The sequence below is a fragment of the Cryptomeria japonica genome, chromosome 2, assembly GCF_030272615.1.
Source record: "Cryptomeria japonica chromosome 2, Sugi_1.0, whole genome shotgun sequence".
In the NCBI taxonomy this organism is placed as follows: domain Eukaryota; kingdom Viridiplantae; phylum Streptophyta; class Pinopsida; order Cupressales; family Cupressaceae; genus Cryptomeria; species Cryptomeria japonica.
In genome coordinates, this window is record NC_081406.1 from 674376487 (window position 1) to 674437434 (window position 60948).

The 60948-nt window shown below is 36.3% G+C and overlaps 1 protein-coding gene across 1 annotated transcript; it reads right to left on the reverse strand.

The window, feature by feature from the left end:
* Positions 1-20757: 20757 nt before the first annotated feature.
* LOC131060603 (uncharacterized) lies at positions 20758-58713 on the reverse strand. The gene is made up of 3 exons (XM_057993904.2): positions 58460-58713; positions 47331-47407; positions 20758-21185 (listed from the first exon to the last, which is right to left on the reverse strand). The coding sequence occupies exons 1-3, from the start codon at positions 58569-58571 to the stop codon at positions 21138-21140; spliced, it is 237 nt and encodes a 78-aa protein (XP_057849887.1). The 5' UTR covers positions 58572-58713; the 3' UTR covers positions 20758-21137.
* Between the last annotated feature and the right edge of the window lie 2235 nt (positions 58714-60948).

The following is a 60948-nucleotide window of genomic DNA, read 5'->3' on the forward strand; positions in this document are numbered from 1 at the left end:
CAATAATCATACGTGTCATAATCATTATCGCTCATCATCAGATCATAAACCAATATAACCAATTCACCAAACTTAATCGGTTAGGGTTTATCAAAAACAACAAGTAGGGTTTACCGGTTACATCAATAGATAAGGTTTACACCGGTTACCGATTCACTCCACAAATTCTTCCTACCAGTTACAGTAACAATATTACAACAATATCAACAATATCATTACCGATTAACTGACATCAATGACAACATAACATATCATAATTGCAATCTTCATGCAAATGCCAACAACATTATCCTCAGTGATCTTGGTCTCCTAAATCAAAACTAATGTCTCAAATCTCCTCCTTCTTATTGAACTAACCATACAAGAAAACTCACAAGTTGGAAATCCCTTTTTATTAATTTGAATAAATATTTCAAATTGACACAGAGTATTAAACTACAATAAAAAAATGCTAATTATTTTTTATTAATTCTAAAAAAATGTTATAAAAATGTTTCATTTTTGTTTTAAGTTTCCCTTTTATGATTTTACAAATTAGCTACTTCCTAACGTTCCTTAATTTAATTTCCTCATCTAATTAGTTTTTTTTGTACAATTTACTTTTAAAAAATACATTTAGTTTTTAATTATCGAATTAAATAGCATTTTACCTCTAGTTTAATTCAATGCAATTTAATTAGTGTATAGTATTGGAAAAAATAACTTAATAATAGGAAAATAGTTTTCTATTAAATTAGTTGATAGCATTAAGATGATACGATTTAATTTTATGAATTTTAAAATTATTTCAATGATAGCATCTAAATTAGCATTCATTTTAACATTTGAACTACAATTTCAATGAGCATCTATTTCCATTAAATGTTGGTTCTACTAGTATATTTTATTTTATTTATTTTTAGTTTGAACACACTTAAGAAAGATATGCAAACAAAACTTTGCAACATTTGGTATAATGGTGTAGTTGGTTCACATTTACGAATAATATTGTTGCACTTGAACTACTACACCCATAGCCTAATATAATTGCAACAACAACGTCAATGAAAGCATTCCTATAAATTGCCAAACAATAATAAGGGACATCCTATTGATTAAATATGAGGAATGTATAATCTTCCTCAAATAGAGAAAAAAACAAACAAACAAATTAACTTTAAATCAAATTGAGAAAATCAACACCATTATATAGCTTCATAAGAAGTGGATATGTATTTGTATAGTTTACAAATGAAATATGTTTATCTCGAAGTTTCAAAAAGAAGCAAAATTATCTCTTATAATTTCACGCAAATTATAACTAGAGCGATGGAGATTGGGGTTACATACTAGACAACTCAATCACTTAGTCACAACAATCACCAATTACAAATAATATTCAAATAAAATAAACAATTTGAAATATTTTTTACTATCAGCAACATTTAGGAGCAAAAACAAAAAAAATCATTCTAGTTTAAAGGCTTTGGCCTTCTTTTTGTTATGATATTCTTCTTAAAATTCACCAAACCCTCAAAACCATTATTTTTCCCCCTCTTTATACTTTTGTGTGTGGAATTTCAACCATTGCAAGAGTAAGTTAAACTATCAACATAAGCAATTCAATTGCATTTCACCACATGTCAATATGTAACTAATGTTTCCAACTATCCACCTAATCTTTTATGTTTTCTTTCATGTTGGGCTTTTAATTCTAGTAGGAACTAGGAACCAGCCACTTATCAGAGGCTCCTATCTCTTTAACAACATTTATTTGATTGAGTTCAACTTTCTCCACCTTTGATTGCCTTTATCAAAGGTTCTATCTCCTTATGGATTTTCAAGAAGTTATTCATCTTATACTTTAGTCGAGAGTTTTGTCCCCATTGGGAACCCAACAAACCTTGTCAAAGGTACCTACTTCCTTAGGAATTATTGAGGTGTTTCTCTATTGAACCTCTTTATCAATGGTTCTAACCTCATTGGGAACCAAACACTTATCAAAAATTCCTAACCTCTTTAGGAACTCTATAATTCTCGAGGAACGCCAATTCTTGAGATGTTAGTAGTGTTACAGGGAACTAGAATGTTCAAGAGTTTCAATGGTTCCTAAGAATTCTATGAGCTCCAACATGTGAAGATTCACAAAAAATAACTGTATATATTGGTGATTTCACCAAGATCAGGAATTGTTCCAACTCTTCAGATGTTCTCACTTCTTCAGAAACTATTCAAATCTTTGAAATGTTAAAGTATTTTTTTCTTCACCCTGAGTCATTAGGGATGAAGATGATAGCAAGAACTTGTTGAGCCTTCAAGTGAGAACTAGAACTAATCAACACTTCATGGAGCTCCTAGAACACCTCTTAGGTCCAATTTGTTCCTAGGCAAAGCCAAAGCTCCAACTGCCCATCAATATGCCAATTCTTATCTTATTTCCACCAATTTAGAACTAGATATACCCTTTTTCCTCCTCTACAAGGTGGTCTTACTTGCCCAAAATTCAACTTGAAAATGTCTCCCAAAAAAATCATCAAAAATCAACTACTACAAAACCAAAATTAAGCAAAGACTAAAAACAAAGGAATTGTTTTTTGGTGATATAGGATTGCTCGTGAACTTGAAGGCTCCTACATCAAACAATCTAGGTAAGTGAAATGTTCCATGAGTTGATAACTCGTGAACATTATGGCAAGTCTAGAATTAGAATTCCATAATTGGCCAATTTTGTAGGTTTCATCCAAGAAGATTCATCTACAGCTCTATTTTTCCAATGTGCTAGGTACTTAATGTATTATTTCTCCCGTGTTCTTTTACCACTTGAAAATCAACCACTCTATCAATTTATTCAAATTTGTTTTTCAGGCAAATGTTATATCCATCTTGGTGTATCTTGCAAATCCGAGTGTGTATCCCCTTGATGATTGGCTCCCCTTAATAATACTTTTATAGATCAACAACATTAAAATGGGAGATATATTTATGTCTGCTAGATGTTCAATTTCATATGCATTGTATGAAAACTTTCTCAACACCCTACGTGAGCCTATCTTTTCCACTTCAATTTATTATATGTTCCCTATTGGAAACTCTCATTTCTTAAATGTGCTAAAATCAAATCACCAAGTTGAAACTCTTGTTCTCTTTTATGTATATTAGCATGCTCTTTAGACTTCATGGCACTTTTTTTCAAACTCCCCTTCACCTCTCTATTTAACTCATGAATATAATCAATAAAGCTCTCTTCTACAATAATCTTCCCGATCGAAGTAAGCATGATGGGAGAGTGAGTGAGAGGAGCGTGCACAAAGGCAAGAGGAGGCGGAGCAAGCGAGAAGGAGACAAGCACAAAGGAAACCCTAGATGATGATGATTCAGAAGATGGAGACCCAAATTCTAAAGACCCTAGCGCAGGATTTGGGGTTTCACCTTTTGGGGCTAACAAGAATGTTTTCCGTGTTCTATTTTCCTGTGGATCTATTTTCAACGGCTACTCAGTTGGTGTTGTTTTGGATGGTATTGAAGCTTGTGAGGATTATAATCTTGTGGAGGCTCCACTAGTGGATTATTCTCTGAGGACCCTATCACATTTCATGGTTGGGGCTTGTTCTAGTTTTGATGGATTTGATGTTGAGGATGGGGTCTTGTGGGAAGAGGAAAATAGGTTTCTTTCTTCCCTATCCTCCTTCAATTCCTCTCCTTTTTATGGAGAAAACCCTGAAGATGAGGATGTGCTCCTCATGAATATGTTTTTGCAGCCTCATTCAAAAGATAATAAGATGGTTGAGGTGTTGGGGTTGGAGGACAAGGATGGTAACTAGATTTTGGGTCTAAGAAGAGGGTTTCTTTCCCTTTCTTATAGTCATTTGTCTTCCTTGTTGAATCAAAAAGTTATTGATCTACCAAAAACCCTTAATCTTTCTTAGGTTGTTAAGGTATTTTCTCCTATTGAAATGGAGGAAAAAGGTGATGAAAATAATATTGAGGAGTTTGCTCAAGATGATAAGGGTTCTGGGAATGTTTTGTCTCCTATTGAGTGGGTGGGAAATGGTACTGATAAGCCTTTTGAACAGGATATTCCTTTGGAGAGTTTGAAGTTAGTTTTTGTTGGCAAATGCATACTCCAATGAGAAATTGTAGGTGATTGAAGGTGTAGTCACACAAATCTGTCCAGCTTAATTAAATAAATATTCGCTATTTATTTGATTAAAAATCCACTAGCCATCAGTTAATTAAATTAATATTTAATTAATTTATTCCCAAACATTCTTCTATTAATTAAATAAATTATTCAATTTATTTTAATTCATTCATTAAATCAAATTCACAATCAATTAAATAAATAAAATCTATTTATTTAATTAAAATCCCCTTTTCCTCTTTTAAATAAATTAAATAAAAACATTTATTTAAATCATTATCCCCCCCCACTTGCATTTTCCTACAAATACAACTTGCACACATTTATTGAAATAAATGAATTTTTATTTTAATAAAATCTTATTTTCCCTCACCCACCAAATCCACTTGCAAAATCTAATCCCCTTCTAGATTCTTCTAAACCCCTTCCTAATTAGCCTAATCCATCCCCTAATTATTGTCACATTCCTAAGCAAAATGAAGTCACTTCTCAAAGACTTCAAAAGTCTTTGAAAAGCATTTAATGCTTTGTGTGTTCAACAAATTAACCCCCACAGTCTTCCAAGACCACTAATGGCTCTTACATGACCATTTATGGCTCTTACATAACCATTTATGGTTATTTCAAACTTGTCCCCCAAACATTTATTGTTTTGACTATATTTATCCTTTTTACACTTGCACAAGAGTTTATCCATTGGATAAAAGCTTTATTCTTTGAATAAAGAGTTTATTCATTCAACTAACCTTGACTCTAACTCCCAAAGTCATATCAGGCATTTAATGCTTATTCCCTCTCCTCTCAACCTATCTCACATTGACACTTGTCATCCTGGGATTGGGTTGAAAGCCCTCACATGGATTTGAAATCATTCAATCCTGACCCTTGTTGAGATTGCTCAATCTAAACCATCCATTGCTCCATTTTTCCTATAAATAGAGCCCATTTCTTCATAATCCAGATCCTGAAAACTTGTATGCATTTAACCTATAGGCATTTTAGAGAAAATTTAGCATAGCAAACTAAAATCTTGTTGTTTTGGGTTAAAATCAATCATTTTAATATCATCTAGTATTTTAGCTTTTCATTTTACATTTAGAGCAAAAATACTCAAATCTCAATCCTCCATAAGCATCCATAGTGCAAAAAGCTGCTGAGAGCTACACTATTTTGGAACCTGGAGAGGAGAGGAACAAAGGAGAAGAATCTAAGAGCATGTTAGGAGGTATTTGGAGATGCCTCATCATATTTGCTTCTTTAGTTAAATATGCTTCCATGTTTTTAGTATCTCTTTTGATATGCCTGTTTAGATTAGTTTTTGATTGACTAACACTAACGGTTTCTTGTGTGTGTGTGTTATTTATCTCAGACTAACCTTGTCCATTTTGTAGGACATCAGAAGGTATTGTCATTGATGGCAACCTTACAATCATATGATACCAGCAGGCACCAGCACCAGCAAAGATTGATTACCGGCACCCTAGCCAACAGGATTTTATTTATTGCAAAATGTAATTAATTGTAATATCTTTTTGAAAGACGACGAGGCATATTGTAATAAGGCTCATATATAAGTATGAGATCTTAGAGAAACATTTATAGGTAGGATATATGATGGATATTATGTGCGAACATTAAGGCAGAGTTTGGAATAAGGTTTTGGAAGTTGTAGAGCTTAAACCGATACTGGATCTGGCATAGCAAATGCCCTTTTGTAGCAGTACATGACATTGGATTTTTATAATCCACATTTGTAAGTCATTGAGACTTCTCTTTTGTATTTAAGCAGTGAGCTTTAGGAACTTGGCCTTCCTGCATGTGCAGGCCCCTATTGTAACAGTAATATTCTCTTATTGGCCAGTAAACGAATATTGTGGGTCACAAATCCCACCGAGGTTTCTCCCACATCAGGTTTCCTCGTTAAAAATATTGTGTTATGGTGTGTCTTTCATGTTGTGGTTGTTCTTATTTATTGCATTAATTTTGGTTTACCGGTACACAGTTTTGGAATGCTTTTCATTTAATAAGTCAAGAAAATCCATTTATCGGCAAGATACTGATTCACCCCCCCCCCCCCCCTCTGAGTATCTTTGGGAATCCTAACAATTGGTATCAGAGCCTGGCCCTCTATTTTCAAAAGCCTAACAGCTTGAGGAAGATTCTAACACCGGTACAGATGGATAATCTAAGAAAGCAACTAGAAACATCTCTTGCAGATTATGATGCAGAAAAAGTGAAGAATGTCAAACTTGAAGATGATCTGAAGGCTGCACAGGAAATAATTCAAGGACTTCAGAAATATCTCACTATTGCTAGGAACAAAATAAGAGAACTTTTTGAGAAGATGCAGAGTGATGATGGTGAGAAAGAAACTCTTAATGACCTTGTGAACAAACTGAGACAAGAAAGCAATACAATGAAGAATGAGATGCAAGATATGACCATGAGATTTTGTAAAGACATTGAAGATAGAAAGAAGAATGAAGATGATTTGGCTAGAAGAATCAATGATGCTGCAAATGAAAATCTAAGACTCAATCTTGAGAATGATATGTCAAAAACAGATATGATAAAACTGAACTCATGAGACAAAGATTTCTTGGAAAATGTATTGGCTACTGCAAATCAACACAAGGAGAAATTCAAGAAAAGTTCAGAAGAACTTGATGACATGCTGAAGAATCAGAAACCTAATGGAGATACAAATGGCCTTGGCTTTGAAGTTGGTGAGAGCTCCGGTACTGCAAACAAACATGATCACAACAAACCGGTAAGACAACCTAATGCTTATAAATTCAATGGAAAATGTTTTAATTGTAACAAGTATGGTCATAGAGAAAATCAGTGTAGATCTAGAAACTATCAAAATAATAATGCACCCACCGGTCAATGTTCTAAATGCAATAAAGTTGGACATAATTCAGAAAATTACAGAATGAATGTAAGATGTTATATTTGTGGAAGATTTGGACACTTATCTAATCAATGTAGAACACATACCGGCATAGGATATGGGAAAGCTATTCAGAAAAATAATGTGACTTGTTATGCTTGTAACAAGATTGGACATATTGCAAAATTTTGTAGAAGCAAGACATCACCGGCAAATAACAAAGGACCCAGCTTGAAAGGTAAAGAAAAGGTTGAAGAGGTAAAGCAAGAATTTTTGAAACAATGGATTAGAAAGTCTGACATGAATGTTAGTGAAGTTATTCCTTCACCAGTAGAACAGAGTATCACTCCACTGGTAGGAGATTCTTCATCTAACTGAGAAATAATCCTTTGGGGGTATAGCAACAAATTGAAAAACATGCTAGTTTACCCTCGGTTGATGGTGAGAAGTTGAATTACTTCTTTACTGGCAGATGAGTTAAGTTTTGACTTAATTGGCAGGCATTAAATGTGGTAGTTGAAGGAAATAACATTATAAAGCAAATGTTTTGGCTCTTTTTTCATTCACCGAGCATTCAAATCTCCAGAGAGCTCGAAAATCCCAAGCAAAGGCATCCATAGCGAAAAGTGAAGCAATTCATCCAAGCAAATCATCCTAAAGGCATATTAAGGTATTTATAACTATGGATTCTTCCTCTGCACCTAAATTCATTGCAAACCCTACCGTGATTGAAGTTATTAAGCGCCCTAGACCCGTGTTCAAACTTATTCCTGAAATTGCGAAGAAAGATGATACCCTAGGAGCATTTTCAAAAATACCTAAGGGAGTAGTTTATGCAAAAGATTCTAGAATGTATATACATTGTCATATTGAGGAACTAGGAGCTGAAGAAATAATGAACATATACAGAACGGTTATTTGTGATGAACAAGGAAATGTTAAACTAGAACACAAGATAGAGGAAACCCTAGGCTTTGTGGACATTCTTTGTATCCCTAATTTTCCTAAGGATGTGATAAGGATAGTCTTGAGCGGAGTTCATGGAGAGTTCTTTTGGTTGGATTCCATCCATAAGATTACCAAAGAAGCAATTAGGGCAGTGACAGGCTTACCTTCCACCAGTAGCAGGCCTGATAAAACTAAAAAGGTTCCAAATGACACTGTGATGACCCTAACTGGCGCAACTTTTGATAAAAGATCCCTGAGAGTCAATTATGTGAAGGACATCAATGTTAGATTTGTCAGTATGATTCTTGGTTATAAGGCTACACATGTAAATAGACTAAACTTTGTTTCCAGCTTATGTATCAAACGTGCATATGACATGTTGAATAACAATGCTATGATTGATGTATGTGAATGGCTAAAAGATGAACTGATAGACAATTTGAAGAAAATCAAAGGTGATAAGAAAGGAACTTTCAGATTTGGCAACCTGCTTGTATGTTTAATGTTGTACATTACCAAGCAAGTTCCCGATGTTGGTAGGAAAGACTTTGGATTTGATATCCCGGTAGGAAAACAATTACTAGACATATTGAATAACATGGGAGATGATAGGGAGAAAAACATAAATGAACATTTTCAAACCTTGAAAGCAAAGATGAATACAAGAATAAGGCTATCTCAAGTAATTGTTGATAAGTATCAATAGGAGATATGCTTTGTGATCAAGAAAGATGAAATTTGGATGGAGGCAGTTATCCCTAGAACTGTTTGGGTTACAGAGATGGGATATGAGGCAAATGACAACATAGTTGAAACTTATGCAAAAGCCCTCTTAGAAGCCCCTAAGCAACCGATAGAAAAAGTATTTGGCAATGCTGAAACAATTGAAAGTGGCATTCAATCTCAGAAAAGAGTTAAGAAAACTGAACAAATAGTGAGGAAGGGAACAAGACAGGCAAAAGCAACAAAAGAAGATGTATTAAACAAAACTGGTATTATGGAGAGTGAATTGAAAGGACTACAACCGGAAGCACATCTTTCACTGATTGCTACTTCCTTTGACAGTGAAATACTAGAAGAATTTAAAAGGGTAGTCAGGAAAAGAAAACCCTCACCGGTACCCTCACTTACACCCAGAAGGACAAGACAAAAGCAACAGGCAGTTAGGCCTCTGGCTAAGAAATTGACACCCAAAAAAAAAAATAAGAAAGACAGGTTATTCCACCTTTGGACAAACTTCTGGATGAGATAACTAAAGATGGGAAATTGGCTAACATCAGCAAGTTGTATAATACACTATCAGATGATGAAAAACAAAGTATAGAAAATAGTGTTATTTTACATCTTGATATTTACAAGAAATTTTTTATGGAAATTGTGGATGAGATACCCAATGATTTGTACAGAAGATTAGAAGCTAGACGGGTAGCTATTGTGGAATTGGACAAAAAGATAAAAATAGAGAAACTACTTGCAGTTCACCCAATGAACTCCATTCAAGAGATAGATGAATTAATCAGTGAGGCTAACCGGACAGTATGCTCAACCGGTCACCGGCATGTAGCACTGATGGCAAGCAAAATAAATGAAATATCAGAAGAAACTGCAAACAAGTGGGATATATTTTTTGTTGAAAAGGAGAAACAAGAAGAGCTTAAGAGACCAAAGACCTTTAAAGTCTATCAAAAGGAAAAGGACAAGGATAAGGGGAAAGGTAAGGTAGGTGGACCTCCAAGCATAAAGATAACTAATAACTTACCCCCACCTCCTTATGATACTCCACCAGTACAAACTATTGACACGCAATCGACAACGAAGAGTATGGAAACACCACATGAGGATACAAATCCTAATTCTGAGGTGTTATACACAATGAACATTGACACACAGGAAGTCAATATTGTGGTGGATAAGGAAACAACTGACAAAAGAGATGTGACAACTGAGCCACCAGCAGGAAATATTGGAATTGAAAACATTGGAATTGGGGAACAACAACAAACTGAAGGAACAAATGAACCCCTGGACACTGGAAAGGCAAAGACCACAAATGTGCATACTGATGCATCTACTGAGCCACCGGCAACTACTGAAACTGAAAAACCTACTGAGTCACTGGCAGTAGACAGCATAGAGGTAAACAAAGAAAAACCGGCAGTGGACACAATCGTAAAATCTTCAAAGGCACAAACAGAGACACCATCAGGAGAGGACACTGAGAAACCGGTAGAGAAACAGGTTCATACAAAGAAAAACATTGAGAAACCGACAGAGCAACAGGCTCCTTCACAGACAGTACCACCCGCTTCATCTGACAAGCCCAAGCCTTTGGTAGTGGAAATGCAAACACAAACAGATCCTCCAGAAAAAGAGGAAAGCAAAACTATCACAACCACCAGCGGATTACAAATTGTAAAAAAATTTGGACAGTCATCCAAAACATCTATGACTGAATTTAAGCCTACAAATGTAACAAAGGTCCTATTATATTCAATAAAGAAAATAACAGAGTGTAATGCACTAGCTTATAAGGCTATAGATGACACTTTACCAATTTTGAAGATGATAGCTCCAAACTGTAACATAGAAAATAAAGATTCCTTGAGCCAAATAGACACGTTGTCTAAGTATATAACCGGCAACCTAATAACACTGGATCAGATAAATGAAGACACCTTCAGAGAAAAAATGAATAAAGAGAAAGAAAAATTCTTTGAGGAAACAATTAAGAATAATAAGGAACATATGGAAACCTTATTACCAATATTAGGAAAAGCAATTTTGGACTTCAAGAAATTATATAGAGACGCATGTAAAACAGACATTTTGACAAAAGACATAGATAAAGAGATCGGCATAGCCCAGAAGGAAATAAATGATATTGTTGACAACATGATAGGTTCATCAGAATCAATATCAGTAATTGAACAGGAAATTGCAGGATTTGAAGAGAAAATAGAAAAGCTTGAGAAAGACAAAGAAAGGATAAAGGTTAAGGCAAAAGAACTTAAGTGCAAACTAAGTCCTAAATTGGATATCCTCATCTCTTTGAGAAAAGAGATTTCTGAGGCTCTTGTTCCAGGACTTAAGACACCGGAAGAGCAAATCCACTATCTCACCAGTACAATTCAGAGAACAGAAGCAGCAATAAAGGACAGTGAGAGGTTCAGCAACAGTCTGAATATTGCCTTAGCAGAAATTTATCAGATTGTAATAAACAGATTACAGGGAACTAGGCAGGAACCACACTCAATTGACATTGAATGACAGCCTTTGTCATTGATGCCAAACGGGGAGTAATGGAGATGAGAAAAATGATTAGCAGAAGACATCATCAGCTCAGGGGGAGTACGCAGAGCACACAGTTTTGGTAATACTTTTTTTGGACAACACTTTTTGGATTTTTCTCATGAGTGTTGCCATCAATGCCAAAGGGGGAGATTGTTGGCAAATGCACACTCCAATGAGAAATTGTAGGTGATTGAAGGTATTTTCATTGATGGAAACCTTACAATCATATGATACCGGCAGGCACCGGCACCAGCACCAGCAAAGATTGATTACCAGTACCCTGGCCGACAGGATTTTATTTATTGCAAAATATAATTAATTGTAATATCTTTTTGAAAGCCGACAAGGCATATTGTAATAAGGCTCATATATAAGTATGTGATCTTAGAGAAACATTTATAGGTAGGATATATGATGGATATCATGTGCGAACATTAAGGCAAAGTTTGGAATAAGGTTTTGGAAGTTGCAGAGCTTAAATCGGTACTAGATCTAGCATAGCAGATGCCCTTTTGTAGTAGTACATGACATTGGATTTTTATAATCCATTTTTGTAAGTCAGTGAGACTTCTCTTTTGTATTTAAGCAGTGAGCTTTAGGCAGTTGGCCTTCCTGCATGTGCAGGTCCCTATTGTAACAGTAATATTGTGGGTCACAAATCCCACCGAGGTTTTTCCCACACCGAGTTTCCTCATTAAAAATATTGTGTTATGGTGTGTCTTTCATGTTGTGGTTGTTGTTCTTATTTACTGCATTAATTTTAAATTACTGGTACACAGTTTTGGAATGCTTTTCATTTAATAAGTCAAGAAAATTCATTTACCGGCAAGATACTGATTCACCCCCCCCCCTCTCAGTATCTTTGGGAATCCTAACAGTTTCAAGCTTTATTGTTTCCAAAGTTGTTGCTTTAGTTGTTGAACCTATAGTAGCTACTCCTAACCCAGCACCTACAACCTTTCTTGATGAGGCTCCTTAGTTTAGTAATAAGAGTGTGGATGATGGCTATTATGTTGATTGTTTTGCTTGGGGCAACAATCCTATGCATATGGTGGATGATCATGCCTACTTTGATGTTCTTGACTCCCTTCTTGTTGATTCAATTGATTGGCTCAAGATTTCTCTCTTTGGGAGATTCTATGGGAATTGGCCCAATATTGAAACTATTAGAAGATAGACCTGTCATGTTTGGAAATTCAGTAGCGAGGTAAAGGTTTTTGTTATGCTAAATAGTTTTTTCCTTTTCTTGCCAAGAGGATTGTTCTAGGATTCTTAATGAAGGCCCTTAGTTTTTGGATTTAAATGGTCTTAGTGTTCGAAATTGGTCTCTTGGTTTCATATGTGGAAGGAAAAATTGTTATTTCATGTTTGGGTTCAGTTGCTTGGGCTACCATTGGAATTTTGGAATGAAAATATTTTCAAGATAATTACCATTTTTGGGGGGAAGTATAGTGCTACGGATAAGATTACTAAATTTAATCACTTATTATTTACTAGATTTTGTGTAATTATGGAGAAAAATCAAGCTCTCCCTACCCAAATCACCCTATCCTCTAAATTTGGGGATTGGGTGCAGCAATTTGAGCATGAAGATCCTTCAATTATTTGTCATGCATGCAATATGGTGGGTCATGGCCACAATTCTTACTTTAAAAATAAGAAACAACACTTTGTTTGGAAAAAGAAGGATCAAATGTCGACACATAAGGACAAGCCTATCCATGTTTTCCATGGGGTTCAAAATATTGATTCTATCAAAGGGAGTTCCCTTTTGGATTGCTCAAGGATAGATAATGTTTCGGGGCCTAATTAAGGATGTGCCAATGATGTTATGTCTCTTCCTTGTCTCAAGAGAATGCGATTTGGGGAGATGGATCTTTCCACAATGCTCAATCAAAGAGCTTTGGACCAAATTTTTAAAGCACCTTGATTTCAGGCTAGTTCTTGTTTGCTTGAGTGTTGCTATGCCTCTTGTTGTTCTATAGTTGTTTTGTTTTAGCTATTTGTTGGTTTGTTAGGCTTATTGCTTCATCTTTCTCTCTATACAATGGATCAGGGCCCTTTCAAAATCCCTGCTTATCTAATCAAAAACAATCTTCCTTTTCAAATATGTACTCTCTTCGTTCATCCACACCCATAGGGTTATATCCATATACAATATGAAAATGACTCTTCCTTATACTCATGTTGATCAAATTATTATAGGAAAACTCATCTTGGACCAATATTAGTCTCAAATTCCACTAATTAGTTACGACTTCCATATATCCATCAATCTATGGATGATAGGTTGAACTAAGACATAATTTCCCTCCCATTTTCTTCCACAGAGTACATGAAAAATGACCAAGAAACATGGCATCCCAATATAAAACAATAATTTTGGGAAAACCATGGAACCTACTACCTCTTCGAAAAACCATGTAACTATGTGGGAAGCAACATTGCTCTTCTAACCTAGAATAAAATGAACCATTTTGGAAAATATATCAACAACAAAAATTGAATCATTACTTATTTGTATTTGAGGCAGCCCCAAAATAAAGTTCATAATTATGTGTTCTCATAGTCTTTCTAGTATAGGTAATAGCTAATGCAGCCCTATATTCTATTTTGTCTCTTTGGCATGTTGGTGAATTATGGGCCCTTGCACTATCCTCTTCATATTTAATTCGATATAGGCCAATAGTTTTTGTCATTCACTCTAGTGCTACTATTTATCCACACCAAAACGTCCACTCAAACCTCACTATTCCTCTCTCTAATCAAATTTTCCCTTGTTGACTCTTGAGGTATGCACAATTCCTTTTCCTTAAACAATAAACCATCCTAAATAAAATACTCCAACCATGAAGTTCTATCCTTTTCCACAGGATTCCTACACATTACCCATACTTCTTTAAAATTTGCATCTTTTCATATAATTCTTTCATTTCATTAAACCCATTGACAATAACCCTCAATTCATTCAACATACATCTTCTACTAAGTGTGTCTACTGCCCTATTGGATTGACCGCTTCTATGATTTATGAGTTAATTCTACCCCTTTCATATGTTTCTGACTTAGCTTATCTTGATTGTTAAAAACTGGAGCGCGTGATGATGTGTGCATAATGCAAACTCCTTGGGTAACATGTAATGTCTCCATTTATGTAATGCTTGAACTATGACATAAAATTCTTGATCATATACTAAATATTTTCTTTTGGCTTCATTCAACTTCTCACTGAATATTCAATGTGTCTTCTCTCTTACTCAAAAATACACCAATTGCACATCCACTCGTATCACAATCTACTTAAAATACTTTACTAAAATCTAGCAAGGTCAATACTGGTTATTATGTCACCTTTTTCTTTAAAATCTGAAAAAATTTCTCTACTATAGTTGTCCATTAAAATTATTTTCTACTACCTTTTACTGTCTCAATAGTTAGAACACAGATCCAGCTAGAATGTCTAATGTACTTCATGTAGAAGCTCTCTAAGCCACGATAACTTCTAGCTTCAAACATACTCCTAAATGAAGGCCAATCCACAATTTATTTGACCTTATATGTGTACGTCTTCAACCCCTCTTTAGACACAACAAAACCCAAATACAGTAGTTCTCTCTTCATAAAACTAAACTTCTTCAAATTAACCATCAATTTTTCTTCCTTCAACCTCTCCAATATTGCTCTAATATGCAACAAATGCTCCTCCGTGGTCTTACTAAGTATCAAAATATCATCCAAATATACAATCATACTTACCCAAAAAAAGTTTCAAAACTTCATTCATTAACCTCATGAAGATACTAGGGGTATTTGTCAATCCAAGTGGCATTACCAACAACTCAAACAATCCATTCTTTGTCTTGAATGTTTTTTTCCATTCATTTCCCTCTCTTATTCTTATTTGATGGTAGCCACTCTTCAAGTCTATCTTGGTGAAGTACTTAGCTCCCATTCAAGAATTTCATCATATCATCCATCTAGGGCAATGAAGATCTTTTATAGTAATCTTATTTAGAACCCTTGAATCAATACATATATGTCATTCTTCATCCTTATTTGGTGTCACTAATGCTAGTATAACACATGGGCTGAAAGTTTCTCTTATTAAACCCTTATCCAACAACTCTTGTCCTTTTTTGTTTATTTCCTCATTCTCCATAGAGGTCATCCTATGCGGTGTCTTGTTTGGCAAACTAGCCCCCGATATCAAATCCATGCAATGGCATATGTTCCTTACAAGTGGTAATGCATCAAGTAACTCCATCAAAAAATTTGAAAACTCATCCAAAACATCGTATACCTCCATGGGAACTACTTCCTTCTCTGACAGCCTAACCTCTACAAGCTAACTAAAAGCATAACATGCATTTTCCTTCTTCATATCCTTCAAGATTGTTTCCCTAGACACCAAACAAACTTTGGGATTATTTTCTACCTCCTCATCCTTATTATATGCTTTCCCATTCTTCTTTTATATAACATTTTTTTATCATCATGAATGGCTTCCTTAACATAATACCAAGGTATGCCCAAAAAAATATGGCATGCATCCATTGGCATAAAATCACACAATATATTATCCTTTAGCTACTAATATGAAAATTTACTAAACATTGTTCACTTCCCAATAGTTGGTGTTTCCTTTGCAACCAAGAAAATTTGTACAGATTCAAATGTTTCATCCTCTTCAACAATAATTCCTCCATTTATTTTGACACTAGATTGCTAGTCTTGCCACTACCTAAAATGACTTTGCAACATTTTCCTCCAAACTGCATCTAGTTCTAATCAAATTCCTCATCTATGCTAGTTCTTCCTTCTCCTTTTTCTCGTTTCAACAAAATTATTCTCAACATCAAAGATTCTCCATCTTTGAGATCTTCTCCATACTTCGATGAAGCCAGACTTTCTTCCACGACTTGGGCCACATGAATTTTAACCTCTTTCCCTTTTCCACTACTATGTTGTATTTGAGGGCACAAATACCCTATGCCCATGTTCTCCACATTGGTAACATCTACCATTAAATCTCTTCCAAAAATTCCTCTTCCTCTAAAATAACTTCCCCTTCCTCCAATTTTTTGAGTATAAGAACTCGTCTAAGAGGTGCTAGCTTCTTCTTGTTTCAAGGAATAATAGACTCTTCCACTACTAGATTGTCCTCTACCACATGAGTTTCCTCCCCATCCTCTTGAGTTGTTATTTGTTTCCTAGTTATTTTATATTTTGCCTTCAAGGCATACTACTAGGTTTCTTCTACAATTTGCAATCTAACCAAACTTATTCATGTTGAATTGACAAATGCAAGCCATTTACATACTTAGGCACTTGTTCAACATCATCTTCTACATGTCCCACTCTAAGAAAGAAAGAAAGAAAATATTTTAACGTCCACGAGACTAAATATAGCCTATGGATACCAACCACATTGGATTAAACACTGATTGTCCTCTGCATTTCAGCTCTCTTCTTATGTAGTGTGATGATAAGTGCTCCCAGCTTCTCAACCTCACTGAAAAGATTGTCCCAAGAGTTAGCTGTCAAGATGTTAATATAGCTGTCCCTGCTGTCCTTGAAAGCATCACATTCTAAAATGAAGTGTTTTTCCGTTTCCACTTCACCCGTTGAGCAGAAAATGCATACTCTCTCCTCCCAACCTTCTTTAGGTCTTTTCCAACAACCGGATTCACTACGGAGCTGGTGAGAATTAGTTCTTAATTGAGCAATAAGGATTTTGACTCTCCAAGGAATATTGGCCTCCTATGTACGTCTTTTGCTGATAATTACTTAGTCTATAAAATTCTTTTATATAATATTTGACACTAGAATCTCTTTGTTTCATGTAGATATAACTTCCTAAATAAACTTAGCTAATAATCCATTGGTAAGAATTTAGCCTTCCTTCATTTTGATCACCATTCTATCCCACAATTTGATATTCTATTTTCCTCTTCTCTGTTGCTCTGTCTGCAAGTGATCACACCATAGGAATACATGTCCTTTTAGTTTATTGCAAGAAAAATTCACTCTTTTGGGATCCTCGATAGTAAGTTGAAATACTTCTCCATTTCTGAGATCTAGTCTAAAACTTCTTGGCGATTTAAACTATCATTATAACTGAGAGGATCCAATCTTGATTTACTGCTTATTCTGGACATTGCTTTTAAAAATCTCTCTTCCACTTGATCCATTTCACTTCCGTTTGCTTCATTTTCTCCATCCACCATTTCTTCTTTGTCCCCATTAACATTTTCAACATATACTCTTCTTTGTATTGCCTACATTGCATCCTATCTTGTTGTGATTCCTCTTAAGATCTCTACAATCACCAACCCATGATGTTGTTCCTCTTTGATGTTCCATGTCTCACTTGCTTCCTCTGCGGTTAAAGGTTTCATCTCTTCACTTCCCACAACAAGTGCCTCTTAAGACTCTTCTTGACAGGATTTTAAATAATGTTCAGATAACATAAAAAGTTTCAAGTTCCTTTATTATTGGCAGCATTTGAGAGTAAAACGAAAAAAATGTTTTAGTTACAAAAATTTGGCCTTCGTTCTAGCATGATCTTAAAATTTGCCAAACACCAAACCATCCTTCTCCCCTTAATTATACTAATGTGTCTGGAAATTCAACCATCAACATAAACGGTTCGATCACATTTCACCAAATGTCAATATTTAATCGATCTTTCCAACTGTTCACATGTTCTGTTTAGTTTTCTTTCTTGTCGGGGTCTCAACTGACCACTGAGCAGAGGTTCCTTGAGTTCAACTTTCTTTGCCTTTTGATTGTCTTTATTAAAGGTTCCGTCTCATTGTGAATTTCCAAGATGTTATCCATCTTATATCTCAGTGGTGTTACAAGGAACTGGAACTTCTATGAGCTCCAACATGTGAAGCTTCGCAGAAAATGCCAATTTAGTGATGATTCCACAAGAACAGGAATTGTTCCAATTTGTCAAAAGGTTATCACTCTGTCAACAACTATTCAAATCTTCAAATGTTAAAGTATTTATGCTTCACTATGAGTTAAAGCAGGGATGAAGGTGATACCAAGAACTTGTTGGGCCTTGAAGTGGAAATCGAAACTGATCGGCAGTTCTTAGGGTTCCTTGAACATCTCATAGTTCCGATTTGTTCTTAAGCGGCGCCAAAGCTCCAACTACCCAAAAGTTTGTCAATTCTTCTCCTATCTCTACCAAATTTGAACCAAAGATACCCTTTTGGATCCTCAACAAGATGGTCGTCTTACGTGCTCTGGAAATACCTCCCAAAACAACTCATCTAAAATCAACTCTTGTACAATCAAATAAGGTAAAAACAAAAAACAAAGCAAGAAATATTTTTAAGTGATAACAACATTGTTTATGAACTTGAATGCTCTTACATCAATACTATTGATACATAGTTTGAAGAGATTTTTATCAAATATTACTCAAGGCGATTAAATACTTTTGATTATAGTACTTCCCTTAGTGGGTAGCAGTTGAAAAGGAACTATTTGGAGAAAAGAGTCTTAAAAGGGTTTGTGTATTCAAACAATTCACATCAAATATAGTTTTTAAAAAATTACATATACATTACACATTAATTTCATATAGTATGGTGCAATATCAAGGTGCTCATATACAAGATTGGTAAGTATCTAAAAAGTGGATTAACTTAAACATTTATTTTAATTAATTGTTCAAAAGAATCAATCAGTTGAATCTAGTGATAAATTCACTAAGATAAATTACAAGATAAAACAAATTCATTACATACCTAGAAGAACTCGAATGGATTACTTAATATTTGATTTTTCTAGGCTTTAGGCTAAATTTTGAGACGAGACTCATATATATATATATATAGACTCTTGAAAGATGAAAACCATAGTGCACTTTCAATAGGGGAGTGCATTCTTGAACGAGTGACTTAAGATTTAGTTGATCTCAATGAGTTTGAATCTCTAACCATAGCATAAACATATCTTATATGAATAGACATATCCCATTTGAATGTGTTTGCATTGATAAAGGTTTGCATGCCCTATATAGGAAAATATCTCTCATATAGATAGATGCTTGCCATGTATGGACAAATGTTTATCTCATATGTATAGAAATACTTGAGTATATAGCTGAAATCAACATTTAACAACTTTAAATAAAAATTATAAATAAAAAATATGAATAAATTAGAATACAACAATTTGGACTGTTACACTTGCCTCTAAACTTAGTTCTTGTTCAATTCTCTTGAAAACCTAATAACATTTCCCTTATACTTCCTCTCTTATCTATAATTTTAATTTTCTTTGTTTATTTTTTAAAAATATTATTTCAATTATATTATAAAAATGTGTACGTAAGTTATAAATACTTCATCAAGAAAGATAACTACGAATTTAAATAGTGCAAGGAGGGGTTTTCTTCCTTATAACTTGGAATTTAAATACTACAAAAGAGAAGTTATCTTGCTTTTAGAATAAGTATGATAAAATAAAATAAATTATTTTTAAATGCAACACATTTGTTAACTTCATGAAATAATTTTAAGAGATTAACTTCTTTTTTTTTTTTTTTTTTGGTAAACAGTCATGCCAGAGGAAATTATATTAAGAGATTAACTATTGCTCAACTCATCTTATCTTGAAAATAATTCAGTTCAACTACCCTTTAACAAAAATCAATAATCACTTAACTATTATTTAACAAAATAAATAATCACTTTAATGTTATCTTAATCATTTAAAATTTTATAATATTTTATCTATTTTATTTATAATTTACTTTATATGAATAATAATATCATTATTTATTTATTTTATTCTCTTTATTGTTACTATCACTATTTAAAAATTAATTTAATTATACAAATGCATTAAATAACTAATTATTATCAAATAATTTTATCCATTTAATGAATAAAAATTTAATTGTCAAAGACAGTCTACTAAGAGACAGATAAAGTTCAATGAACTAACACATGGTTTGCAAACCCTGTTGAGTACTCTTCAAGTTGCCGAAAATGTCGATGCATGCAAAACGCTAGTTAAAATGTGTTTTTCACATGTTTTGTCATAAAATCATGCATTTTCTCTTTCAAAATATCAATTTATAATTTAATGCATTTTGTAATTAGATTTCGCTAAAAAAAAAATGTTTCTATAAAAAAAAATTAATTTTTAGTACTTTCTAAATTGCCATGTTTGAGTTTTTGTCCAATATAATTTTTGTTGAGTCAAAAATTTTGGACTTGCAGAGTACTCTGAGTCCAAGTCTATGAACTATAACAATTGGCAAGTTCATTTATAAAAATAAGGGCCTTATTCCCAATCCAGGAAATTTCTTTAAAGATTTTTCCACTGCAAATGAACTTGCCAAACACTCTACGGGAAAAAAACAAATTGAAGTTCTGAAAAAATTCTTATAGCAGGATTTCTCAAAACATATTTATTAGTCAAAATTATACAAGAAACTGCAAAGCATTTGTGAAAAGAAACTTGTAAACTTCCAAACCAATGAAAACTTAGAATATGTGGTTTTGTATTTATTTTTTATTGCAAGGACATCTTTTGGTTGACACTCAACACAGAGATGCAATTAGAAAAATGTAGAAATAACAATAAATAAATACGGCAAATCCAATGCACCTTTGCAACTGCAAAAAGGCATGCTATTAAGCCATGACTTTCATTGCAATTTATTTAACTCACTCTTTTATATATCATTTTTTTTATTAAACAAAAAAAATGAATATCTTTTTGTTGAATCCAATTGGGTTACAAATGTTTACAAATGCATATCGTTATCTGATCCTACGCTGCAGTATCTGCACAGATGAACTTGAAATTCCAGCAAGCTCAAACAGCTACTGTGACAAATATGAGAATGAAAAGCCTTCAACTAAAGAAGGATTTATTTCTGTTTTGCTCGAGTCTAATCTCCCTCTGTTACGAAGAAAACATGTTTATAAGATTTTTTTCAAGCGTTAGGTAATATATTCTTACAAGTATTTTGCCAAATATTCAACAAAAAGTGCAATACTCGTATAAATCATTTTCTCGTGCAATACATAAATAAATATCTTCTAGCCCAACACAATATGGCCAATCATGTTAGGTTTGCTTTGCAATAATAATAACAGTAAGAAAACAAAATGCATCTGAATCTTTGTGTTGAAGATGCAATGTATAGAGGAACTTACCTACACAAACTACGTTTGCCAGATGAATTTGAATATAAGTAAAAAACAATTTCCAATGAATGATGGTTACCAAAGATTTGAAGAAGAAAGAAAATTCCAGCTCAATTTTTATGTAGAAGGCATGTTTTTGTCAATGGATCCTTGGTTTGCTAGTGAAGTTAAAAGGTTCTTAACGAACCCACCAGGGATCAAGTCTTGCTGAGTCCAACACTCCGACTTGACATTACTTATACCCATAAAAGGTTCTTAATGAACCCACCAGGATCAAGTCTTGCTGAGTCCAACACTCTGACTTGACATTACTTATACCCATAACAAAAAAAAAATGTATGCCTCTTACATCTACAACAAAAGAAGTACTAATATATGTTTTACAGTAATTAGACTGCTACATTGACACCTGAGATATATGTGCCCCAGATTTCTTTACAAACTGTAAAAACTAAGAAATATGTTCCATAACCACCATACATATTCACATGATAAATCTCTCTTAATAATTGTCTGTTGTAGAAATTTGTTTCTTATAGGCTCAATAGACATGAGATTTTTTGAACGTATGTACCTGAAACTGACTGATGTGTAACCTTGCATGCGCAATTATCGGTGCACATTACATGTGATTGGCCTTATGAAGAAAGCACTTAAACTTATCTTAATCATAAGTGAATGGAGTAATTAAGAAGAATCTTGATTATGTTCCTTCTTATTTTCCGTCATGCATGTGGAATTCATATAAAACCTTGCTTCAGCATGTGTGATTGCCCTAGATTTTAATTTCAACAAGGTCTATGTTTTTTCATTGGAATTATAATATTTAATGCATTTTTAATTCAAGTAGGGCGATTAAAGAAAATTCAGGCATTTATCTATAAATTGTTACATGACTAGTCTCTTCAAGGCACTACATGGATCATACTTTAAAAAGGCGGAGGAAGCTTAGTTCTGGAAGCTCGTTAAAGCAAGACTAGTAAATTTTTTAGTCACCACAAGACATTCTTATCTTTTTAAGTTACTAAAAGATCACCTATTCTTCATTACCTCCTATAGATCAGGATCCTGAATTTTTATATATACCCCTCGTATTTTATTTTATTTTGTGTATACATTTTCTTGGTGGCCCACTTGGTGCCTGTTTTTCCTTTGGACTTTTTATTTTAATTGAAAAATATCATACACAGTCCAAGTCGGGAATTTCAAATTGATCTTTATCTAACTGCACAAGAGCTGCAAGACAATTGACAAAAAAATGAATCTCATCTCAATCAGCCCACTCACAACAGACACTAACAATCCTTTGATAAAAAGATTGATAGGGACAAATTGGATGCTTTGGTTTGCAATCTGTAGGCATACTTCAATACACAATGACAGTCATTAAGCACATCAAAAATAACGTTCGTGTGAATGGTCAAGCCCTCACGTACGGTCAACCTTTTGCCTCGAACATATCAGCCAGGCATTGACAGTTGTTTTTTCTTCAGAAAGACTATTGGGAAGTGATTATTTACATCCTCAGGTACTAAAAAGATATTTTGGTATGAAGGCTACATTTTCATCAAACATCTAGCTGCTTAGTCAAATAAATGCATTGACAGGTTCAGTTGTGTCTCTAATTAAGTTGTATGTCCAGAATACAAACAAAGGTCATTCACGACAAACCTGCCTCAAGGTTGTATAAGCTCACTCATTATTGTGTTCCTCCAACTCTTATCATTTGTGCCCTCTCGAGTCCATTCTGTCTTCATTGATTTTGATTTACCAAAATAAACAATGAGACAACGCCTTCATATCTTGCTAGACAGCTACGACCAGGCTCAACACATCTCTACAAGGCCTTCGCCTTTCAAATTAAATTGGAATTTCTTGCACATTGAAATTTGTGTTGCTCTTCCACCTTCTAATGCATCTCACCATTAGGAGTTTGTGTAAACTTGGCCAAGCTTCACACTAAATTTAGGACATTCAACAACAGACTCAATCCTTCCTGACCATCATCAAGCACCTCATTCTTTGCAAATTGTTGATCATGTTTGCCTTCACTTGGATAATCAGAAGTTTCACAATAAACATCAACATGCTGAATCCCTTCAGATATGAGCCTTCCATTATCCCTCAAGCATCAAGCCCAATCCTTTTTCACTTAGATCTTCTTGCTGAACCTGGCATCCATGATGTGTCAACACAAGCCAACCCAAATCATATGAGCCATCTCATTTGACGGAGGTTTCTATCACCCTTTTTGAGGTATCAATCCCATATTTTCAACCACCATCCTCCTAAATTACTTTGCTCAATTTGAGATTCATACAACTCAACATATGCATACTATTAATTACCTGATCAGACGGAACTGCTTTTTACCAAGACAAGCCAAGTGGTTCTCCCAAACAGCTTTCGAGAGATAGTCTCCTTACCAATATCTCACTCCATGTAAATATCTGTTGTAGTTATTCGTTTCATTCTACTTGAGCCTTTCTACATGCATGTATCCTAAACTGAATAAGGTATAACCTGTTTGCACAGTTCTAAGATCACTTTGGATGTGCTTTACAATGTGAAAACCAGCTTGCAATAAAGATGCTTATTCTTTTTGTAATTTTGCAAGTATACTTGTTCTCACAAGATTGTAATGGTATATGATGCCTGTAACAGGTCTAAGTCTACAAAACATCTCAATTGCTAGAAATTTACAAGATATAATATCTTCAGTAATTAAATAAATATTTGTCACATTGAAGATAAACCACTTAAAAATAAAAAATTGATTGAAGTCGAGTATTTCTATTGTTTCCTCTTCTATTTTCCTTTTATGCAATATTTTATCATGCACACTCAAATGAAGAATAATGTATTATATTTCAAAAATTTGTAAAGTTGGTCATAAGGGAATGAAAACAGTCATGGGGAACTGTTGATGTGTATTTTGTACACGACTAAACACAGAATAAAATACCCAGAGGTATCTTATCCTCTCTTGAGTAAAGTCTCCGAATGCTGACGATATCGCAAAAAGGATCAATCGGAAGGACTTCAAGGTTCTGCTTTGTAGGATCTCTACTCGCGGATAAGCACCAGTGGTCGTTGTGTTTGTTGTTTCTTCAAGGGGCCTTACGTACTTTCAAAGAAAGCTTGTCCATGTTACTCTCTTTCCAAATGAAGGAACAGGATTTTCCTAACACTAACAGATTTTTAAAAAAAAAGATCAAAAGATAGAGGGTTTCAAGGAAAAGATACTTAAACTAATCCTAAGAATGACTTGATGAAGGCCGGTCTTGATAAGATTCTACCAATTTCAGTATCGCCAAAGGATTACAACTACACTGGAATTGGTGCGATCTTCTAAGGGTATTCACGATTTTCAAATTACCAAGGAGATAGATACTATCAGGGAGATACGTACCAATACTTCCAATGATAATTGGACTCTTATCAATTTCAATGTTTCCAATTGACCACACAAGGTGTTCTTACAATCAGTAAGAAGCTAGTAGTTTGGAATGTGAGTCTTAACAAAGATCAGGCACAACATTCGTCCTTCAAACTTAAAATCTAAATGATATTTCTACTAAGAGTGATTCAAGAAGATAAACAACCATGAAGATAGCCACAAGGATTGCAACAAAACACCATAACTTCAATATTTCATTGATTTCATAGCCAAATAACAACAATTGTTCAACTTTCTTTCTTCACTACTCAAACTTGCTACTAACAAAATTAAACTTATTTCTCTCCTACTTTCTAACCTTTTCTCTCTGTCTCTAACTCTTTAAAATGAAATGAGTGAGGGCTTATATAGCATCCTCAAATACAATGAATGGCCCGAATCAAAAGAAGATCAATGGCTGAGATTTTGACACCTAAACCCTAATTAGGGTTTGTTACAAAAAAGTCCCCATTTAGATAAACATTATTAATCCATAGCCAATAAAAATTGGCACAAATATCGAGGAGACATAGACCAATAGGAATTAAGTTGCCACATCATCCTATAACAACTTTTCATCTAGAACTTTGTTCCCTTTCCTATGCTCTTTTCTAGCATATTCAATGAATCTAGACACAATTCACTCAATCTCAGCAACGGGAATCTCAGGAAGATTCTTCATTCGTTCTTCCAAGTGAAGGACTTGATCAAAAGCAGTGAGAAGAGTCGTCTCCCATCCAGGCTCAAGTTCTTTGGTCTTCTCAATCAGGAACATAGTAGTATACATTTGATCTCGTTGCTTTTCTGTGATGATGTTCTCTTCCTTGCAAAAGATGACCTTGATTCTATCCTCCAACTCTTGGATGTCCACATCTGTCTCGATCTCGATCCGCTTGTCAAGGATGGTACACAACACCTCAAACACCTTGTCTTCAATTGGATGGATGATGCCTTCAACTCAGCTGCATCTGGTGTTGACGTCTTCATAAAGGACTTCCTTCATCTGGAGCAGAGCTAACCACTGTAGGAGGCTATGGGTTCCTCCATCCATTATCTTTTCTTGCGTCAGAATCCGTCTTGGTGTTTCTCTTATCACTTGTAAGACTGGGATGATAACATTTCTAGTGTGAATGAATGCAGCCACAGTTATCATTAGATTATGGATAATCTCAAGGACCTGGATAGCTCGATGAACTGTCTTCATCATTCTTGTTACAAATTCAACAGCTACCTTGTAAGATTCATCAATCCAAGAACTCATGAGTTGAACTAGATTCTTCGCCCTTTCTGCCTCACTTATTGATTCGGGAGGAAGTGCATGCAAAGGAGATATTGTTGGATCCTATCGTCTCAAAGGCTTGTTAAGATGGCTAAAATAATTCCTCCAAGCATTGACCTCCTTTTCAAGCTTCTTATTCTTTTCCACTTCTTCTTTGAGTTTGTCTTTGAGTGTTTTCAGTGAATCAGTTGCTTCTTCCATAGCCTGCTCGATGGTAAGTGGACCAAGATCAAATGTTTCTAGATCGTATTCTTCTGCTAGAATCTCATCCTCATATTTGTCCACCACTGGTGTAGCTATCTGCACTTTTCTGGATCCTGTCTCATCTCTAATTACCTTTGACATCTTTGTGGCCTTCTTCTTCTCTATTACTTCATGAGAATTTCCTATAAGGCTTTCCAAGTCAAATACATCTTCTTCCTCTTCAACCACAACTACCCTTGTCAGCCTCTCTTTCAGCCAATCAGGAATGGCAGATCTTGTTTCTCTCACTTGTATTTCTTTAGGTAGAGGTCTATCTTCCCGGAAAGGAGATGTTGCTTCATCATCATTCTTTTCTTCATGTTGCTCATTAGCACCAACTTGGGGAGATTGACTTGATGAATGCTGAGGTGTCTGTCCTTTCCCTTGTTTATCATTTTGTACCATGGATTCCATAGACTCATCAATTTCATATACTATCTGCCTCTGATCTTCTCCTTGACTTGCTTCCTTTTCATGCCTAGAAGATGTGCTTGGTGGGCGATCAGGATTCGTCTTCTGCTTCTTCTTGGAAGGTTCTCTCTTCTCAGGTCGTTCTTTCCTCTTTGAGCCTTTGGAATGAGAAGTATTCTCACTCACACTTGCTTCTCCTTCTTCTGGTCTTGCTTCCAAGGTGAATGTTATAGATACATTCTGCTCCTTCAACTTTTGATGTTGTACATCCACCCATCTGCAAGTGCAGGATAAAACGGGAGCCATCAAAGCTCTCAGGTCTAAAACCTCGGGCTCATTCCAATCTATCTTCACTTCTTTGTCTTCCTTCTCATAGGATGACTGGAGGTATCTACCATTATCCTGGGCTTGATCGGCTACTCTATAAATTTTGCATTTCCTGATGAGATCCAAGGGTAACTTGGAATGCATCTTTCTTTTGACCTCGACATCATCTTGGACATTCATCCAAAAGTCCTCCACCTGAGATTCATGCCTGTACTTCTTCCCAACTGTTTCTTCTATATGACCATGAGGATCAAAATTCTCTCTCGAGGCAAAGGATGTGAATGAGTATAGAGATAATTCCTTCTCTGCATCTTCCGCGGCTTGAGTATTAGGACACACTTCAACTGAGTTCCCTAGTATGATGGGCACGGGAATTCCATTTCCATGCTTATGTCTGGATGCCTTCGCGTAAGCTGCCAACTGCCTAGTCACCTCAAGTAGTACTATCCTGTTTGTAGGATATCTTGGCAACATGTAGGGAGGTGAAGGACACCCATGAACTCTGATGTATGTGAATTTTGGAAACTGAATGAACCATGCACCATGCTTCTTCACGAGCTCTTGTGCGTCCAGAGATAGTCGATTGTGAATCCCACCTTGCAATATCCTGGTAATATTCATCGTGAAGGTGTCATTGACTAGCTGTTGTGACCATTTCAGACATCGCCCCATTAGAATGGGGACCCCCTCTTTGTGTTTTTGTTTTTTTGCTTTCTCTCTGCTTGTTTTTCTCTCTGCTTTTGGGCTTTTGAGTGAGTGAGTGGTCTGTCTGAGCTAGCTGGATTAGGGATGAACCTTGGAAGCTTAGTATTAGGGTTTCATCCAAGTTAAGTCTAACCAAATTTTGGAAAATTGTTAGTTCGCCTGAGGATTCAAGATTGTCAAAATGAGGTATTCCTTTCAGGAAAGTCAAATTGGTTAGGTCAGGGATAGGACAGGTCTCAGGTCAGGTCTAGATTGAATATGGGTTTTTTTGGGTAAGGTCCTGTTTGTTTCCAGGTTTGAATTAGCTAAGCATGGTCAGTAAGGAAAGTGAGTATAGTCGGCCAAGTTAAATGGGGAATGAAATAGACCAAGAGCCTGAAAATGTCATATTCGCTCCTGACCCTTGCTGAGGGTCCAGGGCGAACTTCATTCTAAACATAATTTCTTGTTTTTGGATGGATTTGCTAACTGGTTCCTGGCCTTGAAAATGACCTGACTTTGCCTTGTGAAGTGGTTTGAACCTTAAAATTTGAGCAGTTTAGCCTAAAATGAGGATTTCGCTCCTGACCCTTACTGAGGGTCCCAGGCGAAAATGTTGTTTAAGTTTATTTGCCACTAATTTTGGCTAACTTGTTTTGTGCAGGGTCTCCCAAAGGGAGGATTGGACGTCATTTGATGCAATTGAAGGTTTGAAAGCATGAAAATTGATGAATTTTGGGCAACAAAGGCAAATTCGCTCCCGACCCTTGCTGAGGGCCCAGGACGAAATTTTGAATTTTCCTCATTTTACAGTGAAAAAAGATCAAGTTTTGGACATGAATGGAAACTGAGCAACTCCCCTTACCCGCCTGAGAAAGTTTTAACTTGAAAAGATGAAGGACTTTGTTGAAAACCTAAAAATCGCTCCTGACCCTCTCTGAAGGTCCAGGGCGAAAATTTCCATTGAGGTCATCTTTGGCCTTGTTTCGTCAAATTGAGGTATCAAAGGCATGATAAATGGTGAAATGAGCATGATGAAGCCCCCAAACTCGTTTGAAGATCAAAAGATGGAGTTTTGCCCAAGAAAGGCAATTTCGCTCCTGACCCTTGCTAAGGGTCCAGGGCGAAATTCTTTGTAAACACATTATTTCACCTTTCTTGGACATAAAATCCTATTCATAGCATAGTACAGGGTGAGATCTTACTTGGCAAAGAGGTTTCAAGGTGAAAAGTGAAACATTTTGGTCATAATGGCAAAGTTCGCTCCTGACCCTCTCAGGAGGTCTAAGGCGAAATTCTCAAAAACACCTTTTCTTGCAAAGTCAAAATGATGTTTTATGGTTGGAGTGGATGTAAAAAGGTATGTTTTATCTTGTGAAGACAATTTGGATGATCAACAAAGGAGCAATCAAGCTAAATAAAGAAAATCGCTCCTGACCCTTGCTGAGGGCCCAGGGCGAAAAACCTAAAATTGGACTTTTTCCTCCAGAATTGAACGAAGTTGAGCCTAGGCATGGATTTAAAACGATGTTTGAATTGCCTTGAAGTGGAATTGGAATGCTAAAGATGCAAATTTTGATGCCAATTGGGAAAATCGCTCCTGACCCTCTCTGAAGGTCCAAGGCGAAATTTCCAAATATTCCTATTTTCCTTACATTTCGAGATGATATTTTGGTTCTCAAGACTCAAAGGGGAGTAAGGCATGATGTTCTATGCCTTGGAAGTAATTCGAAGTTGAAATGATCAAGAATTTGCTCAAAAAACTCAAAATTGCTCCTGACCCTTGCTGAGGGTCCAGGGCGAAAATCATAAAACCAACATGTTCCTTTCAAGTTTGTGCTAAGGCAAGGTTATACCAAGGTAGAAATGGCCTTCAAAAACATGATGAATGAAGATTTGCTTCCAAAACTTGATGATTCTAAGCCAAGGAAGAAAAATCGCTCCTAACCCTTGCTAAGGGTCTAGGGCGAAATTTTGAAAAACTCTTATTCTACCTTGTAGAAACAAAGCAAACTTGGATGGAGTCGATAAGGAGGGATATTGCCTAGTGATGAGTGAAAGTTTCAACAAAAAATGATGATGGATTAAGTCTAGATTGCAAAATTCGCTCCTGACCCTTGTTGAGGGTCTAGGGCGAAAAACTTGAAAGGAGGATTTTCTTGCTTGATTTGGAGGCATAAACATGATCTTGCTTGGTGAAGAAGTTTTTAGATAAGGAAATGAGGATTTCTAGTCAAAGTTGCAAAAGTCAATCCTGACCCTTGCTAAGGGTCCAGGGCGAAAATCTTTCAAACACCTATTTTGCCTTGCAATAACAAACCAAGCATGCGTGGAATGAATGAAAAGATCATGGCCTAACCTTGTGAAATGAATTGGGGCTAAATGATGGAGGAGTAAGAGCAAATTTGAAAAATCGCTCCTGACCCTTGTTGAGGGTCCAGGGCGAAAAAACCCTAAATGCACTTTTTTTCCAAAATTCAAGTAAAATGATTTGTAAAAATGAGGTATTCAAGGCCTAATTTGAAAAATCGCTCTTGACCCTTGCTAAGGGTCCAGGGCGAAATTATTGATATTCTTCATTGATACCTTAGTCAAGCGTTGATATTCCTCAAATCTCCCAAAATTGCTAAATTCGAGGCATTTGAAAAAATTAAATCAAATTTGCATTAAATTAAAGGCATTTTAATTTAATAAATTAATTTTTGACCTTGAAATAATTAAAACAAGCATCTTGGAGGCATCTAAAATTAATTTTTTAAATTAAAATTTGTTAAAAAAAGCGCTCAAAGCGTTATTTTGCCTTTATTTGGCAAGTCGGCCCATATTTTTAAAGGTTTTATTTATTTTTTACCTCTTTATTGGCAAGTCGGCCTTGGGGAAACAAGAGGTGAGCGCTCTATATAATGGGGATGCTTTGTTCAAATTTTAATCATTCATTCATCCCTTCTTTAAATGCGAAGTTGAAGTGCGAATTGGAGGAGCGAAATATAGCTTGTTTGGGGCGAATTTCTACTAAGTGTGGACACTAAGGAGGGTGGAATTTATTCTTTTAAAGTTAGAGGCGCAATCCATCCAAGGGAGGACTATGATCTAGGCCTTGTCTATCAAAGTCTAGTTTTCTTTCATCATTGTCAAGTTTTTTTTGAGTACTCAAGGGGAGGTATGGCAAAATTATCTCAATATCCTCTAAGTGTTGATTAGTTAATTAGGAAATAATAATTCTAGATTCATCATGAAATTTCCTAATTAATATCTTAAATCCTCTTTTTGAGTCTTATTTTCTACCCTTTAATGCTCAAGGACTAATTTTGAAATGTTGTGTACCTGTCAAGATGGCGACTCCAAAGGCCGAAGTATCTACTAGTCGCCCGACTCTCATCAAAGAAGATCAGAAGACTGACGAATTGGAGACCAAGATCGTGTCCAAATGGAATAATATCGGAGACACCAACTTACGCAACTTCAACGTAAAGAAGTTTCGAGAGGTCCCCTACATTGGCAAGCCATCACCTGTTGTGAGGAGAATAATTGAAAGTGGCATCATCAAGGCTGCAGGTTTCCCTCCTGCCGTCAAGTGTCATGAATTGATGATCGAATGTGCCCGCCACTATGACTCACAATCAAGAACGATCGTATCCAAGGACGGGAACATCTTAGCTTACCTTTCAGAGGAGGCCATAAGCGAAGCTCTTCATCTTCCAGAACATAAAGATATGATTTACAAAAGCCTAGAAGGAGCGAGGTCGATCTATGAGGATGATCCTGAAACTTGTTTGAATCTCATCAATAAGAATTGGTTGCTCAAAAGTCGGCCTCGCCTGAACAAGATTCCCAATACACCGCATAGGATCGACTTCCAGGAAGAATACAGAGATTTGATAACTCTGCTCAATCGAGTTATAGGGGCCCCTCAAGCCTTCTTCTTCGAAAAGTGGATGTTCTTCTTCATTCAAGTGATAGTTCAAGGAAAAGGAATGCTTCATTGGGCCAGAATTATTAGTAATTGTTTGGACGTGCAGTTGAGAAAGCTAAGACCCACCAAATCATTCCACATGAGCTCATATGTTATATATGCCTTAATCAGGAGTTTCGAGTATGCAGGGCTACCTCACAGAGGAGTGATTGGAAGAGGACCCGGAGAAATGAGAGTTTGTGATTCTTATGTTCATCTGCATCATCCGCCTAGAAGTGACTACAAGTTAGTCAATGACACCTTCACAATGAACATTACTAGGATATTGCAAGGTGGGATTCATACTCGCCTGTCTCTGGATGCACAAGACCTCGTGAAGAAGTACGGCACCTGGTTCATCCAATTTCAAAAGTTCACATACATCAAAATTCAGGGGTGTCCTTCACCTCCCTACATGTTGCCAAGATATCCAACAGACAGGATAGTGCTACTTGAGGTGACTAGACAGTTGGCGGCTTATGCGAAGGCATCCAGACACAAGCATGGAAATGGAATTCCCGTGCCCATCATATTAGGGAATTCAGTTGAGGTGTGTCCTAACACTCAAGCCTCAGAGGATGCAGAGAAGGAATTATCTTTATACTCATTCTCATTCTTTGCCTCGCGAGAGAATTTTGATCCTCATGGTTATATGGAGGAGACAGTCGGCAGGAAGTACAGGCATGAGTTTCAGGTAGAAGACTTTTGGATGAATCTCCCAAGTGATTTAGAGGTTAAGAGAAAGATGCATTCCCGGCTACCCTTAGGTCTCATCAGGAAATGCAAAGTTTATAGAGTAGCTGATCAGGCCCAAGATAATGGTGGGTACCTGTTGTGACGTTTTCACACATCGCCCCATTGCAAATGGGGACCCATGTTTTTTTTTTTTTTTTTTTTTTTTTTTTTTGCTCGTTTTGCTCGTTTTCGCTTTGCTTTTTTAGGGTTTTGTTAGTTTGTTAGTTGTCTGGATTTAGGGTCAAGCCTTAGGGTTCTAATTACCGTCTTTTCGGACCAAAATCCAGTCTCTTTTGCGAGCTTTTTGAATTTCCTTTTCTAGAATGCAAATTTTGAATGCAATGAATTCGCCAGAATGGTCTAATTTTCAATTGGAATGTTGATGCAGAGCTTAAATTTGTCTAAGTGTTGAAGATGAAATGTGATTTTTTGTCCAATTGAATATTTTTGACCAAATTTTGACTTTTTTGAATTTTGATCCTAGGCATTTCAAATGATTTGTTTTCGCCTTGTGAAGTGATAAAATGTGTAAAATCATGATATTTTGGCCTGTAGGAGCAAAATCGCTCCTGTCCCTCAGTGAAGGACGGGAGCTCGTTTTCAAATATCTTACTATTCTTGCAGGGTCAAGATGAATTACGAATTGGAAGTAATGGAGAACGACGAGATCTTTCCATTGAATATAAATTGAAGATTTTCATGAGCACAGAAATACCTCCAGGGGAAAGATCGCTCCTGTCCCTCAGTGAAGGACCGGAGCTACAAATTCAATTTCGTCTTGTCCTTGCAAGATTTTGAAAGTTTAATGATTTGAGGACGTCCGAAGGAAGATACTTTGCCAAATGAATATAATTTGATATGCAAAAACGAAGGAGAATGACCTATATTGACCATATCGCTCCTGTCCCTCTCCAAGGGACCAGGGCGAGGTACCTTGTAGCTCTCGTCCCTCTCCCAGGGACCAGAGCGATTTCCTTCATTATGCAAAATCCAGACAAAGGTCAAGGCAAGTTTACGTTCAAAAACAAGGAAAAACATGAGATAAATGCGTTGAATATAAATTGAAGATTTTTGGGACGTCCATAACAGTGCTAATTGCCTAAATCGCTCCTGTCCCTCAGTGAAGGACCGGAGCTACAAATCCAATTTTGCTTTGTCCTTGCAAGATTTTAACGTCTTGACGATGTGAAAAGGTCCAAAGAGGTACATTTTATCAAATGAATATAACTTGAAGTGCTGTCGGGGAGATCAACAGGGTAGCAAGTCCGGCTTGAGTGAGGTCCTGATCCTGAAATTTGGCTAAGTCTGGAATGTCCTGATCCTGAAATTTGACTAAGTCTGGAAACTGAAAAACCTCCAAAAACTAGATTTTGCAATATAACTCCTGGAGGTCTGAAACCACTCTCAAACATCCTGAAAGTATATATGGAATATAACTTAAAGTATAAGAAAGAAGAAACATAGAAGGAAATGTCACTTATACTTATAAAATTGTCCTGATCGAGAGTGCGAAAAGTCAAATTTCGCTCGTGTCCTTCTCCAAGGGTCCAGAGCGAAATGCGCTCCTGTCCCTCTCCAAGGGACCAAGGCGAATCGCTCGTGTCCCTCACCAAGGGACCAGAGCGAAAATGCTTAGTTGAGCCATTCCTGACCTTGTTTGGACGAATCGAGACATCAAAGGCATGGTGAAGGACGAAATGAGCATGATAGAACATCCAGACTTGATCAAAAACAAGGAAATGATGAAGTTTTGCCTAGAGGGTCAATTTCGCTCCTGTCCCTCATTGAAGGACCAGAGCGAAGTTCTTCATAAGGTACGTCCTGAACAAAGACCAAGCAAATTTTATGTTCGAAGGCAAGAAAGGAGGTCAATCGAACCCGTTGAAGACAAATTGAAGATTATCAAACGTCAACAAAGGACCAAAATGCTTAAGTTCGCTCCTGTCCCTCAGGAAGGGACCAGAGCGATTTTTGTTGTAGATGATTTTCTCGCCAAATTTCAACCGATCTCAAGGCATGAATGAATGAAAGGGGGCATTGCGAATCCGTTGAATATAATTTTCGAAGGTGATGAAGTGAAATGAGGCCCACAAGAGCAAAATCGCTCCTGTCCCTCAGTCAGGGACCAGGGCGATGAGGTACGTATCTTCCCACTTTTTCATTTTTGGGCGCTAAACAAACATTTTTTAAATTTATTTAAATGCTAGAAAAAAAATCGATATTTAATTAAAAGCATTTAAATAGCGCATGGTATGTATTTATTAATTATTTTTTGCCTTTGTAAAAAAATCGAAATTTATTAATTAAAAATAAAGGCATTTAATAATTAATTATTAATTTAATAAAAATCAAAAGGGAGCGCTTGGGTTTATTTTGTCAAGGTCGGCCTTTATTATTTATTTAAAAATCGTTTTAATTGCTATATTTTGCAAAAAGTCGGCCTAAGGTCAATATGAAGGTGAGCGCCTATAAAGGAAGGTGTTTATTTCATTTTCACATCATCATTTAGCATCTCTCATATGCAACTTGGAGAAGGCAAAAGAGGAGCGAATTTCATACAAAGGAAGGGCGAAATTATCATTCAAGAAGAGGAGCGAATTCAATCAAAGGTGGTGCGAAACTACTATCCAAAGGAGAGGCGAACTTGAAGTTTCAAGTTAGGCGAACTTGCCAAGGACATTGAAGAACACATCAAAGATTCCAAAGATGGCGAAATTGCTAACTTGAAGAGGAAATCACGTCCAAGACTTGAAGGGTGGCGAAGTTGATAAGAGGAACGTTCTTTTGAAGATCACATCAAGACTATCGAATTTCAAATTTTGCCTAGGCGAATTCCTTTATTTTGCATTTTAGAGTTAAGCTCTCAAAGAGGTATGGCGATATGGATTTTTTGTTTTGATTTTGAGCGTTGATCGTCATTGCCTTAATTTTGAATTTTGAAATTTTGAATTTCAATAAGCTCAGTTGTTTTTAGGAAATGGTTAATAAAGGACTTATCATTAAGTTTCCTAAAATTTGCTCTCTAATTTATGTTATGTATTGCTAAATCATATTACTAATTTTGAAATGTTGTGTAGGCATCGAATGAAGATCTCTTCAAGAAAAATCAAGCCGGATCAAGGACGGTCTTCGCCAGGACGATCAAGCCAGGACATGGGCAACCTCTTTCAATCCAACGTTCCAAGGCGAGGTACATCATCTTCCTACACATCAAGGACGCAAGGAGTTAGAACAAGGGCTCGTTGAAGAAGCAAAATAGTTCCAGATGAATTAATTAAAGCAAGCTTCTCAACAACATCAAGATGAATATCTACCAAGTTCCAAGTGTCAAATGAGGTGGCGTCCTAGTCATCATTTCTCCAATCAGTGAGGTCCATCTCAGCATGTCCAGATTCAATGTACTTAACTCATGGAAGGTGGCACAAACTCCGATGTACCTACCCCGGCTATCCATTGGTCGATTTTTCTAAAAGGGATATGTGTCCAAGCAATACAATTTTATCATTGGTCAAACATTAAATGTTATGTAATGGTTGTAACAAACCCTAATTAGGGTTTTTCATTGTAAAATCTTGGCCATTGATCTTGAATTGATCTAAGCCATCAAATTGTATTGTGGGCACTATATAAGCCCAGGCATTTCATTTGTAAAGGGGAATTTTAGATAGAATTAGAGAGAGTTGTAAATAGTTGGAAGAGTTAGAATATAGTTGATAGAATAGCAATTAGAGTAGAATAGAAGGACAAGGCAAGAAATTGTTGCCATTGATTGTAAACAAACTCCATTTTCATTGAAGTAATGGTGAAATATGTCGTTTTCTTGCAATTTGCATGGTTTCTTGTTGAGTCTTCAATCTTAGATGGTAGATGATTAGATGAATGGAGGAAATGTGATTGATTGATGGTGGAATTCGTACATCCATACTACTAGCAGTTTGTTGATTGCAGACTTGCCTTGCGTAGTCAACTGGAATCATTCAGCCTAAGCTCAATTTCAATTTGTTGCCTCTTCATTGATATGCATCAACTTGGATGGTATCTATGCCTGCGGTGATGATTTGAACATCATAAAGCTTCCCTAGAAGATCGCACTAGCCTTGTGTAGATGTTCCATTGATGTCAAAACAAGACCTAGTTAGAGTTTCATTAAAAATCAATCATTGCTCCTATATTCTTAGTATTAGGATTAGATCCTCTCTTCGCCCTTATCCTTTTTCCATTTTTTTAATCTAAGTTAGTAAGAGCCTGTGTCCAGCAAAGCAGATCGAAAGTTCAATGTAAGTCCCCTTGTGATTCCAGCAAATCACATCATACCACTGGAGCTTGTCCACACGTGGAGACCCCACTAAAAGAACCTTGGAGTCCATCTAACTGATCCTTTTTGCAGATCTTCAGCAGTTAGAGACTATTTTCTCAAGAGAGGATAAGATGCCTATTGGTATTTTATTCTGTGTATGATTGTGTACAAAACATACGTCAACAGTACCTCCAGTCATCTTACGACAAAGAGGACAAGGAAGTGAAAATAGATTGGAATGAGCCCGAGGTTTTAGACTTGAGAGCTTTGATGGCTCCTGTTTTATCATGCACTCGCAGATGGGTGGATGTACAGCATCAGAAGTTGAAAGAGCAGAATGTATCAATGACATTCACTTTGGAGGCAAGACCAGAAGAAGGCGAAGCTAGCGTGAGTGAGAGCACTTCTCATCCCAGAGGTGCAAAGAGGAAAGAAAGACCTAAGAAAAGAGAATCCACCAGGAAGAAGCAGAAGGCAAACCCCGATCACCCACCAAGCACATCTTCTCGACATGAAAAGAAGGCAGATCAGGAGAAGATGGTATATGAAATTGATGAGTCTATGGAATCCATGGTACAAAATGACAAGCAAGAAAAGGGACAGACACCTCAGCAGTCGTCAAGTCAATCTCCCCAAGTTGATGCTAATGAGCTACATGAAGAGAAGAATAATGATGAAGCGACATCTCCTTTCCGAGAGGATGGACCACTACTTAAAGAAATACAAGTAAAGGAAACAAGATCCGCCATTCCGGATTGGTTAAAAGAGAGACTGACAAGGGTAGTTGTGGTTGAAGAGGAAGAGGATGTATTTGATTGTAAAGCGGAAAAATCGAACCCTAGTTGTTCTCCCCTCCCCAACTCCAAGGAGAGAGAAGGGAGAGTCACTAGGGTTGATGGTTTTCACTTAGGAGAGACTTTACATTCAAAAGAGGGGTTGAAACCCACAAGATCCAATCCCACGCAATGCAAGATTGGATTCTATATGAGTTTCAAGGGTTAAGACATCAAGGATACCCTCTTTTGTAAAGAATGTAGAAAGATAGATTGAACTAGGAATGCATGTAGAAGCAAGAAAGATTCACTTATAAATAGAGATAGGGATATGGGATGAAGCTGCGGACCTGGAATTAGTAGTAAAATGTCGAGACGGTGTTGTTCTGCAAATTTGAGCGAAAGTTGACGGGACGATGGCGCCCGGCGTGCACACAGTCCTCCGAAAAATCCGCGAAACGAAGGGGGATCTGTTCGTCTCTGCACAAGGATTCCAAATCTTCAATTACAGCCGCGTACCTGCAACCTACACACAGAAAAGAGAGGACGATTGGGGGGTTAGGGATGAGGGGTTTGCCTTTAGGTCAAACCCCGGTTTTGGAATTAACCAAGAAATGAGAATGCTGTAAATGTAAATGTTTGTAATGTAAACAAGTATTGATACCTTGTTGTAAGAATGTTTGTATTCTTACATGCGAAGGTGTAATGTATGTAGTATGTTGTATGTTGTATGTGATCTCCTCTTCAATGGTTGAATCCTTGTCTTGAATGCAACACTTAGCCTTGAATGGAGACTTAGAATGCTCAATTGTTTGAAGGAATGCTTGAATGCTTGAATGCTTGAATGTTTGAATGTTGCTTTCGCCTCTTGTACACATCTGTTTTTCCTCTTTTCCAACCTCCTCAAATGGGAGAGGAAATGTAGTTTATATACTTGTCAATTAGGGCTGATAGACTGATTTTTCCGACCTTAGGCCGACCAGGAAACATTATTTTCCAATTTGCAAACTTAAAGACCCGATGCCCAAAAGAGACCGGGCCCAAAATAGGGCCAGGGACCAGGGCGCTGGGCGCCATGGTCCTGGGGGACCAAGGCGCTGGGCGCCCTAGTCCAGAAGGACCAGGGCACTGGGCGCCATGGTCCCACCTCCTCGGACAGCAGGGTGCAAGGAGGGATCAGGCCAAGGTGCAGAGAAATGCAGTTTTTGGTGTTATAGACAGGTTTCGGGGTCTCCATTCAGGTTCCGTGTTGCATCGCCATCGTGAAGACCCAAATGCAGTCGAAATTGCAAGTGTCGCAATTTTAGGACGCTACATTGATTTAGAAAGCCTTATAGGGAGTTCTCAAGAGGTGATAGAAAAGAGGAAGGCCACAAAAATGTCCAAGGTAATTCGAGATGAGACAGGGTCAAGGAAATTGCAAGTAGCTACACCAGTAGTGGACAAGTATGAAGGTGAGATCCTTGCAGATGAGTATGACGTAGAAACACTTGAGCTTGGTCCACTTACCACCGAACAAGCGATGGAAGAGGCAACCGATTCATTTGAAGCACTTAAAGACAAACTTAAAGAAGAAATGGAAAAGAATAAGAAGCTTGAGAGAGAGAGAGGTGCTTGGAGAAGCTATTTTAGTCATCTCAATCAGCCCTTGAGACGTCAGGATCCAGCAGTATCTCCTTTACAAGCACTCCCTCTTGAATCGGTTGGCGAGGCAGAAAGGGTCAAGAGCTTGGTTCAACTTATGAGCTCGTGGATTGATAAATCTCACACGGTAGCCGTTGAATTTGCAACAAGAATGATGAAGACAGTTCATCGAGCTATCCAGGTCCTTGAGGTTATCCATAATCTAATGATAACTGTAGCCGCTTTCACTCACACTAGAGATGTTATCATTCCTGTCCTACAAGTAATAAGGCAAACACCAAGACGGATCCTGGCACAAGAAAAGATAATGGATAGAGGAACCTAGAACCTCCTACAGTGGTCAGCTCTGCTCCAGATGAAAGAGGTCCTTTTTGAGGACATCAACACCAAATGCAGTCAAGTTGAAAGTGTCATCCATCCAATTCAAGATAAGGTGTTTGAAGTATTGTGTACCATTCTTGGCAGGAGGATCGAGATTGAGACAGATGTGGGCATCCAAGAGTTGGAGGAGAGAGTCAAGATCATCTTTTGCAAGGAGGAGAACGTCATCACAGATGAGCAACGAGATCTGATGTTCACTACCATGTTCCTGATTGAGAAGATCAAAGAACTTGAACCTGGATGGGAGACAGCTCTTCTCACTGCTTTTGATCAAGTCCTTCACTTGGAAGAACGAATGAAGAATCTTCCTGAGATTCCCATTGCTGATATTGAGGGAATTGTGTCCAAATTCGTTGGATATGCTAAAAAGGAGCTTAGGAAAGGGAACAAAACTTTAGATGAAAAGTTGTTATAGGATGATGTGGCAACTTAATTCCTATTGGTCTATGTTTCCTCGATATTTGTGCCAATTAAATATTTGGCTATGCATTTAATAATGTTCATCTAAATGGGGACCTTTTTGTAACAAACCCTAATTAGGGTTTAGGTGTCAAAATCTCAGCCATTGATCTTCTTTCAATCTGGGCCATTCATTGTATTTAAGGATGCTATATATACCCTCACTCATTTTCATTTTGATAATAGTTAGAAGTTAGAGAAGAGAGAGAGCTTAGAGAGAAAGTTTCTTTTGTAGCAAGATTGAGTAGTGAAGAAAGAATTTTGAACAATTGTTGTCCATTTGGCTTTGAGATCAATAAAATATTGAAGTTATGGTGTTTTATTGCAATACTTGTGGCTATCTTCATGATTGTTTATTTTCTTGAATCACTCTCAGTTGAAGTAGTATTTAAGTTTAGGTTTGAAGGACTAAGTGTTGTGCTTGATCTTTGGTGAGATTCACGTTCCAAACTACTAGCTTCTTACTGATTGTAAGGACGCCTTGTGCGGTCAACTGGAGATATTGAGATTGCTTAAACATTCAATCATTGTTGAAATATTGATATGTATCTCTATGATAGTATCTATATCCTCGATGATTTGAAAATCACAGAATCACCTTAGAAGATCGCATCAATTCCAGTAAAGTTGTAATTTCTTGGCGATACTGAAATTGGTAGAATCTTACCAAGTCCAGCCTTCACTGAGTCATTCTTAGGATTAGTTTAGTATTCATCCCTTGAAACCCTTATCTTTTGCTATTTTTTTTGAGAATCTGTTAGTATTAGGAAGATCTTGTTCCCGCAGTCAAAATAGAGTGATATGGACAAGCTTTCTCAGAAAGTACGTAAGGCCCCTTGAAGAAACAGCATATACAACGACCACTGGTGCTTATCCACACGTAGAGATCCGACAACGAAGAACCTTGAAGTCATCCTGAATGATCCTTTTTCGCGATATCTTCAGCATTCAGAGGCTTTAATCAAGAGAGGGTAAGGTACCATTTGGGTATTTTATTATGTGTTTGGTTGTGTACAAAATACACGTCAACACTAGCTTGTAGTCACTTCTGGGCAGATGATGTAGTTGAACATAAGAATCACAAACTCTTATTTCTCCAGGTCCTCTTCCAACAACTCCCCTATGAGGTAGTCCTGCATACTCAAAACCTCTGATCAAGGCGTATACAACACATGAACTCATGTGGAATGACTTGGTAGGTCTTAGTCTTCTCAACTGCACGTCCAGGCTGTTAAGCTTGAGAAGCACCTGTGACCTGATTGAGCAAGGTTATCAAATCCTTGAAATCTTCTTGGAAGTCGATTCTATGCGATGTATTGGGAATCTTGTTCAGGCGAGGTCTACTCTTGAGTAGCCAATTCTTGTTGATGAAGTTCAGGCAGGAATCAGGATCATCCTCATAGATCGACCTAGCTCCTTCTAGACTTTTGTAGACCATGTCTCTATGTTCCGGGAGATGAAAAATCTCACTTATAGCTTCCTCCGAAAGATAGGCTAAGATAGTTCCATCCTCGGCCACGATCGTCCTTGAGTGTGAATCATAGTGCCAGGCGCACTCAATCATCAACTCATGACACTTGACTGCAGGAGGGAAACCTGCAGCTTTGATGATGCCACTCTCAATTATCTTCTTTGCAACAGGCGACGGCTTGCCGATGTAGGGCGCTTCCCAAAACTTCTTCACATTGAAGTTTCCTAGGTTGGTGTCTCCGATATTACTCCACTTGGACACGATCCTGGTCTCCAATTCGTCATTTCTCTGATCCTCCTTGATGAGAGCCTGTCAAGTAATGGATCCTCCAGCCTTGGGGGTCGTCATTTGACACCTACACAAAAGCTTAAAGTTAGGATTCGAGCATAATATCTTCATTATAGGAGATTTGAGACCTCTCAAGGAAATAAATAAATATTAATTTGAAAATAATGATAAATCTAAGAATTATGGATTTTCAAATTAAATTAAGATCAGATTGTACAAGACTTAGATTTTTCAAAGGATTACAAAGGAAAATCAAACTAAATCTTGAATAAAAAACTTCAAAATCTGATTCTTCATACCTCTTTCTTGAATTTTAGCTATCAACCTTGAAAAAATGAAAGAAGGAAGATGATGAATTTGTTGGGCGAGGATGTTTGATCTGAATTTCTGGTCTTCCTTTGGACGAATTATGCTCCAATCAGCCTTCAAAGAATTTCGCCTTCTACTAGCCTTCAAATACTTGGCAAATTATGGAAATTAACCTCCAATTTGGCTAGAATTCGCTCCTCTAGATCTGCTGTTCAAGTTCACATGAAAACAATGAATGAATGATTTAAATTTATCAAAATACCCCTCCCTTATATAGGGCGCTCAACTTGATTCCCCTTGAGGCCAACTTAACAAATATGAAATAAAACCCCTTTCAAAGGATGGCCGACTTGGCAAATAAAGGCAAAATAATAAGTATTGAGCGCTCAACTTAATTTTTTATTTTTTAAAATTAATTTCAAAGCTTTAAGGGTGGATTTTTCATTTATTTCAAGGCTTAGAAATTAATTAATTAAATTACGAATGCCTTAATTCATGGCGAACTTGTTTCAGCCTCCCAAATGTCTTGTAATAGGCTAATTTTAGTGAAAATTTATGGGCTAGCTTAGGAATGTCAAAGCTTGATTAAGGCTTGATGAACTTTTATTCTCCTTAAGCATCAAAAAAATCCAAAATGATGTAGGTTTAAATCCTTTCAAGGCTTGTTTGGACCCCTTTTCTAGGCTTGTTCACTTCGTGAATCAAAATCTTTTCAACCTAGATTTGCAATCTCCCATGTCCTTGTCTTCACAATTTTGCAACTTACCCTTGATTCAATCTAACAAGGATGAAAAAAATAGGTGTTTTTGAGGATTTCGCCCTGGACCCTTTGGAAGGGTCAGGAGCGATTTCCCTGACTAGGCCATGAATACCATATTTTCTTCACTTATAAATCCTCCGAAAGGCAAACTTACGCTTGTTTTGGCCTAACAAAGTCTTGGTTTTCAATTTTTTAGCTCTCCACATGAGTAAACTGGGTAAAAATAGGTATTTCGCTCTGGACCCTTTGGAAGGGTCAGGAGCGAAAAATCTCATTCCTAGCTAATTTTCCAATCTCCTTCACTTCAATTCATCAACATTCGCTCAGTTTGAACCTACTTCCCAACCTACTAACATTGGCTTGATCTTCACAAGGTGAAAAAAGTCAGTTTTGCTCAGTAACCTAGCCAGGGACAGGACCTATCCAGAATTTCGCTCTGGACCCTTTGGAAGGGTCAAGAGCAAAATTCTCTCTTGAGCTCAAAATTCACATTTTTTGAAGATCCAAATCTTTTCAAGGCATTCCAAATGGCTTCTTTCACTGCAATCCAGGCCTAGTTTTACTCAAACCTTGAAGGAAAAGGTGACTTTAGTGTTTTTTGCCCTGGACCCTTTGGAAGGGTCAGGAGCGATTTCCTCCTTTTGTAGCTCATTTTTTATCATTCCAACTTCAATCCACCTCACAAGGCTAGGAAATAGCTTTCTTCTTTCACCCAATCCAAGTTTGATTTCGTTTTGCAAGGCAGAATAGGAGATTTTAGGATTTTTGCCCTGGACCCTTTGGAAGGTTCAGGAGCGAAAATCCTCCTTTGGCCTAAAATCATCACTTTTGGAAACCAACATCAAGTCAAAGGTAGTCTCAAGGGCATTTCTTACCTTAGTCAAGCCTTGTCTTAGCATAAATTTGAAAGGAATGGGTAGGTTTTAGGATTTTCACTCTGGACCCTTTGGAAGGGTCAGGAGCGAAAATCTTGTTTTAGGGCTATTTTGCCATCCTTCCAACTTCAAATCACCTCCAAGGCATAGAACATCTTGTCTCTCTCCTTTCCAGGGTATAAAAACCAAAATCTTGTCTTGAATTGCAAGGAAAAAGGGGAATTTTAGAAATTTCGCTCTGGACCCTTTGGAAGGGTCAGGAGCAAAATTTTCATTAGGCTTTCAAATTTGCATTCTTGGCAACCAAAATTCATTCTAAGGCAATCCAAATGCCTTCTCACACCCTTGTCCTAGCTTGGCCTTGCTCAAAATTTTGAAAAAAAATGTTTCAAGGATTTTCGCTCTGGACCCTTTGGAAGGGTCAGGAGCGAAAATCACCTCTAGGCTCAATTCCTTCATCATTCATGGTCTTTAGCAACTTGAAGTCACTCTTAAGGGTAACTTCCTCTTGATTTTGCCTTATCCCACACTTAACCTAGCAAAACTTGAAAACAAAAAGAAGTTTTTGAGAAAATTCGCTCTGGACCCTTTGGAAGGGTCAGGAGCGAAATTTTCATTTTTGACCCAAAATCATCATTTTCTAAACTCGAAACTTCTTTGCAAGGTAGAATTTCATCCTTCATTACCCTAGGAATAAGAATTCATGTCCAAGAAAGGTCAAAAGGTAGGTTTATAAGGAATTTCGCCCTGGACCCTTTGGAAGGGTCAGGAGCGAAATTTCCTTTCCTGGCTAGAATTCTTCAATTTCACAATCTCCTAATCATTTCCAAGGATTTCAACATGTTCAGACTTCATCTCATCATGCCTTGGACATCAAATTTTGGCCAAATAAGGCAATAAATGTGTCTTAGAGAGATTTTCGCTCTAGACCCTTTGGAAGGGTCAGGAGCGAAAATCCCTTCTTGGGCTAAATCCTTCATTTCTACTTTCCAAAACGACCTCAAGAGGCAAAAGCAAGTCATTTTCCTTCCATCCATGCCATAACAAATCAAAACTTGATTTCCTTTATTGCAAAAGTAAGAGCTTTTAGGAATTTCGCTCTGGACCCTTTGGAAGGGTCAGGAGCGAAATTTTCATTTTTTGTCCAAAATCCTTCATTTTCAACGCTTTCAAACCTTTCAAAGGCAATAAGAATGTCCAAGCTTCCTTCCAAGGTACCCTGCAACTCAAAAATTAGCCAAACTTAAGATGAAATGTGCTTTGGGAAGATTTTCGCTTTGGACCCTTTGGAAGGGTCAGGAGCGAAAATCTTATTCCTGGCTAAATTACTCATTTTTCAAGCTTCAAACCATCCCACAGGGAAAAATTAGATCAGTCTCTACATTAGGAACAAAGTTCTTAATCCATTCAAGTCAAGAAACAAGGTTTATGATGAATTTCGCTCTGGACCCTTTGGAAGGGTCAGGAGCGAAATTCTCCTTTAGGTCGAAATCTTGTCCTTCAAAAATCCACCAACTACATCTCAAGGCAAGATCAAATCAATTCACCCTCAAACATGCTCTAGAAAGCAACACTTAACCAAAACTGAGAAGAAAAGGTGGTCTAGAAGGATTTTCGCTCTAGACCCTTTGGAAGGGTCAGGAGCGAAATTTATATTCCTCACCTTGGTTCATTTCATTTCCTTCCTACAAAACTCTTTCAATCATCATCAGGTGCATTCGCTCATCAGTTTCTGAAATAACCACTCCGATCTTCCTCTGATCACTGACTTTGCTCAATCGACTCAGACCTGGAAGCAAACAGGACTTTAACAAGAAAACCATCAAACTGGACCTACCCGGACCTTAGACCTATCCACCCTGCTCTCCAATCTCACCATCCTGATTCTCCTGAAAGGAATACTTCATCAAGGCAAACTTAAGGTTCCAGGCAAACGACTAACGACCTCCCAAAATTAGGCTAGACTCAGCTTGAAAGAAACCCTAAAACGGGCCCTCAGAGATTAACCCTAAACTAGCCAGCCCAGACAACCACTCACTCACTCAAAACCCAGCAAGCCGAGAGAAAAACTAACTAAGGGAAAGCAAAACCCTAAAAAAAAAAGGGGGTCCCCATTCTAATGGGGCGATGTGTGAAATGGTCACAACAGGAACCCAACAGGCAAGCTGCCTATATATTGGGGAATTCTCATATTGAAAAGCATCATTTTTGGGAGAGGCCATTTTTGTAGAAAATGTGTACAGAGAATAAAAGACTTGAGCTTTATCTAAAAAGTAAAGGAAATCAAATTCAAACTTTGTGTGGGAAATGATTTTGTCTTTCTCATTTTTCTTATGTGAATGTCACAATGTGAAGTCTACATTTTACTTTGGTCTGCAAATTGGTTAATCACTATGTTTGAATTCATGATACCCTAGTGTTAAATCATATCAATCTCTGCTATCTAATTGGTTTGACCTACACTCTTTATTTTTCTTGTCGTTTTCATTTACACAGGATTTCAGAAACCCTGTCCCTCATAAGCAACCCTTGCTGCTTTTATACATACAGTTTTGAATGTGCAGTTTTTATTTCAGTTTGGCTTTTTTAAATGAATTGCAGCCTCACCCATCCTTGAGGAGTGATTTTTATCCCAAATCTGTCAGTGATTGGTCTTGACTAATTTTCTCACTAACAAATCTATACTTGCATTCTGAAACAATAAGATAATGGGAAAGGATACTAACTTTAGATACTCAAATCTACAACTGATGTGATTAATTTATTTTTTCCAGAAATGAGCCCTTGCAAGGGGAGCAATGTTTTTTATTTTGATTACATATTAATTATATTATTAGATACAATGCAAATACTTTCTCAATGAAAAGAATATAGACCGTTCTCTTAATATATCAAGAAATAAAATGATAGAAACAAAGAGATCTTCCTAAATAGAAAATAGTTTGTCCTGGTGAAGAAAACAAAGATCCACAAAATATATAAAGCTGAAAGTAATGTCATACTCGTCACATGTCTTTAAAGAAGAAGTTTGTTCAACAAATGGGCCAAACCACTTACCAAAACCAGCAAGATTATAAAAGAAGATCAGCAAACTTAATAACAATGACAGACCCAATTTGGTTACATGTATAATTGTTGGAAATAAGCCACATCCAAACCAAAGATGGGCTGGTTCTATAGGGGCCAGTAGCTCAATTGATAGAGCACTTCAGCAGCAAATAGAAGGTCCTAGGTTCACGTCCAAGCTTGAAAGCTCAACATGGTATCAGAGCCAAGCCAGGCTAGGAGCCCCAAGCATTCTATTAGCATGGCTTTGGGGTGGGGGGTTTTGGAAATAAGCCATATCTTACTGGATCTATAGGGGTCTAGATCAATTGGTAGAGCACTCCAGCAGCAAATGGAAGATACTAAGTTCAAGTCCTAGCTGGTCCATGAAAGCTCAACAATAATTCATTCAATGAACTAACAAGCCTAATAAAATCTTTTCCAAGAAGCACCAAAAAGAGACAAAAAATTTGAACAAAATGGAGGTCCTTAACCAAAAAACATTTTAAAATAATATGTGCGTACCTCTTTTTTCCTGCACTCCTTGTATGTATCAAATTGGTCTTGGCACTTGCTCTTGTCGTAATTTGAATCATCTAAACCTGGTTTAATGATGAAGGTATTAAAAGGGATGGAAGAAAAAAGTTGAATTAAAATAGGAACTAAAAAATTGAAAGATGCACACCAAAATAGGAAACATGTACACCTAAATACAAAGAGGAACAGATCATGCTTTATTATTTGCTTCAAAAAACTAATAAAGAACCAGGCATATGGGAAACGAGTCAACTAAAGGAATTGCCTAATTAGAAACAAATGCAACAAGATTTGTTAATAATAGTCAATGCCAACATCGCCAACTTGTAATGATTATGATAAGGCTGATAGGATAATTTGTTGTCAAAGAACTCTAGTTGGAGTTCTTGGTGATCTAGCTTCCTTCAACTTAAACCTTAATTTGTCATAAGACATTAGCTAATAGCCCATGAGTGGGGAAGATATTAAATGCCAACAGTGATAGAGGAAATCTGCATGGTGAAGGCATAGCATAATAATCACCAGAATTTTTTATTGCTATCCTTAAATTCATGTCCTACATATAAACTGTGCTTTCTGTCTGTTATTTGTTCTAAAAAATAGAAATATTTATGGAGTTCCAAATTTATACACATAATCTGAGATGGATGATAAATGCAGCAGTTCATAATCATTAACTTGTCATAAGACTTTAGCTATATCCTATCTTCATAGAGAAGATAAGCATATGAAATATGAGGTGTGTAAAAGCATGCACATCTGCAATGGCTAGACAAAGCCAAGGACATTTAACACCAAAACTAATATAAGTCCAAACTTTTGTGCAACTGGGAATAATTACACTTTAAACAATTTGGGACTTTTATCTGGAAATAGTTGTCTTGTACTTGGTGAGATATCATTCGCCACCAATGGAACCCTCAATTGGTTTGTTGTTCTCTGAATAATCCTATACATTATGTATTCACTCAATTATAAGACAGCAAATGGAAGCAAATCAGTGCTCCCCATGGCCACATACCCTGCATAAAGCCACGTCCCTACATTTGGGGGTGTTTTCCCCCTCCCATCCCAATTTCTCTATAAAATTTGGGAGTATCCCCCTCTTTTGTATTCTTTTTTGGGACAGTCTGACATCCCCAACATCTCTTGGCCATTCTTACTTACCCTCCTGGTCCCCAGCCCCAGTCATATTTTAAAACACTTCCCGAAATCCCAAATCTAAAAAAATCCAATATATGTGATTCTGCTATCTGCAATAGCTTGGCACTTTAGGTTCTGATCAGTCACAAAAACAACTGACTTTGTTGTGCAGCTAATTATACACTTGACATTTCATATCTTCCCTACGCATGGGCTATAGCAGACTGTCCCCAAATCTGCAACACCAAAACTCACTTCTACATTATCTTTCGAAATTCAACAGTTACAAGTCTACAATTTTGAAACTCGCTTATATTTAATGATATATTTGCTGATTAAAAAAGCTTCAGAATTGAGACATTCATGTTGGCATTTCTCTTATTTTTATACACATCTATAAAACTTGGATCTTAATAAAGCTCCGGTTGAAAGTGAAAAGTACAACATATATTTTGATTAACTACTGGCAATTCCTACAGGGGGGTCATTTAAAAATCATATTATGTCACTATGATTGTCATATGTATTATTGGATCAATGGTATGTTATTGCAAATTCAGCACATTGTATGTACTTCTGCAGTTTTCAGCAATTTTTTTATTTATTGTATTTTAAAATTTTGAACAATAAGTTTTAGTAGTATTTTAATAGGCATCCCCCAGCCATCCCTGAAACCCCATCTCCCTCTCCCTAAAACTTGGAGAAACACTAGAACAAATAAGAAATTCTAATAAATGAACACAAGTCAGTTGCCAAAAATGTCATCAAGTTAACTCAATTAGTGGGCCTTAGTCTAAAACAAGGAATTTCTTATAATGAATTCAACCGTAAAGTGCATTAAGATTGGCTAATTTATCACCATTGAAATATTCTACAAATGTATGCAAGATTTGCTCTAATTCAGTTGGCTTCAAGCATAGGACCACCTAGAATAACTTATTATATTCTCATTTTTTTTATGAAAAGCATTTAGCCATACTCTACAAAAAGCGGGTGGCATGGGATCACACCCTAAAATCAAACCAGTAGAACCAGGATCAAAATGAACTGTTGGTGTAAATAATCGTATCACCTAACTATTTTCACTATTAGGTCCTCTTCACACCTTATCATTTAAGTTTACTTAGGATACACATGGGATACTTATCACTTTATGTTTCATAGCATAAGATTAAGACACTTGTCATTATATTATGATATCCTAGGTCTCACCTTGGCCTGTATAACCAAGGGGTTCTCTTTGTGATCTCATTCATTGTATACTCATTGTATATTTGCATTTGCTTGAGTTTTTATATATGTTATGTGCTTGAGTTTTTATGTATGTTACATAGGAATACAGTTTATTCTTGTCATTTTGATCTTCTCATTTCATTGTGCTTTCCATTAGGCCTTAGATATTGGGTGGCTATCTCCATAGCCAAATCTTACATGGTATTAGAGCAAGTTGGGTGCCTTTAGTCAGTCTACTTGAGAGATCTTGAGTGCAAATCTTGGTAGATCTTGGAAAGTTAAGTATGGTCTTTTCTTGCATCGAATGATGATCTAGAGAATCAAAAAAACTTGATAGAAATACCAGATTTTAGTGAGTTTCTCTATGGCTTTGTATTGCAAATCAAAATCAGAGCTCGTTGGTGCAGATCTGAGCTCACCATTGAGTTCAAAAGGTTTGAGAAAGTCAGTTTTTCCTTTTGTTTCTTCCAAATTGAACATCTGAGGCCAGATCTAAAAGGGTTTGAAGTTGGAAGGTGGTTGCCAGACAAAGAAGGCAGCTGCTATTTTGGAGCACTTTGGATAAAATCCAACCCTAGCATCGTGTCTAGAAGGCCCAAGAACCTAGAGATCGACTATCAAATTGTCAAAATCGGACACTTTTGCCTAAAGCCATCAGAAAATAAAATTCCCATCCTCGATCATCCGAATGACAGTACGGTCACTTGCACAAGTCATCATTAATATTGCAGTATGGTCAAAATAGTATTTTATTCAATTTTTTAATTTTCAAAATTTTTATTAAAAAATTTAGAAAATTAAAAATAAAATAAAAATAAAAAATTTAAAAATTGTGACAAGCTTGCGGAGGCAAACCTGTATAATACACAATACCATAGGTTACCGCCAAGGCATCCCACTGATTGCCACATGGTGCTCCTTGGAGTGGCCATGCTAATACAACAACCACCTTTGCAGATTCCTGCAAAGGAAGATTCCCCCAAAACAAAGCATATACTGACGCTTCAAGATTATGGACTAGAATATTCTTAAAGATTCTGCTACTGAATTTATTGCCAGCAAGACAATATTCCTCAAAAATTTCGTCGATCAAATCAACATATTCCAACAAGGAATATTCCAACAGACCTGAGCATATTCCCTACTAACATCAATAGACCCTTTTTAAATTTGGGCCCCCCTCATGGATGGAGTTTTGTTTTTTGCACTTTATCTTCAAATGCTCGTAACTCATGCTTACAACCTCCGACTTTCAAGCAATTTTTTTAATTTGAGGCAGAATCTCCTATTTTTTGCAATGATGCAAACGGATTTTGATATCAATACCTGGAGTTTCCAAAACTTGTAGATGCTCACAAGTGTTGCTAAACCGTTGTCATTTTGGGAACTTCCTAAGCTTCATTCTTTCCTACAATAACATTTTCAGGTGCTATTTTTTTTGAAGTGCGTGCTTTTTCTTGTACCTTGCAATGGTGTGATCAAATTGATCTCATTTTGTATAAAAATTGTACTCTGATTCTATGGCCAAATTTGGCATTTGCATGTACCAAGATCAAGACTACTTCATTGCTTTTGGCAAGTGGTATTTGTAATCACACTAATCGTAAAGTGCCAAGCTCATATATTGTGGGAGGGGATCTTTCATTGGGTGAATTTTGGGGGGGGTAATCTAGTGATTGATTCATATTCATCGATCTCAAATTTCATCATCTAAGGAGGTACCATGGGTTTTTCTATTCATCCTTCTACAGTAATTCTAAAAAAGGGCAATTATGAGTGCTAGAAAAGGGGCATATCGTCACATCTCACGTGGCTTAAGCTTTTGCCTTATCTTTATGGACTTAGTCTTGAACTAGAGAGACCTTGGAAGAAATCAATTTGGGGTAATAATAATGATCATATCATAGGAATGGTTGGTACAACTATTGGTGTTGATATTCTTGTGGACCAGGATTTGGGAGATCTTTGGAGACAATCATATCTTTCCATCCCAAATGATCCTATTGTAGTTTGCCTCATTCCTCTTGATGAAGCAGATAATATACCTTATGATGATAATACTTTAGAGGAATTGACAAAGAGACTTCTATTCTTGCATCTCCTCCTATTGAGATCACATCTCTTGTTGCATTTGGCGATACTTGTGTTGCTATAAATATGGCTTCTTGTGATTCAATGCAGCAGGATATACATTGTCTTCCACATGTGGCTACTTGGGATGATTTCTTAACAGACATTACAATCTTTTTTGTGGAGTCTCATGTTTCAAATTTGGGAGACGCCATTCATGATATTCATCTTCTCTTTGATGGAGATGATTCTTCTTTGGTTGTTGTGAGGGAACACTCTGACCTTCATGTTCATTCTCTACATGGTCATTCAACAGAGTTTGACATGAGTGTGAATACTTTGGAACAACATTTGGAGGAGGCATCTTTGTCTTTGGAGGAGACACTCAAGTCTTTGGATTTTGCTCTACATTCATCTCTACTATCTCTTGGATTGTCATTTTCATCAGTGTGGCCTAGAATGTCTAATTTGAGTGTGGCAACCTTCAACATCAACGTGGGAAAGACATTTTCCTCACATGGGGTATTGTCCTTACTCCTTATTCTTCTTTGAGAGTATTTCTCTCGTATGTTTTCTCTTTTCGGGAGGTGTTTTGTCCCACTGGGTTTCTCTTTTTCTTTGTTTGTGAGAGATTGCATTGCATTTGTACTTGGGTACCTAACATGACCTAGTAGTCGGGACCCATCATCACATATTTGCATTTTTGCATGTTCCCCCTAAGTTGCACTTAAGAGGGGTAGCAGTGAGGGGATGGGTGTTGGTGTAAATAGGGGAGTTACCTAAGTAGTTTCACTATTAGGTCCTCTTCACACCTTATCATTCAAGTTTACTTAGGGTACATATGGGATACTTATCACTTTATGTCTCATATCATAAGAATAAGAAACTTTTCATAATATTATGATATCCTAGGTCTCACCTTGGCCATATAACCAAAGAGTTCTCTTTGCAATCTTATCCATTGTATATTTGCATTTGTTGATAGGAATAAAATTTGTTCTTGTCATTTTGATCTTCTCATTTCATTGTGCTTTCCAGTAGGCCTCTAGATTTTGGGTGGCTATCTACATAATAGCCAAATATTACATAAACACATGGCCACAACAAGGGAAAAAGCCACAAACCAAATATGTCCACATCCTCACAGGGGAAAGAATCTTCAAATTAATAGATTTAAGATTTTAAAAAATGTAAACCAACACAATTAAGTTGAAACTTCAAAGGGCAACACCACTATTAGGAGGGGGGTCTTGCCCATTAAGGTTATCCCACTCACCAGCTAGTAAGTTCTTGCCACCATCCATTGATTCCCACCTATCATGAGTAATCGCTTCACCTTCATTGCCAAGTGAAATTTTCTCCTCCAATTTCAAGAGTTTATACTCTAAAGGAAGTGGAAAGATGATAAGTGACCACCAGCAAAGTTCAAAAAATATAAGGAGAAACTCAGGTGCCAGGAATTTGGAGAATTTCTCACAGCCCAACCAGGACCAGTAGAAATCTCAAATCACTGCAGCTAATTTGAAGGTGAAATTTCATTCTCAACCAGAGAAAATAATTAAAAATCCTCAAATTTAGAGCCAATGTAATCCACTGCAGTGAGCTTAGATCTAGACAAAAAGTTCCAAGATTCCAAAGCAGGCAATAAACAGAACATAAATAATGTAAATCATGACCAACTAAGTTCAGAAGTAATGTCCACATTATGGCTCAGGATCTGCTGGTTGAGTTCCCTGCAAAAAATTATAAAGTATAAAAAATGACGGCCATTCTACCACCTCGGAATAGCAAGTGAGCAGAAATGATGATAGACAGCAAACCAAGTCAAGTAACCATCACAATATCCTGGAAAGACCTGTGCACTATGATGGCATCCCCAGACCTTGACATGTCAGCATTACTTGCAATTGCAAGCCATCATTTTGAATGACCAATCTACAGACTTGGCATGTATATGAGAAGATTTAGTTTTGATATAAACAGGATGGTTAGTAGGATTGATGATTAGTTTTACTCTGCTGGAAGTTAGAAACATTTATTTGGAGCCGCCACCAACACATGGTGTGTCCCCGAAGGCTCACCATTTAGTAGAACTCAGAGATACTTGAAAAACTCAAGAGCCTAGGTTCCAAATGGTCCCGAATGAGTCAAAATGGATTGGCTTGACTAGACTCTTAGCTCAACCAATGTCAAAAGAATAATCAGGAAAATACTTATAACACTGTCAAAATTATTTTTTATTAGATTCATTTGAATCATGTAGGCTAAAGGCAGATGAAAAAATTAAGTTAGAGAAAACAATTCAGAATTCTCCACATTATCTTGATGTCTTCTGTTGTCGAGCAGAAAACTCTATAAACTTTTCCAATGTTTTATAGTTTTTCAAAATTTACAGACTTGGACTATTGATCTTCTGGGGTCCAAATCTAGCTACTATAGTTCAAACTATTGCAATATTTCCTGTTACTTTTTCTTTAGGAGTTTATGGAAGTATCTGAAAGTAAAGGGCAAGATCTATGATTGCCACAAAGCACAACTAAGAGAACCCAACAGAAGATGGAATTTATTTACTAAACCTTACCTCCAATTTTCCGTCTTAAAGGGAAATCAGGGAAGATACAATTTCCTCACCAAAACTTCCAGCCAGCGTCCCCATTATGAAAAGGAATTATTAAAGGTATCCTAAACAAAAGGTAGCATTACAGTTGTATCATCCTTAACAACAATTATCCTAATCCAAAAGATGATGAACCAAAAGGATGAAGCCAACAATGATCCATTCACATGTTAATCACCAAATGCTCCAGCAGCAGGATATTCTCAAACCACCCCAACAATGGGCCAACAGACATAATCCTCAAACTACACATCCAAAAAAAAGATCTAAGAAAATGATGACCAAAATGTCGAAGCCATCTGCTACCCGGCCACCAAATGGTCCCAGCCATAAGCATAAGCTCCAACCTTGCAAAACCCACAAATGTGTGCCTAAAATTCAACACAAAGCACCAAAAATATGATATTCGTCAAAATGATAATAATAGCCAAGTTCTTGAGGCCAATTGTGATCTAACCGGCAAAGTGATCACCAAAAACTCCCTGTCATGTGAATAAGCTCCCAAACCCTGCAAAGTCAACTGATCCATACCAAGAACTGACAACAAGCACCAAAAAATGCAATCCAAGGGATCTCTACAAACATCACAAAAATGGATTCAGCTCTTATAACCCTAAAATCATCCCCATCCCAACAAGTCATAATCAACATAGTGATCACAAGCAACAACAGAGCTAGATCTCTTTAGATACATGATCTCCAACTCAAAAATGAAGCTAATCTTCTCCATACACATGATCTCAAACAAAATGATGACACCAATTTTATGCAAGGCATAACCTCTAACATTAACATCCTCCAAAAACACTTCTGGAAAGCAAAGATAAACTAATAATATAATGCTGACTGCATGGAATGGCCAATGCTTACAAGAGCACCCATCCATGAAAACCAATAGAAAATCCACCAATGACAAGAACCAAATGCTCCTATCCCAGCCAAATCCAACTCCATTACCAATTTCCAACCCTTAAAATTTCCCCATTTTGCATAGTAACATCCAGAATCAATTCTAGAATTTAGCTATATCAAGAAGGTTAAATGTCATGTCCCTTTTTTCAATCCACGACTATTTAGTGAATGGATTGTCAGCATAGGATTACTTGGTAGTTACTTTCAGTTTTACTTTTTAGTTAGAAATGTATATTGCATTTTAGGACTAAGGTGGCTGAGTCTTGTGTTCTCCAGTTGAGCGGCAGTTGAGTATTTGGGTCTTCTAGCTAAGCAGCGGCTGAATCTTCAGTGCCTATCAGCTAACACCACTGATTAAGGGATGGATTGACTGGTTAACTGCCACCAATTTAGGAGTGATTCCTATGATTGTAGATTAGCAGTTTGAGGGAGTGTTGTTCAGTTAGCTGGTTGTATTTGAAGAAATAAAATGTCATTAGTTGCCACCATTTGTGGATTGACTTCCCGTGATCGAGGATCATTGGTAGCTGGGTCCATAAAACAAAGCATAAGGAAGACGAGAAGGCATCTTTTGGAAAATTAACAAACATCAACTCCCATTTCAGTGGTAGTGGCAATGCTACAGCAGCTGTACACATTGGAGAGAAAATCCCTTCAGGTGTGAACTTATCATCTTGAGGATGGAAACCCTCAGAAGCAATACATATCAGTTAGTATAGAGTCTGTAAGCTGGGAGTACCCAATAAGGTGTATTGTATTGCACTTTGAATGTATGTTGTTATCAGAAAATTATAAAAAAGTATCATTGTTGCTGGAGTGTTTGGTGTCTGTTATTTGTGCATTTAGTAGGTATTACTACATTAAAAGTCTACAAATGCCAAAAGTAACAACACCAATGCTAGATCCCTGAAATGCCTTTCCAACACTTCAAAGATTAAGCTAAATGGAGTCAAATGACAAACTATGGCTTCCGGAAGAAAAATTTCCGCACGATGTCCAAATAGACATCAAATAATTCTTGGCATTTTGAGGACCAAAATAGGAGAATTTGAAAAAAATGCTGAAAAATGAGCCTGAAAAGATTTTGTAAAGAATCTGAATGTTTGATAAGATGTGGAAAGCAAGTGTGCCCCATCACAAAATTGAAAAGAATTGAAGAACTATCATGAGTAAATATACATCACAAACTTTTGGAATCTCTTTTCCTCTTCAGAAAAGATACCCCTATGGAATGCCAAAATATGACCAAAAACCTTGTGTTTTTCTCCTGCTTAATAGCACCAAGTGGTTGCAAATGACCAAACCTTGAGGGTGTTTAAAACCTATGCCCTAGAACCACGTGGTAATTGACTGTAAAATCTCATGACTAACAGAAAGGAAAACCTATATATTCAATAGATCATTTGCACACAAGAACACTAAGATATTGATGGATATCTTTAAGGCAACCGAGAACCACTGTTTCTCCAAGTTTTCAAGACATGGACACATAGTTTCATGGATAACAAAAAATTTCCCTAATTTTAGGGTAAGCAAGGGGATGAATGGGGAACAACTTCTGAAATAACTTAAACAAACTAAAAATGGCTGAATTTTTGCAGAGCAAATACAACGTACTGAATTTGCAATGACACTTTTCTCCCTTTTAAATTCTTAAGGTTTTACTTTTTAACATTATTTTCCTTTAAAAGTTACTGTTTCATTTATTAAATTGATGCATTCAATGAAGCAGGCTATTTTGTCCCGTATCAAGGGAACAACCCTCTCTATTTAACTTTAAGAGAGGTTACTAGCATTGTTTATCTTAGAAAAGTTACCTTTTAATTTTTATATGTATGCTTTAAATGGAACAGGCTGCTAACCTGAATAAAGGGAATGTCCCCTCCAAGTCCCCAAGTCATAAGGGCATCTAAGATGTCCCCTCTAAGTCCCAAAGTTGTAGGGATATCTGAAATGTTTCCGAGACCCCATTGAACACTGCTCTGAATACAATATACCCAACATAAAATCAGAAGAGAAGAAAACTGATGCAACATCTAATTGTGTAGATACAGGTAGGAGAAAAACATTTTATTTATATACATGTTCCCAATAACATGTATAGAGAATAAACACTCTATGGCCTACTACACTGACACCAATCCTAACTGTATACCACAATATTGGTAATTTGATGTTCCTGATGAGACTGCTTGTACAACTCTAATGTAGCATAATTCTACTTAATGTCAAGAGACATTCTATAATGGCAGCAAGGGGTGGAGTGTAATCATGTGAATGTATTAACAAAAACTCTTAAATAAATGTCGAGAGGCATTTTACAATGGCAGAAAGGGGTGAACCATAATGATGTAAGTGTGTTAACCAAAACTCTTATCTTTTATCTTAAATTTGACATCCATTTACACGTCAAAATATTGATATTTAATAGTAAACATAATAGTACTTAAAATTTATGTCTTTATTTTAAGTAAATGAAATAATTCTAAATTGATATGATTTTTTAAAATGGATGTAATTAAGATCTCGATATTAATTCATTTAGAACTATTACAATTTAGCAGTTTGTTGTTTTGTATCATATTTTTATATATTTGTTTAAGGCTTTACCTTGGATGGACATATGGTGTAAGATATTTCTTTATAAAAAGTAATATACAATTCAAGGGAAAAAAAAAATCAAGGTTTCCTTTAATCGTTGGACCAACTGGTCCAGCCAATTCTCCACTAGGGAGCTGCGGCTTCTTTCTGAATCCTGCGGATTAAACTGTTTAAAGCTTTGAATAGCAGTCCAAGATAGATATCTGATATCTTAAGACGGCGTAGGGCTCTGCCCTAATAATGAAACATTTAATTATAACTCTAAAAAATATGGGAATCACAGCATACTACATCCAACCTAATCTTTTATATTAAACGTTCTGAATGTTGATATTTAGGAAATTAATTGTCCATGGGGTTAAGTAGACTGGTTGAAATAAAGCATCACAATACAAATGACCCCATTTAAAACCCCAACAAGCTCCTAAAATGTTCGAAGGTATTACCTCAAATAATCTGCACTTGATTGAATGTGGAATTGGATTATATTTATTATGATTTAAAAGTTATTCCAAATGTAAATATAGAAATTGAAACGTACATTTGAGAGAGGCAGCGTAGGCAGTGTAACACATGGAATCTGAGAGCTTGGAAGCGCTGGGATACGGAGGCGACTGATATTTAGATTGAGATGAAGGTGATGACGATGCCATTCTTGATACAGACAAGGCCTACGGTTGTCCTCTGTTGTAACTTGGGCACGAAATACAAAATGTAAAATTCACACAAATTTATAGGATTTCTATTTCTATAATTTAAGAGTTTGAACATGGAGTGTAATCTCATGAATAAATGTTGTTTTTAACTGGACACCTAAATTTGTTTTCTTATATGGTTTTTCCAGTAGTTTTTTGTTCATATCAATATATACACTAATCAAATTCAACTACCTATTCTTATTTATCAATTTGTTGTTTGCATGTAGCCATAGTCTATTCTAGAACACATGTGATTGCAAACTTGTCACTTTCTATTTAAAAATTTAAATTTTACTTATTAGTCTCAATTATCCTCCCACCTTAAACCAATTAAACTTTCATTTAAAGAAATTTGATGATATATGTTACTATTTAAAGATATTTAATTCCTTAAGTCTAACCATATTCTAATCATTGAAGCTTGTAATTCATCCTAGACCATTAAAGCAATTAATAATGACACATTTTAATTTGATGTAATGAAAGGAGTAACAAATTATATGCTTCACACACATGCACGTTGTTTTTAATCTTTGTTCACTTTTGGAGGTTGAACTAGGAGAATTGGTCTCTTTATGTCAAATTGACAACCTTTAAGATATTTTTAAATACCAACAAGTCCCAAAATATTTAGAAGGTGCTAAGTAGACCAACTTCAATCAAGCAAAGTTGTAAAATTTAACATCACCAATTGTAGGGATGAGCTGAAACTCAAAGTACAAATGCATATTTGACTTTGTCCTACCTACAAACTTGTTCTTTGATAGTACTCATTTCCAATGCAAACATTTCACTTAGAGGCATCATTTTCTAATTGTCAATAATCTAATCTTAGAATCTTTTTCAATTAGTACTCATTCTTTAGTCACTTAGTTAAGTGGCCCTATCTTCTTATTTACTTTTCTAAATAACTAGTGCACTTATCTAATCTACCAATTCACATTCTATATGTAATCAATCTAGGTTGATTGTGCTTAATTGAATGTGTTTATTTAACTAGCCTAGGTTAACCTTAAGGAATGAATCTTACATAATACAATCTTCCTTTTTAAGGTTTTAAATTATCTTTGGATTTATCTTCTTTTTTAGAGTTTCAAATTATATTTGGATTTTTAGATCTACAGCTTTTTAGTTTACATTATGTTTTCAAATCTGAATTTCCTTTCGCATCCACATGCTTCATTGCTATATATTTTTTTATTATGGTTTGTGTGTTTTATTAGGGTTTTACTTTCAATCTTGTATGCCACTAATATTTTTAATTTTTTAATTTGAATGTGGGTATTTGAGCTTTATTTTTATATATTTTGTGTATGTCACCTAGGAGTGTATATATAAACCCTAAGGTAGCCTAACCAAGAAGAATGAAGTATATTCAAATACTCCCTGTAGACTAGGAAATGAAATCACAAGAAAATTAATGAGTTTAAATCCTCAAACTCACAATTTACTACTCTACCAATGAAGTATATAAAACGCATGCATGAAATACAATAAACAATAATCAAATTATGCCCTTAATGTGAGTATTTCACTTCACTCCATTGTTGTTTGATTTCTCTTTGTAAGTATTATATTATTGCTCTCTAATTTATAGCACAAAGCACAAATACTGTTTGCACGAGAATTTAAAGAAAATAATTATATGAAATTGTAGCTACACCAAATTTAGTGAAAGAGGCACAAATTTATAAATGTCAAGATGAAAATTAAAATGAGGATGGACATGGAGAAAAATAGAAACTTACCATCTTTACTCAAAATTTTATTTTGTTATTTTTAATTGTGCATGTCATGCCTCTTTTTCAATTTTTTTCTAAAAATAGTAAGTCAACAATCCTGAAATAGAAAATCAAGAGTAGTTGACAAATTGGGAAATAAAATTATTTTGGGTGACTTGATTATGAATAGAATATTTTTTTATTATAAAATAAATTTTTATTTATTTATTTTCTCAATCATAATGTGGAATCTTCATGTAACCTGTTTTTGGCATTTAGTGGTTATGACAAGCCGACACAAGTCGCAAACTACATTGGAAATGGAAGAAGTTGAAGGACACTTGGCGAAGGGAGTTACATGCACTTCATTCAAGGGAATCTCTCTCCTTGGTTCCGAGTTCCAATGCCCAACTTGGTTTTTTGAGTGGATTTCAACAAAAGGGGGTGTTTTTCTTCAATTTGCATCATTCTTGTTGTAGATTTTGCTAAGTTTTTACTTGTTTCTTCAGTGGCTAATAAACTAGTGGAGACAAAGACTAAAGAACTGGAGTTTTAAGTTTTCCAGGTGAACTAAAGATGGTAGTTTGAGGATCATCAAGGCGTAATCTCAT

Bases quoted from the DNA above. Each gene is read 5' to 3' on its own strand.
- LOC131060603 (XM_057993904.2), bottom strand. From the start codon at position 58,571: ATGGCATCGTCATCACCTTCATCTCAATCTAAATATCAGTCGCCTCCG. The intron at 47,408-58,459 runs GTACGTTTCAAT...TCATTAAACCAG, and splicing joins CTACGCTGCCTCTCTCAAAT to GTTTAGATGATTCAAATTAC. The intron at 21,186-47,330 runs GTACGCACATAT...TCTTCGTAACAG, and splicing joins AGGAGTGCAGGAAAAAAGAG to AGGGAGATTAGACTCGAGCA.